This window comes from Chelonia mydas, chromosome 21 (assembly GCF_015237465.2).
Source record: "Chelonia mydas isolate rCheMyd1 chromosome 21, rCheMyd1.pri.v2, whole genome shotgun sequence".
In the NCBI taxonomy this organism is placed as follows: Eukaryota; Metazoa; Chordata; order Testudines; family Cheloniidae; genus Chelonia; species Chelonia mydas.
Window position 1 is genome coordinate 17046712 of NC_051261.2, and position 70303 is coordinate 17117014.

Sequence of the window (70303 nt, forward strand, 5' to 3'; positions counted from 1 at the left end):
CTGCAGCAGCTTAAAGCGCTCTTGCTCTGAGACTTGTCATCAAACAAAGTGGAGCGGAGGACAGCTGTGGCGGCGAGTTACACTGATTAACACCAGAGACCAATGCCATGCTCAGCTCTCTGCCTGCAGCCTGGGCTCCCTCCTGCAGGTCAGCGTGAGCGGCATGGGAGTGCTCAGCGCCTGGCAGCAACAGGACCTAACTGCAGAGCCAGTTTAGCCACGTCACAGGCCTCGGGAACCAGGTTGCCGTTGACCTCAAGGCAAGTGCGCCCAGGCCAGCGTGCTGCGGCCGCCGATAGAAACGGAATCTTCCTGGGCGAGTTCTTTGGGGAAGACAGACTCATCTTCCAGCTCAGCAACCCCCCTTTGTTCCCCACTGGGACCTCATTAACCCAGAGCGCAGGAACTGAGCTCATTCACACCTGGTGTTCACTGAACTGACTCATTCTCCTGCCTTCCACCCCCCCAGGGAACAGCAGCACCGCTAATGTTCCCTCGGGAGGCCAGCGCTGCTGAACTCCCTCCTGGGGAAGAAACATCTGATTTGCCATGGCAGTGAAGCAATACACTCTCCGTGATACCACCTGAGCATCACAGGATAATCCCAGGGTGAAATCAGATGCATACAGAAACAGACTAATAGCCCGAACGTAGCAATATTATAGTATAGCATTTCAAGAGCTCCCCAGATGGGCCTCATGGCTCAGTGGCTGGGGCATGGCACCTAGGTCAGGTGGTACATGAGACCCTGACAAAGATGCAGTGTATGCTAGCGCAGGAGTTCTTTTGCCAGTACAATTACACTACCTCTCCAAACGACATAAGCTCTCCTGTCCAGAGGTAGAAGCTGCTATATGCTGTGTCCCCCCAAAAATGGGGATTTTGCCGGTGCAGGTATGTCACTTCAGAGGCATGATGTTTTCACAGTCCTGACCCACAGCTAAGCTGACCAACTGCTGCCATGTAGAACTGACCTGTCTCATGGATTTATGCCGTACACGCTTCGGGGCAGGGCCTGTCTCGTACCCGGGCCTGCTCCACCTGCAGACTTTGTACCAATGGCACCAGTTTGGCTGGCGGCTATATACAGTTACAATGGCACAGAGATGCCTTTTACCGGGAGATTCTGTTCTATGCCGGTTCTCATGCCATGCTCATCACTGGAGTATGTCTGAGCACCTTCCAGCTATGCACTAAGCAACGTGGCCAACATCTGTCACACCGTTCGCTCTCTGATCCGCCCCCTGGGGCAGTATGTGCTGTGGGGACATGTTTTGGGGGGATTTTAGGAGGGGATGTTCTGTTTTTAAACAGCCACATTCACATAGAACTAGAGCAGAGGTGGCAGGTCAGAGAACCATGCTTCACACTTGGATCAGAAGGTGGGGAGGTTTGGGGAGGCCCTTCACTCCCAGAGTTTTGTTCCACAGCCTTGGACCAGCCTCCAAGGAAATGGTGTCTCCTGCAGAGAGACAGATTCAAGTTTCAGGCCAGAGGGAGCCATGAGATGATCCATTCTGACCTGCCTCTCACAGGGCACCCTTCGCTGGCCTGCAGAGCATTACACTGGGCTGGAGCTGTGGAGCTCGGAGACTCCCAGGTCAGACAGGACCCTTGTGATCCTCTAAATCGACCGCGGTTGTCTTCGTAGAGTTCAGGCTCTTACAGCTGCCTGGGCCCAGGCCACGGAGCCCCATGCAGAGAAGGGCAGAGGCCTGTTCTCTGGGGAGCCGAGGTAGAGAACAGCGGACAGGTGAGATGTGCTCAGGGGAGCCCGTGTTGCTGAGACGTGCTGCACGGTTCTGGACTAGCTGGAGTTTCGTCAGCGCTAAAGGCTTCCTGCCCGGGTGTAGCGTGTTGCTGTACCCCAGCCAAGAGGAGACAGCTGACACAGCTTATTCCCTTTCCCCTGCAGGGGTTCCCAAACTTCAGCGCACCCCAGCCCCCTTCTGACAACCAAAATTACTACAGGGCCCCAGGCGGAGAGACTGAAGCTTGAGCCCACCCAAGTCCCGCCCCCCTAAAGGGGCGGGGGCAAAGCTCAAAAGGCTTCAGCCCCAGGCAGAGGGCCTGTAACCTGAGCCCCCCCCCCCCCTCCCCATAGGTGCTAACTTCCCCTCTAGCCGGGAGGGGTTTGACCCCCACCCGTGCCCCCAAGCTCCAGGCCCCAACCCCCCACCCTGCCTCTTCCCACCCTGCCCCCACTCCACACCCTGCCTCTTCCCCACCACCTCCCGCGAGCACACCTTGACCCCACTCCTTCCCCTCCCTCCTGGAGCCTTGTACTTGCCACCAAACAGCTGCTCACAGCGGGCGGGAGGCGCTGGGAGGGAGGGGAGGGAGGTGGTCAGCAGGGCCACCGGCAGGTGAGAGGCGCTGGGGGGCGGGGGAGGAGGGGAGCTTGGCTGCTGATGGGTGCTGAGCACCCGCTCATTTTTCTCATGAGCCCTGGGGTGCCCAGGCAATGGGGCTTGAGCTTCGGCTCTGGCTCTGGGCCCCAGAAAGTCTAAACCAGCCCTGGTGACCCCCTTAAAATGGGGGTCACGACCCCTGTTTGAGAACCGCTGCTTTACAGGAAGTTATACTGACCTAGCCACCTTTCTCCTGCTCTGGGGCAGGGGGTGTCTGTCTGACTACAGGGTAGAGCTAAAGCACAAACACTGGAGTAGACACAGCTATGTGTGCACACACGTACAGCACCTTGCACACTGGAGGGGTCTTGATCTCAAGTGGGGTCGGTGGGTGTGCCTATAATAAATTCACACTAATCTACCCCTGTAAATGATATTGAAAGCAATCCACCAACACTACCCCAGAGCTATCCAACAGACAGAGGCCAGGGCCCAGGCTGATACTTCTCGCAGAGCCTCCAGAAACCCAGCGTCACCCCACCCACCCCAACGAACTGGACAAGGAAACGTTCTTGTCCCTCACTCGTTTTTATTCGCATTTGGTAATGAAGCTGCTATAGAATTAGGGGCAAATCTAAATCTACAGCACATACCAGAGACCAAAATTCTTGTCAAGGCTGGGCGAAGTGAGTGAGGGGAGGGGCAGGCTGGGGGAGCTCCTCGTTTACCTCGCTAGCACCTGCCCCAAAGAGCTGACGGTGTGTTCTGCACTCGCACCGGGCCTGGCACATGGGGCTCCTGGGCGCTACCATAACCCATGAGAAGAACCAGATGATACGGCCTCTCTCGCGAGGGCAGGGCCAGGCCCTTGATTTATTGCTAACGTCACGGTGCAATAACGCCTAAAGAATCAGATTTTAAAGCTTGACGGGACGCTGACAATCAGCAGCCTGAGCTCCTGCAGAGCGCAGCCCCGAGAGCCCACCACCTATTGCTGCATCCAGCCCCTCGCCTCTGCTCGAGCCAGGCTGGGCATGAGGACCGACAGCCCTGGCCCCACGGAGCTTCCTGTCTAGCACCAAGACAGCCCAGCCAGGCTGAGGCAGCAGCTTACCCCATACAACAGGATGTGCTTGGTTCTCAGCCAGTCAGTCCCGCCCTGCTGGCATCTTCACCGCCTCTGGGAGGCCGGGTGTCTACAGAGCCGTCTGGGGATGGCACAATCTGGGGTTAAGAGCTAATCCAGCGTGTGCAATATTACACGCCCAGCAGCCATGGGGACTGAACCTGGGACCTCTGGCCCTACAGGCAGTAGAGGCTCATGCTTGAGTGATGAGGCCCAGCTCACCCTCTCTACGTGCCGCCCAGGCACACGAGAAAGGGCCCGGAGCAGGCATGGGCACACGTAGCTAGGACGGAGAGCGTCAGACCTTCTCGATGTCTTCCTCGTCCCAGCCCCGTCAGCCCCTACCGCGCTCCTCCCTCGCCACCCGCACCTTCCATCCTGGCCGTGTCCGTGGAGCACCTTGGCTAGAGGCAGCACCCCGTCCGCCTCACGAACTTCCTCAGCCCGGCCTGACACTGGCTGGAGAGGCTGAAGCAGATGATGGGGTTGACGCAGCGGTTGGCGTAGGCCAGCAGGGTGGTCAGGTTGGACGCCAGGTACCTGGGGCCTGTGGTGAGCAACTCACCATCCTTCATGAGGAAAACCACCAGCCAGTAGGGGACCCACATAACCACAAAGGTCACCACGGTGACCAGAGCCACGACCGTGGCACGCCTGTTAACCTGGAGGCTGGAGGCCGTGTGGATGGCCAGCCCCCTCCTAACCCACAAGGTGAAGATGATGCTGGAGTAGCAGAGGATCATCACTAGCATGGGGAGGAGGAACGCCATGCCCCCCAGGAGCCTGAAGTAAAGAGACAGCTGCTGCTTGGGCATTTGGTTCACGCAGTACGTCTCCCCCTCCATCTCCACCGTTGTGTAGTGAATCCACAAGGGGATGGAGAAGAGGAAGCTGAGTGCCCATATAAACACGCAGGCCCAGCCGATGAGCCTCTGGGACACAGCCAGGGTGCGCGTGGGGTGGATCACCGCCATGTAGCGCAGCAGGGAGACCGCCAACAGGCTGTAGAAATCAGCAAAGATGATGGAGAGGGACAGGCTGTTGTAGGTGACGCACACCACGTAGCCCAAGCGCCAGCTCTCAAAGAGCATGTTGCCGAACATCACTGGGACGTTGTAGAGGAAGAGGAGGAGGTCCAGGAGAGCAATATTGACCTGCAGGGGCCCAGTCAAGCGGGAGAGGTGGCTGGCACCGGTTCTCATGAGGTCTGGGATCAGGACCAGGAGCAGCAGGACATTCCCAGGCATGCCCAGCAGGAAAATGAGAAAGTAGATGGAAGCAAAGAGCCTCCTGGATTGGAGGAGGAAGAGGTCACTTAGCACAGAGCTGGAGCTGTTCCCTGCACTGGAGTTGGAGGTCATAGCAACGCTGATGTGCCTTGTCAAGCGGAGATCAGCTGCAGCAGGCCCTGTCATAGAATCATAGAATCTCAGGGTTGGAAGGGACCTCAGGAGGTCATCTAGTCCAAGCCCCTGCCCAAAGCAGGACCAATCCCCAATTTTTTTGCCTCAGATCCCTAAATAGCCCCCTCAAGGATTGAACTCACAACCCCGGGTTTAGCAGGCCAAGGCTCAAACCACTGAGCCATCCCTCCCTGTCGCTCTGTTCTGGAAATCAAAGGGCAAAGTTAGCTGGGCATTCGGCACCTCTGGGCTCGTCTTCACCTGCAGCGCGATGGGTGCAGCTGCGATGCATTAGTGAAGACGCTACTACCCTCCCATGGATGGCACTGTTTACATCAGGGCGAGGTCGGTATAACTGTCACGGGGGGGGATTTTCCAGACACATCCCCCAGCCATGTGGTTATACCGCCATACGTCTGTAGTGTAGACCAGGCCTCAGAGAAAGCAGCTGCGCTAAGGTGCAGTGCTCAGAGAACTGTCCGCAGCACTGCTCCCAAGAGGAAAATGCGGGGGGTTGGTGCACAGAAGCTGGATGAGTAACAAGTTCACAGGGCAGGCTGAGAAATTCTGAGCCCCAGAAACAAAGCTTCCAGCTTCCTGGGGACAAAACCACTAGAAAGCCAGGCACAGAGGGAACAAAGCTCCCTGATGGGAAAGCCCTGTAGGATCCCAGAGCAAATACTAATCCCCCACGGTTTCTCCAGCGGGGATCTGTGACTGCTCAGGGAACAGCACCCCGGCCTCCTGCTTAGCTGGAGAGCAAGGCAGCCTCTCAGCAGACACCCCGGGAGCTGTAGTTCCAGGCCAGTGGTGGATTCATAGCACTAAGAGCCCAGTAAAGGCAAGAGCAGCTGGATAATTTCAAAGAGGCAGATTTAATTAGAGTGACCACTAGAGAAACGTACTGGGGGTCGGGGAGTGGCCTCGGAGAATAAAATACTCAAAGCACGGCAGGAAAGTGGGAGAAGGCGCAGGAGCCCAGTGTCCACGGCTGAGGGACGGTGGCTCTAGCTGTGTGTCCAGGAGGCCAGAGACCCTCAGGTTCTGCTGCGCTCGGGAAAGCACCCCGAAGCTCTTTGGAGCAGGGCTGGTTTTGCCTGGGCCTTGTCCAACACCAGCCCTGTTGCTGCGGTTAGTGGTTATTTCTCCCCGCTAACCTCCACGTGTGACTGTCTGAAGGGCAGACAGGCTCCCCGAACTCCAGCACCCTCCCATGGGCAGGCGGCTTTGCTCACCAAGAAAGAAGGACAGAATGGGGAGCTGGAAACTTCCCTCAGGACGGGGGGTTGGTTCAGCCAGCGAGCTAGGGTCTGCGGCTGCAGCACAGGAGCTGAACGCTCTAGTCAGATGGCAGCTTCTCGTTTGGTCACCGGGCAGACTCCCCCAAGTCTCACTGGAATCACGCTTTGCATGAGTCCAGACACTCGTTCTCCTCCACTACATGTTGGCCTTGCCCGACGGGCCTGATCCTGCTCCCACCGAAGTCAGGAACTGAACTTCCGTGGTGCAGGAGCAGGCCCGATGTCGGAATTCCCAGCACACCCCATCCTGCCTGTATTCGAAATGCAGCTCTACAAACCCGCTCCTCTGTGCGTGGCTCCTTCTGCGGAGAGGTTCCCAGCTCCCTGGCCTGTGAGCTGGGAGCCTGTGGTGTGTCCAAGCCAAAAGGACTCCCCTCTCCAGCGCGCGTGGGTGCCCCTTGCAGGGAACAGCTGGATGAAGCTGCAGTCCCAGGCAGCTGCTCTTGTCTTGACCTTGTCACTTTCCTGAGCAAACCCCTGCTACCTAATGAGAGAGAATTTATAAACTCAGCCAGAAAACCCTCAGGAGGCGGCAACACCCCTGCTCTGCCCAGGGCTGCCCATCACAGTCCCTCTGGCTGAGCAAACAGTGCAGAGATCAGCCACAACGCACAGATGGTCAGCCTGGCGGAGAGATTGCCTGCAAACTGTGGTGAGCAAGGGGGCTCTGCCTACTGCTGCCACTTGTTCTGAATAACCGAGAAGCAGGCTGAAATCGACCCCCTGGATCCAGCCACCACTGAGCTTCTGGGGAGTTTGGATCCAGATTGGAACCCACAGTCCAGCCCAACTCGCAGCACTTGCTGTTCCGGAGGACAGCGTCACCACTGGGGGCTGACGGGGAAGGGGCCGCACGAGGCACACACTTAAGCTGGCTAACAAATTTTCAGTGAACATAAATATTGCCCAAAAGTGTATTGTTCATAAATCCAGGGCAAATCTGGGGAATACTTTCAAACCTCCCCCCTCCTTTTTTTTTTTTTTTTTTTTTTGCATTTTGGCCACTGACCCAAAAAGTCAGTTATTCACTCGGTGCTCCCATAACTGTGGTCTGCATCCTGGGCTTGCCCGGAGCAGTGCTGAGAGGCCGCTGTGCTCACAGAACCAGTCACACCCACTGCGCTCACCCCAAAGACTTTCCATTGGTTCTTTCTTGCTCAGTTAGTTGCCCTGCTGTAGAAGGAAGCTCGTTCACACTGAATGTACCTGCTCCTTTCCGAATATGAAGCCATGACGTGCCAGGAGCCAAAGAAACCTAAGCCTTTACTGCAGGTGCAGGTTTATAAGTGGTTGCTCTAGCAGATTGCTGCCCTTCAGTGGGACCCAGCAGGTGCTGAATACAAACTCTGACATGAGGCAATTTGAGTGGGACCTGGCCTAAGCAACTACAACTCCACTGACTTCACACCAGCACCACCTGCTTGGGCCAAATGGGAACTGGGCCCAGCTATCTCCATACAGGATCGGGACAGAGCTTAGCCTATTTAAAGGAAGAGCAGGGATTTCTAATGCTTCCCGTTCACGCAGGGAGGTGCAACTCAAAAATCGGATGCAAGAGCTGGGCTCAGTCAGGTGACTAAGTACTAAGGGTCCATGCTGGCATACCGGAGTCCTGGTAAGTCCATGGCTGGTGGCTGTTTGTCCTGTCGTCACAACGCTGGCTTTTTCAGGTCCATTACGTGTAGTTTTGGAAGTTGTTCCAAATACTTTGCCCTTCTGTAGAGCTCTCCACCTGCAGGTCTCAAAGCATTTTATAAAGACAAACAACCTTAGCATCCCCAGATGGGAGATATTCTGCCCCTCTTAAAGATGGGGAAATGGCGACAAAGGGAAAGTTAATTTCCCCAAGTTCACACAATGAGTCAGGGCATAACCCAGCAGTCTAAATTCCCATTTTCCCTGATCCAACCACTGGACCATACCCCTCTCCCAGGACCAGGAATGGGAGCCAGGACTGCTGGCTCTGGATTCACTCCTGCTGCTACCACAACAGGGAGAAGGACTTTTGTGTTAAATGGCCGCATTTTTTTTTTTTGCACTTCTTTCTTATGTATAAAGAGCAACTTTATTGTTATTCCTGCTTTTTTAATACACTAAAAACAGAACAAATCAAACAATCTGATCACTTTCTCCCCTATTGTTTTGCCGGAGGACCCCTCAGAGAATCTGAGAACTAGCAAGATTAGGACATTGCGTGGGCCTAGAGCCAGAGCAGTGGAGAGAAGGGATTTTTACTCAGGCTGTTTAACACTCCAGCATTAACAGTTTTCAATCCAAACCCATGCCCAGTCAGTGGAGATCCGAGGATGCTGAGCTCCAGTTCTCTGCTCCTCCAAGCAGACCTCCAGCAGCAGCAGGGACAAGGTTTGGTATTTCTAAGTTTAAAACAACCACAGCCTGAGCAGGGAGAGCTCGGAGGCCTTCTCCCTCCAACACAAAGAGCAGCCGTGCAGCGCAGGCTCTGCCGGACCAGGGCGTGTGGTCATGTCTCTGTTCCAGTAACAGAGCTCCTTGCAGGGCTGGAAACGCACACAGGTTTTGCATGCAGGAGCTAATTTTTGCCTTTACCTGCCAAAGCCCCAGTCTGAGGCTGTTGGTTCAAACGGTGTGTGGCGGAGACAGACACTCGGAAACATGGCAGGGTCCCCCAACACCAAACAATCACATCCCTGAATCCTCAATCACCACCTTTCTTCCGAGCTGCTTTCCACCCCCTGAGAGCAGGTGTCACTGGTTAAATCTGCTGAATTCCAGCCAGAAAGATTTACTGGCAGACCGCCTGTTTCATTAAGATGGTGTTTGCGTTCACCAAGGCCCTAAAGACATCATTAAAGCCTCCAAACACCGTCCATCTTTAGCATGGATCGTCAAGAGGCCCCAAAGCGCTTATTAAAAGCTCTCACCTCCACAGCCAGGAAGGGCGAGCAGCCCGATGTGGAAGGTGTTACTTGTACTGCCTGGCTCATGGGAAGCATTTTCACAAGTCCAGGCTGCTTGGACTGGACTGATTTATGGGTGTGCAGAGCCCGGGAGCAGCTGTGGGGAAGGAGGGGAATTGATTGCAAGGATTTTGCTGCCCACCCCATGCCAATTGCCAGGTGGGATGCAGACACAACTTGCTGCGGAGAATGGAACAAACACCAGCCTGGAGTGCTGTTCCCAATCACGGCACCGCCCAACGGGGCACGAGGCAGCAGAGAGACTGGCTGGGATGGGGATGCACGGAGCAGAACACGCCCGCTCCTACGGCCAGTGCAAGGTCTGTGTCAAAGTAATGCAGGTGGCAAGGTTTGATAAGCAAGCGCTGTGGTCACATCAGCAGGAAATAAGCACCTGGCTTTGAAGTCCCTTTGTCCAATACAAGGCCTCATTCTCGGTCTTTCACTGAATTAAGGCCAGCAGGGACTATGCTGATGGTGCTGTCGGACCTCCCGCATGGCACAGGCCAGAGCCAGTCACCCAGCCGCTCCTGCACTGGAGGGAATTGTTCTTCCCTACAGGTGGGATCGCCGTTTGAGCAGTCTAGTGACTTGTTGAACTAGTGTGTCTCCCCAAGCTCCATTTACAGACTCCAAGCAACTGACCCCATCCCTGCCTACACTGCTCCTGCAGTTAATCACCCTCGAGAAGTTATGTCTTCTTTCCCATTTGATGTTAACTTCATCTGGGAGTGGAAGCCCCTGGATCCTGCTAGGCTCTGGGGTGCTCAGTTACAGACCCTGAATCACAGGTAACGTCTCCCTGGGTATCACTGGCCAGAAGAGTCATCTCTTAACCGACTCGAAATTAGACTGAGCTCCCACGCCTCCTGAAGTGCGTGCTGGGAGACCCCATCCCCAGCCTTGCTGGGTGCCAGAGCAGCTCAGTGAATGCTGAGAAAACAAGAACGAGATTGCTAACATTTGTACAGCACCTAGCACAATGGGGTCCTGCTCCACAACCACCGGAACTCAGATCCAGGGGCCGGTTGGGTCTGAGCTCAGGTGGCTAGCCTCCCCCACTGCCTACTAGCCCCGGTCTGTCTACTTGGGCTGGGAGGCAGCTACCACAATACGAACAGGTTCTAAAAGAGCCCACAGGTGTCTAGTGCACACAGTACAGGACCACCGGTGCCTTAGGGCAGGGACAGTCTCTTTGTTCACCTACACGGGGGATCCCGTCCCTGAGCAGGTCTCCTAGGTGCGACTAACAAACAAATGGCCGCTCAGCAGCAGACCACGCCAGTTTCCATGCTGACCACGCCTGTTGTGGAACTGGCTTTCTACAGCGCACAGGGACGTGGTTTGTACAGTGGCTGCACAAAGCCCCGGGCCCTTCTGTCAATAGGTTTTCAAAACTCGAAAGTAGCTTTTCCTTTCAAAAGCCCTGGGGAGTTGCCCAGGGACAAGCTGCCCTGGGGAGTCGTGCAGTGGGCTCTTGAGTTAGACCCTGGAAGGGGAGGGGCGGGATGGATCAGTTCTGGCCTCTACACTCACCCAATAGCCACCTGCTTTGGTCTGAGCCCTCATCAGACTCCCAACAATCCCCCAAGGCCTCCAGCACTAGTGGCCTTGGCCCCCGGCGCTGTGATGCAGCAGGGACGGGGGAGTGTTCACCTGGGAATGTGGCAGGGGAGTTTCACTGGGAGACCTGAGAGCCTGTCACCTGAGCCGGGAGGGAGGGGGAGGTAACACCTCTGCCCCGGAATGTGGACAAAGGCTGCAGGAGGGAGCCTGCTGGGGGGGTTTAGTTTCAGTTTGGGGCTGGGTGGTGGAACGCAGGGAACCCCAGGGCTGGGGTCTAAGCTCCCTGCTCCCCCAGAAGGACTTGACTTGTACCCACAAGCTCTGTTTTGGACTGTGTTCCTATTGTTCAATAAACCTTCTGTTTTACTGGCTGGCTGAGAGTCTCAGTGAATCCCAGGAAGAGGGGTGCAGGGCCTGGACTCCCCCACACTCCGTGACAGGCACAGCCTCCCAATGCCCTGCTCCCAGGCTGCCCGCCTCAAGGGCAAGACCTCACTGCTTTTATGCAGCTCCCCTTACGGACGCCAGACATGGAAGCCTGCCTCTCTCTGCAGGGCAGAAGGATCATGTGAGCAAAGGAAGGGGAGTTTTTCTGCCACTGGTAAGAGAGAGAATCAACAGGACTAATCAACTGTACATTTTATTGAATCAGCGCATTCCCAGAGCAGCGCATTAACCAGGGAAGTGGCCACCGGAGTAACAGACTTACTGGAGCCATTAAGAGGGGCACATGGCTAAAGAGTGATGGGGCCGCTATCCCCTGACAGTTGTTACAGTGGCTAGTCACGTTCAGAAATCAACCTGGAGCTGGTGGGGGAGCTGGGCCCGGGAGAAAGCATCTAGTGTTTGTTACAGTGCCCAGGGGTCTGCTAAGGTGTGTCGCTGGGCCAGGTGGGAGAGGGCACTTTAGCAGGAGCCAGCCCCTCCCGCTCCCACAGTAAGGCAGCCCACAGAGCAGGTAACATAAAGTCCATTTGGTTTTTATTTCTAACCCAAATATTGCAAATATACAGAAAAATCCCAGTACAAAGTCATTCCCCGGCCCTGACTTCTCTCTCACCAACAGATGTTGGGCCGATAAAAGACCCTCTCCCCACCGTGTCTCTCTAGTATAAAGTTATACCCCAGCCAGGTTTGTTTACAGAACACTCCACACACCTTCATCCCGTCCCGTGTGCCTTCCCTGGACCTGGACCCCGAGATACTCTCCATGGGAGGGCAGGGGCTCTGGCTTCAGTTACATGGGGACATAGCACGGGCTGGCTACCTGGCACAGCATCCCTGTGTTGATCTGCCCTACAGCCACGCTGGTAACCAAGGGTACTGGGGCAGCATTGGGCTTAATGCCACACGACAGCAGCATCCCCAGGGAAGTGCTCTGGCAGCAACCATTCAGCAGGGACAGAGCTGCAGCATTATCAGTGCGCTTTGCTCAGGGAGAGGAAGGCTGCTGTTGCATGACACAGCGAGGCCACTGGCACGTGGGAAATGCACCATCGCCCACCAGAAAAATGTAATTTGTCTCTCCCCAGGGCTGCCTTCACCCCGTTGGAGCACGAGCTTCCTGGGGGGCAGGTGCTCTCCACGCCAATGTACCACGTGCGTAATGAACATCAAGGCTGATGGGTTTGGGGGCAGGAAATAGGGCAGGGGGTGTGCAAAAGAGAACCACAGTGTTTACCAGCTTCCTTGACAGCCTGTAGATGAGAATGCTCCTTCAGAACAGGCTGGTCTCAAGAGCATGAGAATTCGTAGCCAGAATTTTACATTCATGCAGCCGACCAGCTCATCCCCCAAATGCTCTGCTTCCGTTTCCCCTCGAAGGCTGGCACCTGGAGCGCTAAGAGCCGTGGCCATCTGATTCTGCCCCAGATGTCTGAGCTGAGACAGTCTGCTGGAGACTCCTAGAGACACAGCAGCCACCTCTCATTTATTCTTCAGCCTTTGTTCCCAACTGGCGAGGAACGTGGACCCGGAGCTTCTCCTGGAGCTTTGGCCAGCTGCGGCTATTTGGCTGCTAGTCAAATTCTAAAGGAAAAAGCTCCCCAAAAACTCATTCTTTAAAAAGAAATTTTGCTAAACCAAGTCTGGGAGCCAGAAACTCTCCAGGCAAACAGGCTAAGCTACTTCTTTCCTATTCTACACGACCGGACGGATACGGGGGGACGAGGCTAGAGTTGGGCAATGTGTTGCCTAGGAAAATGCACCCAGATCTGCCTTCACCACCGAGCAGCCTCTCTCTTAGCCAGAGAGCATCCGCTCCCTTACAACAGGCTACTCCAAAACATAGCACAGCTTCGGAGAGCAGCCTTCCAGCTGTACCCAGGGAAACAGCGCTTTCTAGTGGCCACAGGAATGGCATGGCTCTGCCTGTAAGTTTTTAAAGGAAAGCCCCAGGGTAACAAGAGTTCGGTAGCTTAGAGCCAGATTTCTGTGAAGGTATTTAAGGGCTGCTCCACTCCTTGTTGCAACGCCTAACTGACTTAGGAGCCTAAGTCCTATTGTCTTTCAGTGAAACTCAGGAGCCTAAGAGTACATCTACACTGCAGTGTAAGCCCAGGGTTCGAATTCAGGCTCAAGCTTAACCCCCCTTTCGTCTACACACAAATCATGCTAACCCAGGGTTTGGACCCAGGATCCCACAGGGGTGGAGGATTTGAGCCCGAGTCAAGCTGGGACCCAGGGTTCAAACCCAATTGCTTTGCAGTATAGACACAGCCCCCCTGGGCTCACGCTCCGGGAGTCTGCAAAAGCACCCACTATCCTGCGGGCCAAATTTCTTTTGTCCCCTGGACAGTCCTGTTTTCCCACGCTGCACCACGAACACAGAGCTCCAGTGGCCACAGGTTAAGGAAGGAACTAGGAAGCCTGGGATGAGGGTGGCTGGACTCAGGCCTGCACACTGCAGTAGGTGCTGGAGCTCAGGCTGGGACCCAGGGTTCAAGACTTCTGAACCTGGGTTACAAATGAGCGCACACACTCCAGCCCAAGCTCCCTTGAAAACACTCTGCTCCTAAGTCAGCTGGTGCTGCAATGCTGAGCAGAGCAATAAGCGAAGTTTGAAAAATACCAGTCCTTGAGACTCCTGTCTCCTGCGGGCCTGGGGTCGAACGGTGCTCCTTGCGTCTTGGCCTATGCTGGTGCCTAACAATGCACCGGATGAATGGCAGCCCACTGGGACCCAGCCCTGGAGAACAAACACCAGTCATATCTGTCAGACTGTTCTATACATTCACTTTTTATCACCCAGCCCTCCAAGTGCAAAGGCCAACCAGACACCCCCTTCGCAATCAGCGGGGCAGCATCTATTGCAGAGGACAACTGGACGTTTAACAAGGGACGTGGACACATTGCACAGTGTACTCGGCCAAGTGGAAACGCACCTAGAGCAGCAGCTTACAGTTTGTCAGGTGACATCACACCCAAACGCGGTACCGCTGGGAAGGGCAGGGCACTGAAGATCCTGTTTGTAATTGCCAGAGTGCCTGCGAGCCACCGCCAGGCCTGGCCACATCAACAGCAGCTCTAGGAGCTACCAAACAGCTGGTCTCCTATCGCTTTGCGGGGGGACGGGACAGGTAGATGTTCAAAAAATAGGAGCCTCTCTCTTCCGCCCCCCCTTAAACGAAGCCCTGGGGCTCTTCGCCAAAGCACTGACATTTCAGCGCACAGATCCACCTGGAACACGCTTCCCACCACCCTGAAGAATACACCAGCAAGCAGGAGATTTATTCCTACCAAGTTTTCTGCTGCACTTATTCCTAGAACTGAAAACAACCCCTTTCCCTCCCCTGCTGCTACCGCCAGTGTTTGCAGACACAGTGCTTTCCCAGTTCAGTGCTTTGGTTCCACAAGGGCCAGTCACAGCAGTTACTCCTGGGGCGGAGATGAACTCAACTTTACGCGCTGCGTTGGTTTCATCCAATCACTTCTCTGATGAAGAAATCCAAGGCACCCGCCCCCCTCGTTTTGGCACGTGGCCCTGCGGGGTGCTGGCTCAGCGACATGCTGTCCTGGCGGGAATCCCGAGGCCTGCCCACGCTAGGTGAAGTGGTGGTGGTAGGCCAGTGCCAGCAGCAGCTTTGCCCAGGCCACGCCGAGGCAGAGATGAGCCCCGAGGGGTGACGCTGGAGTTAAGAGCCTTCTCTCTGCAGCAGGGTGAATTGCACCTTTGTAATGGTTAGTGCTTAGGGAAATGCTGGTTTCACCTTCCTATTTAGTCTTCCTTAAAAACCAAAAAGCTGGAAAGAAATCTCATTACAATAAAGACAAATTAAGCCCACCCCGCCTGCCCCCACCGGCTCTGGACAGTCTCAAGGGAAGCGGCCGGAGCACGGAGCTCCTCGGAAAGGGACCCAGGCAGCCAGCGCGGAGAAGCGTGGGCTGGAGGAGGCGGTTGCTGTTCTGCAGATCCATGGTGGCGTCCAAACCCACTTGTCCCAGTGCCAGCGAGCAGCGGCGTGCCCCTACTCCAGGAGGTCCTGAGGAGAGAACACGAGTGCTCAGCCCTCAGGGCAGACAGCGCCAGAGCCTCCCCCATCTCAGCCTGATCCCAGCCCAGGACCACTCCCCTCCTGCCCCGGGAACGGGAGAGAATGGGACACCCTGCCTGCTGCCGTCCCCCCATGCTCAGGAAGCCACAAGGCCACTGGGAACACAGCACTGTGTGAAGGTCTCAGCCTGTGTGATAGCTTGGATGGTGGGCGAAGCCACCAGGACAGCACAAGCCTGCTCCTCGGCCTAACGGCCCCAGGACAGACATCCTGTTATCGACAGGATGGGCACCACTGCAGTGCAAGGTTCTCCAATGCGCCATGTGGCTTCCTGGGCCAGAGGGCTAAGGATCTGAGGGTGGGGGCAGTGTCCACTGTCCCGCTGCGCTATTCTCTCAGAACAGGACTGGGACGGACTCATTTCATGCAGGCCATTCAGCCCACATAGGGGTGGCTTTCAGAGACACTTGTGAACTAGCCCTGCCGCATCGAGGCCAACTGGGAGACCCAAGATCAAGTATTCTTCAAGCCACTGAAGACATTCCAGCCCACCAGCTGCCCCATTGAGAACTTACTGGCCTGCCCACCCAGCCCCCCAAGGGCTCCTTTGGCTGGAGCTGCTCCCCGGCCCGGCTCAGGGCCTTCATTCTGCAAGCAGGCCAACCCCAGCAGTTCAGCCCTGACCAGCCTGGCCTCCTGAAGCCTGGGGATGACACAGAGGGAGGAGGTTCTCCAGCGGCAGCCCTACGTTCCCTTTGCTGGTGGCTGTGGGCTGCAGGACTGCTCAGACAAAGGGGCATTTCATATGGCCCCGACATTCAGCCCCCCGCTGCACGGGAGCAGCATCCATTTTTAACCCCATCCCAGCTCAAGCCCTGCTTCCCCAGGACACCGAGGACGTGCCGTGCTCAAGCGCTGCTCTCTGCTGCATCTGCATCACCCGCCAATCACCTACCTCATCAGAATCGTCGTGGTAGCCCCCTTTATTTGCAGGGCTGGCTGCCTCCAGAGCATCAACCCCTTCCACCCCATTCGCCTCTGCATGCTGCTGCAGGACGGAATAGCGATGGACCAGGAACCTGGGGGTGGAGCAGACACGGGGGTCAGGGACACGCCAGGCTGTCTTTCGGCACCTCTGGCATGTCGAACAGCAAGACCTGCTAATGCCCTAGGAGCTTGGGAAGGACGGCAGCCAGCCCTGGGGGAAGACTTCCAGGCCTTTACTATGCCCCGTACTCTGCAGTGGAATGGGTAGTGACTGCAGACGGGACACAGGAGCTGCTTACCACTAATGATCTTCGCTTAACTGAAGCTGGTAGATGTCAGATATGCCTACGCTGCAGTCTGCGGTACAACCACTAGCAACATGAGCAGGAGCCCGGGATCTCCGACAGCCTGCGCCGGAGCCTGTGCCACCGACGACACTGCTGCTTTTGGCCAGCGTGCTGCACTCACACTTTGGATTGCAGCACGGCCGAACCTGCTGAGGGGGCAAAACACCCAACTGGCTTCAAGTCTGAGCTGGATAAGTTTATGGAGGAGATGGTGCGGTGAGATGGCCTGCGATGGCATGTGGTCCATCGGTCACTGGGCTGGTGAGATGGGGGAGAGCTCTGAATTACTACAGAGAATTACTTCCCAGGTGTCTGGCTGGTGGGTCTCGCCCACATGCTCAGGGTCTAAGTAATCACCAGATTTGGGGTTGGGAGGGAATTTTTCCCCAGCTCAGATTGGCAGAGACCCTGGGGTTTTTCCGCCTTCCTCTGCAGCCTGGGGCACGGGTCACTTGCAGGTTTAAACTAGTGTCAATGGTGGATTCTCTGCAACTCAGTCTTTAAAGCATGATTTGAGCACATCAGTCACTCAGCAAGGTTTAGGGGTCTGTTACAGGAGTGGGTGGGTGAGTGAGGTTGTGTGGCCTGTGACATGCAGGAAGTCAGACTAGATGATCACAATGGTCCCTTCTGGCCTTAAAATCTATGAGATGTGTAATATTTCACACAGAGCGACTGCATGTGAAACCCCTCCCAAACCTCACCTGCCCCCACAGACGTATTTCTTAATGATCAGGACTCCAGCTATGATGGTGAGGAGCATCACGCCCACAGCAGCCAGGATTACGGGAGCGGAGCTGGACGTAGCAGACTGCAGAGAAAGAGAAAAGCTTTACTACATTCACAACACATGAAACTTAAACCAAGACTGCTCCAGTACCTGGCGTTTGTACAAGAACCTTGCAGCCGCAAGGATCCCAAAGCATTTCACAGCCTGGTATTGGCTGGCTCCCCAGATGGTTTGCTATCACCTACCAGCTGGCTGGGAGTCAGCAAGTTGCTTGTGCATTTCCTCTTCAGGTCCGTCACTTCACGGCTCGGACTCTTCCCACCGCTACATTTGTCTCCCGGGATCTTACGGTACCTGGAACGTCAGGGAAGAAAGCACCTGCAGGACCTGATGATCAGGAGGGAGCTTCCCAGGCCAGCTCAGAGATTGCCCGGCCATTCCTAGAGACATCAACCCCACCCCGGGAGGGGCAGAAAGTGTGCAGAGCAACGTGGTTTCCTAGCCAGGATCAAAAACTGCACCCAGACCTGCTGTGGGATCTCCAGCCCTAACCTGCCAGGGGGCCAGAGGAACAGCCTCCTGAAGCTAGGCAGGCTCCCCTGAGGTCTGGCTCCATGACCGACTGCCCGCACAAACAGCACAGGGCCAGCAGCAGGGGCATCCGTACCCACATCCATTCTGTGTGCCCAGCGCTGGCCTCCAAGGACAAGAAGGGCAGTTTCCCACTCGAATATGTTACAGCAGCACTTGTTCCAAAGCCCTGGGGCCAGGCTGGGAAGTACCATCGTTGCCCAGAGCAGGAATTGGTGACACAGCCTGGCACAGAACCCAGGTCCTCCTAATTCCCACCCTGTAGCCCTACATGCTGGGAGTACGGTGCCATGGTAGCACCAAGATTTATCCCCCTGCTCCCAGGAGTCCCTGACACACTGCTGCTGCTTCTGCCCCTATCTAGGGCTAGTGGTTGCTGAGCGACCCTGTTAAAAAGCCACTTTACCCTCTCGTCGTCAGCAGCTCCTGCCTGCCATAGAGACAGAACTCCAGGTCGTGGCCCTTCAGCTCCGGCTGCTCCACACAGACAGACTGGTTTTCAGGGCGGAAATAGCCAAAATCGCTGCAGCACAAGGACAAAAAGCAGAGACGGGCATGAGTGACAACTGAGCGATGGCTCAGGGGGGCCCTTCACCTAGCCAGCTAGAGCGTTAACACAGGCAGTCCTGGAGCACCTGCAGTGGACTCTTCTAGCCAAGTGGATACAGGCTGTGCCAGGCCTGCAGGTCAGCTCTTGGCGCTCCCACATGCACCACAGGAAAGTCAGCGTCTGGTTAGGGGCCACCACCCCCTAGTTATAGCACGGCACCATGTATGGTGCATTCTGAGTGGGTTTGCCTTCACCAGGCACTGGAGTGGGATCCCTATTCACTAGGTGATGCTCTGAGACAAACCCTACAGGCTGACCGGGCTAGATGATCCACACGAGTGGCAGCTCCTACGCCACCACCGGAGTCCCAGACGAGCACGCCCCCTGATGCAGTGCCACGCTAGTAACCTTAGCAGAGCAGACGTCACCCCTCGCCATGCAAGGCGAGCGAGCCTTTGCTCGCCATACCAGAGGTAGTCCTCCAGCGTGCACGGGCAGACAGATGGCTGCTTGATCATCACGTAATCCCGGCCATTCTGACAGACAGATGACTTGCGGAGACGCAGGTACTGCTCCTTATAGCCCAGAACGCAGCCATCAGTGCGGCTGCCGGGCTCGCTGGAGTGAGCCAGCCAGATAGTATAGTCCTCCTCCTCACCTACGAGAGGGGAAAGGTGATCAGACTCCGGGCACAAGATGATGTAATTGAGAAGACAGGAACTGACCCTAGGCAACAGCTGCCAACCCCAGAGCTACGCGTCACAGGGCTGAAAGCAAGAAGAGGAGTGTGGCCATTCCAGCCCATCCTCCTACAGAATCGGGCACAATGAAGCAGGACAGTCTGCCCACCCGCAGGAAAGGCAGTGATGGGTAATACCTGGGGGCACTGGCAGGGCCATGAAGGGGAAGAGATTTTACACCACCTGCTCTAGCCAGCATCAACCACATTCCTTTCCGTCAACACTAAAATCTGCCCTGAAAAACCCTAGCAACATCCGCAGGGTTTTGACTGCCTGGTGAAGTCATTTGCTGTCAGTGGACCTCGGGATACTGGTAGGGAACCCTGGTTCCCAAGTAGCCTACAGGGGTTAGGTGAGCCTACCCCTCATCTCACTGGGGAGTTACAGGACAGTGGATGAGATTGACTCCAGGAATCCCCGATTTCTACCCTGGCTCTGTTGGCCGTGGGTGTGTCACTCCCCATCACACCCATCTCAGAGGAGCGTGAGATCTAGCCCATTGGGAAGATTCAGAACTCTGCACCGAGCACAGGAGACTCCCCTCATTTATACAACCCTCAGGACAACCAAGTGTCCAAGCTGTTACCATGGCAGCGCCGAGCAGAGGCTCTCAATGGGGCCACGCAGCATCACTGCATCCTGTTTTACCGAGGGTCTGGGCCTTGCCCAAGGTCACACCACGACTTGCCCATCGCCTGCTCTAACCGCTAGCAAGAGGCAGGCACATTAGAACAAAGGCCCTACACCCCCATGTTCTCCACACCAGGCTGAAACCCAAGGCGGTGCCTAGCTGTGGGCCCAGCTGTGATCGGGTTTCGGGAGCGAAGGCTTGTACTGACGAGGGCAGCGCAGAGGAGGGTGAACAGCAAGTTCCATTGCACGCAGCCCCTGCATTCTCAGCACTACCTGCGTCACGGAGTGGTTGGGATGAAGCTGGAGGCGCTAGCCACCGGCAATTGGGGCTTTTGGCCCCCTGGAGAGGGTGGGAGTTTGGGCGGGCGGGTTAAGCACACTGCCTCAGTGTTCCTGCAGCGACCAGCAGTGCAATGGTTAAGGACAATACTTCCAGCAGTCAGCTGTAGGTTCCAGCGCTCGCACCCAGAGCTAATCTCATGGCTGTTTGCAGACTCTGCAGCATTTCACGCTCTGTTCATGGGTTTCACTACAGAGAAGCCACAGAAACAACACTCTAAATGACCGCTCTGTGCAGGAGCGCAGTGCTCCAGCGAGGGAGTCACAGCATAGGCACTACCCCACCTGTAGCAGCAGCCTAGGGCGGGGCTGCTCAAGGAGCTTTCTAGCGATCTACAAACCAAAAGGGACATCCAGGAAACGGAGGGAGGGGCATGTCACTAAGGAGTAGACATGGGAATAGCAAGAGTGTAGGGACAAAAAATCAGGAAAACCCAGGCAAGGAAGAAGTTAAAACTGGCAAGAAATGTTAGACACAACAAGGACGGTTCTACAAATACGTCAGACTAAAAAGATCAATCGGGGATAGCGTGATCCCCGCTGCTCAGTGGAGCTGGTAACGGATTATAAGAAAGCAGAGCTGCTCATTGCCTACTTTGCTTCAGTCTTCTCACAAAAACCAGCCTGTGGCCAGAGGACTACCGAAGTTATCCCAGACAATAAAGGGGAAGGGACGCAGATCGGGATAAGTAAGGAACATGTCAGATCTTCTGACTAATCTGAATGAATTCAAGTCCACAGGGCCAGATGCTATTCACCTGTATCTGTAAACTCCTGGATGACAGGAGAGGTCCCGGAAGACTGGTGAAGGGCCAACTGGTGCCCGTCTTTAAAAAGGGGGGAAAGAAGGAGCTGGGGAACTTTAGACCAGTTGGCCTGACTTCGATACCTGGGAAGCTGGTAGAGCCGCGTAGAAAACATTCCATTTCCAGCCACCTGGAGGATGAGGGTGATCACCAGCAGCCAGCCTGGGTTTACCAGGAACAAACCCGGCCAGACCAGCTTGATTCCTTCTTTGACGGGGTAACTGGTTTGGCGGATGGGGGAAATGCGGTGGACGTAATATACCTGGACTTCACCGAGGCTTCTGACACGTCCTACATGACATTCTGAGAGGTAAGCTAGAGAAATGTGGGCTTGACGGAATTACCATTAAGTGGATCCATAATTGGTTAAAAGAACCGCAAACCAAGAGTCACTAGTAATGGAATGAAGTCAGATTGGACGGAGGTCTCAAGTGGGGTTCCACAGGGGTCTCTTCTGGGTCCGGTGTTGTTTAACATCTTTTTATTAATGACCTAGATGTAGGAATAGATCAAGTTTGCAGATAACACAAAGCTGGCCAGGAGGATGCGGGGGGGGGCGGGGGGGTGCAAACTCTTTGGAGGATAGAACCAAAATTCAGAGGGATCATGGTAAATTGGAAGACTGGGCTATGGACAACAAAATGAAATTCAACAAAGACAATTGTGAGGTGCTACACTTAGGGAAGAAAAACCAAATGCACAGATACAGAATGGGGGCTATCCGGCTTGGCAGCAGCACTGCTGAGAAGGATCTGGGAGCTGCGGTGGATCACAACCTCAGCATGAGTCAGAAATGTGATGCTCTTGCAAAAAAAAAAAAAAAAAAAAGCAAATGTAATTTTAGGTTGCATTAACAGAGGCATGGCATGCAAGTCATGGGAGGCGACAGTACCGTTCTACTCAGCGCTGGTTTGGCCTCAGCTGGAGTACGGTGTCCAGTTTTGGTCACCAATGTCTAGCAAGGATGTAGAGAAACTGGAAAGGATTCAGAGGCGAGTGACAAAGATGATCAGAGGGATGGAACACAAGCCATATGAGAAAAGGCTGAAGGAACTGGGTATGTTTAGTTTGGAAAAGAGGAGATTAAGGGGGGACATGATAGCAGTATTCAGATACTTGGAAGGCAGCCATACAAAAGACGGGGAAAAGTTGTTCTCTCTTGCCACAGAGGGCAGGATAAGAGGCGATGGGGTCAAACCACAGCACAGCAGACATAGATTAAACCTCAGGAAAACCTTCCTAACTGTAAGAAGAGCAGGACAACGGGACAGACGCCTAGGAAGCTTGTGGAAGCTCCTTCACTGGAGGTTTTCAAAAGGAGGCTGGAGCTGTGTGTCTGGGATGCGTTAGACCAGGGGTGGGCAAACTTTTTGGCCCGAGGGCCACATCTGGGTATGGAAATTGTATGGCGGGCCATGAATGCTCATGAAATTGGGGGTTGGGATGCGGGAGGGGGTGAGGGCTCCGGCTGGGGGTGCAGAAGGGGGATCAGGGCTGGGGCCAGAAATGAGGAGTTCAGGGTGTGGGAGGGGGATCAGGGCTAGGGCAGGGGGTTGGGGCGCTGGAAGGGGTCAGGGGTGCAAGCTCTGGGTGGCGCTTACCTCAAGCACCTCCCGGAAGCAGCGGCATGTCCCCCCTCTGGCTTCTACACAGAGGTATTGCCAGGCAGCTCTCCGCACTGCCCCATCCACAGGCACCGCCCCTGCAGCTCCCATTGGCCATGGTTGCCGGCCAATGGGAGATACGGGGGGCGGCACTTGGGGCAGGGGCAACATGCGGAGCCCCCTGGCTGCCCCTACGCGCAGGAGCTGGAGAGGAGGACATGCTGCTGCTTCCGGGAGCCGTGCAGAGCCATGACACGCATGGAGCAGGGCAAGCCCTGGATCCTACTCCCCAGCAGGAGCTCGAGGGCCAGATGAAAACATCTGAAGGGCCAGATGCAGCCCCAGGGCCGTAGTTTGCCCATCCCTGGGTTAAACACAACAAGTCCTGCATCTTGGCAGGGGGTTGGATTAGCTGACCTTTGCAGTCTCTTCTAACCCTATGATTCTAGATGGAACCAAACCATAGGAAATCTGGGGTCAGGGGATTCCAATTGCTGCAGCTTAGTTTGGATTCCTGCATGAAATCCCACAAGCATGCCCAGGCGTGAAGGGGAGCAGCAGTGGGATGTGTGCAGTCTATAGCAGAGAGGCACAGCCACTCTGCAGCCGCCTCTCTGGAGAAGATGTTCCCCTGTTATGGGAGCTGAAACTCCCACCTCTTCCCCAGTCTGTATCACTAGTCTGAACGCGGCTGTACTCATCTATTCAGATTGCTCCCCAACTTTGCCCCTCTTAGCAGGCAGGCAGCCCTTCCCTACCCCCATCTCTGTATGGAAAGGAAGGAAGCAAGAGATGCTCACAGTTCCTGCTGAGGAGACGACTGAAGTCAATGGTGTAGGAGACCCACTTGCGGGGCAAGACAGAGTCTCTGTAGCCCCAGAGGCTAACGTTCATAGATCTGGCTCCTGGCTCCGACGCCAGACCCGTGAAGTAAATGGGCTCCTTGGAGAAAGTGTACTTGTGCCAGCACTGGCCTTCATCCGTCGAGAACCTAGACAGAAAAGGCTTACCATGAGGAGCTGGATTCACAACCAAGGAGAGACCAGGTGGAACTTTCTGTGACCCCCTGCTACATTCAACGGCGAAGAGGTGTGGAAAGACAGGCTTGCGCAGACAGGCGTGAAGGCCCAGAAGGGGGAGCTTACCGACAGAGTGCCAAGCACAAAGCCGTATCTGCCCAAAGGAGAGGGCTCCTTCCCCTCTCAACAGCCCCACTCCCATGGAAGATCCTTTGAGCAGCTGCAGAACGAGGGAGGGAGGGGAAATCCCAAGACCGACAGCAGCCTAGTTCCTTCCTCAGCACCAATCGATATGGACAGAGCTAAGCTGACAGCTCGCCAGAGCCTCCCAGAACCAGAGAACAGACCCCCTCCCACCCCACCCCCTTTAGCAAGTGGAGCTCAGGCTTACTTAATCACATTGATCGGCTCAAGGCTGTGCTCAATGGCTACGATGATGCCCCCGGAGTCCAGGATGGCGTAGTGATGTGGTCCTTCCAGCACCCGTGCCCAGGTATAGCCCCCATCATCCGATACGTAAACGTCTGGGCTCACCACGGAGATGGCATCCCCCACACTGCCTGCAACACGGTGCCCAACACCACAGGGCTTAGCGCAAGTCCAGGAAGTGTCCCTTCCTCGGGGGCAGACTGAGACTTACTTCCTTTGACCTTCCCCTGCCCCGCAGCCTGGCTCTGTAGGAACGAGCAACTCACCCCAAATGGATTAAACCTGTCACTTGCCAGCCCAAGGCCCAGAGGATGGATCCTGAGAGTCCCCTCCTGCCCCGCCCACATAACCCCTCCACTTGCCCTCTCCCTGTGTTGGTAGCAGTCGGGTCCGTTACCGTGAGCGATGACTGTTCCAACCACATTGGGCTCGGACAGAGGCAGCATGGGCACGTTGTGATTCAGGGAGATGCCGTACAATGCGTAGATGTAAAGGCTACACTGTAAACAACACCAGAGAATCCAGGTGAGGAGACAAGACGACAGATGGGGGGGGAGGGGTCTTCCTGGCATGTTCCCACCAGCATCTCAGCAAAGCCCAGCTCAGGTTTGCGCACACCCTGGGCCACTCAACTAACGTAGAGCCAGGGACCTTTACCTGCTTCTGCCATTTCCATTTTGTGCAAGGCACAGACCAACCACACAGGAAAGGCAGCCATCTGCCCCCAAAGATACCCCACAGCCTGGATTAACACATTGTGAAGCCTTGGCTGGTGTCGCTATTGAACTTTACTTTATTACACATCTCACTCACGCTGCAGGATGCCAATAAACTGAGCAGAAAGTCGCCACACACAGGCCTGATCCTGCAGTATCTGGGCTGCTAGCCCTGCCACGGGACTAGGGCCCCTGGGACTTGCACATGGGAAGATGCAGGGGTCTTAAATAAAAGACTGCTTACAAAAAATGAACTATGGGGCCAAGTCTGCCCTGCCTGCGTCCCAACACATGGCAGTGCCGCACACCTGAGCCTGGCTGCCCCGGGACTCATGAGAACACAGTGTGTCTGGCAGAGACCCCAGACAGACAAACCTCCTCCTTGTTCTTTGCTGCAGAGTTACACTTAGCGTTGACAGGCGTCCTCAGCGGCAGCCACTCACCGCCCTGGTCGAAGGTGATCACCGACTGGATGGAACGGTCTGGAGGGGAAGGGGAACACTTGGTGTGAAACCCTCGGCGTTTTGTATTCCACTCAGCTCACTCCAACTCAGCCCTCCCGCTGAAGACAGCAATACGGTCTGACGGGACCCTTGTCCCGGTCCATCGAGCAGACATCCCACCCCTGCGAGCCAGGCAGCCTGGCTGCAGCAGCAGGTGATGAGTCGATTTCTCCCTGGCAGCTGACCACATATATTTCTGCTGCACCGTTTTGCCAGTGTAGAGCGCTCTGCTACACTGCACTGAGGAGTTTCTCTCCAGCTGCAATCACTCCAGTGACTCTGTTCCAGTTCTGGTAGGACCCCAAGCACTGGTTCAGTAATGGGCCAATAGAAAGCTCCCCAGTTACACCAGCAGGATGTCCAGGAGACAGCAGAGGCGAAGAACCATCCTTGCAGACAAAGGAGGAGCGTGCAAGTTTCAAGAATTTTTAAAATCATTATTAAGCCAGCCAGGTTCCCTCACTGCTCTGCCTTAGAAGTTAGATTGGTCCTGCATGGCAGTTAGTGTCTGTTCACTGTATTAGCTCATACTGCCATGGACTACTCGCCTCCCTTTGTGTAGCACTGTACCATTTCAGCTAACATTCAGACACGCCAGTGAGAGCGCTGTTTCGCCTCCCAGCAACACCCCACGGTGCCCACTTACCTCCTCCCCCCGGGGTGTGCCTGCATAGTGCCACAGACTGCTGAGCAGCACTGAACCCCAGCGGGGCTCTGCCGACAACCTGATGCTTTCAAGCTCAACGAGTCGAGTCCTGTGTATCGAAAGGTCTAGGTCTCGCCCCCTCTCCCAGCCAGAATAAATGTGTCCAGACTTTTGGAAGCCAGTTCAGGCTCTTCTCTAAAGACCTCCGGGCTGAACCCAAACTTGGCCATTTCCAGCCCTGCAGGAGACTCACACGTGAGCAGAGAAAGGGTGTTGGACTGAAAAATTTTGCACCTAGGGGCCAGCCGCTACTTTACTCCTGTGAGCAGGCCCACCAGCATCAATGGGAGCAGGACTGGGCTCACTGACTTCAATGGGGCTACTCACATGAGCAAGGACTGCATGCTATCCAATCATGTAAGCCAGACCCACGCAAACCCTGCAGACAGTGTAAGGGCTGGACTCAAACAGGAGCAGGCAAAGGACAGCAGAGATACACCCCATCCTTCCTGGGCCTTGGTGGGCCCCAAAGCATTCCTGAGGCCTGGTGTAGACCCCTGGAGAATCACAGCCCCCCGGAACAGGGAGGGACATTCAAGAGAAAGGTTCTGGCTTGACTGATGCTTTACCCCGGGCCCTTCCCCGGTGCCGGGGCTGAGGGTTTTGCTCTAACGCAGCCATCCTGCTGCGTGCAGCCCATCCCCCAAGAGCGAGCGCTTGCCTTCAGAGAGCACGCTGGTGATATAGACGCCCCGCAGCGAGGTCACATTGGTGAAGTCAGTTTCACTCCCAATGCCAGTGTAGAGATGCCGTTCGAGGGACTTGGAGTATATGAGGCCTCGATCGTCTGAGGTGTAGATTGTGCCACACCCAGTATCTGCAAGACAGACAGATGATACAGCTCTGGAAGAGGAGCAATCAGACACAGCTGGGCAATCAGATAGTGCCATAGAGGTTACCAGGCCAGGGAAGTTTCCTGGTCACACCCAGACTCAAGCCTCCACATGCCAGAGTCGCACCTTACGCTGCCAGTGCTGACACAGGATCGCATCAGTGATTTATCCCCACTTCGCATGGCGGGGGCGGTGGGGGCAGAGAGAAGCAGCAAGTCCCAGAGGAGAAGCAAAGGGGGCCCATGAACTCCAGCACTCACATGGTGTGATGCTGCCAGATGCCAAATTCTTTGCTTCTACTTACAGCTGGCCTTGGAGACAGCACTTTCACCCTCTGCCTTGCCAGGAACGATGGCTCAGCAGTTAGGATGCCCAACAGACGCTGGGCTTGATCACAGACCATGTGTGGGTGTACAACAGGGATAACAGCCCTGCCCCAGAGGGGTGTTGGAGGATAAACCAACGACAGTACTCTGGTAACAGGGCCATCTGAGCAAGGGTCTCCCTCTGTCTGAAGCCCAGTACTGATCCCGAGCCCCTTAGTTTTGCCAGATCAAAACCAGTGCAACTGAAATGTCACAGGCATGATCGTGTGCCAGGGGCAGCTTTCCTGGCAAGCCTGAAGCCAGACAGTGGCGCAGAAGTGAGGATTACACTCAGCATAACTCCGGGCAGTCAGTAACTCTCAAAGCCTGCAGCCTAGAAAGCAGAAGTTTGGGTTAATTTGCTGCTCTGGAAGCCTGGTGCCTTGGAGGAGTTTGCTGTGGAGGGATCTGGGGGGAGAATTTAAGTATTTACAGTATCTGACAGGCAACTTCATGTGACACATAGAGCTATGGCACGGGGAGAGTGGCAAGGAGCGCAGAGGGAACCCCCTCGATCCCTGTTCCATGCGGCCACCAGCCTGATGTGACTCTCTCCATGACTGGAGAACGGGCGGGCAGGGAGCTACATTGGATGTCCAGTCTTGACACTAGAAAGGAAGACTCCACAAAGGGACTGGTCTGAGAAGGAGCAGGGCCATCTGCAAGCTCTGCCGGGACCCCCAACACTGAGCAATTCCTGAAGTCTTAAACAATATTAAGATAACCTTAACTCTGCCCTTGTATCACTACTCACAAGACAGTCCTACTTTCCAGCAACAAACATGTTGACTGCGTCAGCGACTCTGAAAACTGACTTGTGATCTAACTGGCCGGCTTTGGTCTGCTCCTAGTCTGCACTGGGGAATTTAAACTGAAGGGCACTTGTCTTTCCATCACTACAAGCTGCTCTTAACCTCCAAGACCATGAACAACTGCAGTGAAAATAAAGGAGACTGATGCACTTTTCTTCATCAAAGCAGGCTGGATTCAGGACCATAAGATTCAAAGGACAGATTTTTCAAATGCCGTGCCATAGCGAAAGATTTGGCACAGATAAGGGGATAAAATTTCTAAAGGGATAAATTTAAGGTGTGGACCAAAACTTAACTTAAATGATGGGGTGCAGGGTAGCGCGGAAACCACATGCATCTCAGACACGCAACATACAAAACCATAGTGTTCACACGGGGCTATGGTATTCCCACAGCCACGGGCTACCAGGTATTAGAGCCCTTGCTGAACTCTCCTTCAGAACGCCGCCTCCTACATGGAATTGCAGTGGCTATACAAGGCAAGTCAGTGCAGAACGGAACAAAGTTACGGTTGTTTCTATACTTAGAACAAACAGGCAGGGGAGTTACGTGAGTTATCAGCTTGGCTTTGCATTTCTAGGCTCTTAGGGTTTGCTGTGAGAAGACTACAGTGTTCTCTTGAGTAGAGATTTACAATCAACTCCAGTTGGATGAAGCACTGGAACTGAAATTCGGATCTATTCAGGCACACACCCGTCCACCTGCCCTCTGTCACTCACCTCCAGGGTCATCCACATGCATGAACACCATGTCCTCGTTAGCTGCCAGGATGGAGAAGAACTGCTCCTGACCCACAGATGGAAGCTGGGCCATATTCCAGGTCTCCCCTTGGTCAGTTGAGACATGGATCCTCCTCGTATTGCCCTGGAAGGCAAGCACAATCTTTATGCTGCACCACCAGTGACTATCGTATTCAAGCGTCCGGCAGTGCCTACGCTCCTGGGGCCTAGACGGACCAGAGAGGGCGACAGGGAAGAGAAGCAGGAGCGAGAACGGTCCCAGTACTAGATCAGGACACAGGAATGGGATAAGCAACTCTGGACAGCCACATGCTCATTTATGCCCCTGCCTGTTCCCAGCCCCTTAAGGCACAATCACATTCGCACAGACCCTGCACCCACGAACCCAAACCAGGGCATTTATCCAAACCCAGGCCACGGCCTCCCCCATGGAAACAAAGAAAGGCCGTGACTTTGTGGACTCTCAGAGCCACCTGGAAGCCGGACGGAAAGGAGTAAAGCAAATCTCCTACCTTCTCTGTCACCACGGAAGTGAACAGGAAGCGACCTCCCAGGCCAAACGAGTAGATTTTGTTTCCTATGGTCTTGAAGCTTTTGCCAAAGTCACTGGTTTTCTTTAGCTCCAAAAACCCAAGATCAGTTTCTTAAGAGAAGGAAACGAGAATTCATGTTGCTGCAGTAGAGGGGGGGCGGGGGGACACTGAGGCCAGGGCTACAGAAGGAAGAGAAGTTGGTGTAACTACGTTGCTCAGGGGTGTGAATAATCCACCCCCCTGAACAAAGCAGTTAACCCAAAGGCCCCAGTGTAGACAGAGCTAGGTCAATGGAAGAATTCTCTGGTGACCTAGCTATCGCCTCTCGGGGGGCTGAACACCCACGCTGGCAGGAGACGCTCTCCCGTCGCCATCGGTAGCGTCTTCACCGACCCGCTACAGTGTTTTAAGTGCAGACAAACCCCGAGGCTGGGAAGTGCTGACCCCCCACAAGTCCATTCCTGCATCACAAGAGCAGTTTCTCGCCCGGCCTCTCCCACACTCCAGGCAGAACCTCACCCTGGATCATCAGCCAGCTTGAAAGGCTGCTAGATTGTCTGTGTCAGACCAGCACCTGGGCAGTGCCCACGTCCTGCCGCCAGCAGCTGGGCCTCAGCCTGCCCAGTGGCAGGAGTCCACACCAGGCTGCCCCCTGAAACCTCAGACAACCCTGGCTCCAGTTCACAACACAGGCCTGTTCAGCTTCCTTTCCACCTTCTGTGCTCGCGGCCCTGGAGCAGGGTGGAGCCATCTGCGCTCGACATCACCCACCTTTTGGGATCCCACCATCGCATCTCAAGCTGGCAGTGATAAAGTCTCTGGGAAGCCCTAAGGAGAGCAAGTTCTCCCCCCAGACGTCCCTCTCTCCCCACTTCTCAACACCCAAACTCTCCCACCACACACTAAGGAGCAGTAGCATGAGCACTGTCGGCCCCTGTTCTCCCTCCCCAATTCCCCACCAGCAAACCCATCAGTTTGCTCTGAGTTTTGTGAGGGTATTACGGCGTCATACTCTCCGTGATCGCTGGAGAGCACCTGGAGAATTGTGACCTGTAGGACTGCTACATTTAAACAGACTGGAGATGTAATTTACATAAATTGTTTAACCTGTAAATCCAGGCATCTAAGTCACCTTATATGGTACCTGGCAGGAGGGGGACCACAAACAGTTGACAGGTTTCAGAATCACATGTTAAAATAACCACCGATTAGCTTTATACAACCTCCAGAACATTTGAGCTCAGGGCCATTCACTGGCCTGTCCCCAGCTCCTTGGGCAAACAAGTCAATTGCTAACAGCTGATTATTTATTAAGGTGTTCGCAGAACACGAAGCTGAAGGGAAAAGGTTTGTGAAGTCTCTGGCCTCAGACACACAAAGTGGCTTTGATTCTCTGATACTGCACAACTGTCGGAACCAGGGAGTACTTACTGCAGGAGTCATTCAGGTAGGTGGTGAAGAAGATGGTGGTGTTCGGGCCCCTAGAAACAGACAGGAGGGGGGAAAAAACCACGAGTGCTTAGAAAGCTGATATCAGAAAAGCGGATCAAGAGCTGCGTCAGGCTGTCTGCACTGCAGCTGGAGGTGTATCTGCAGCTTGGGAGGCAGATCTGCACTAGCTCTCTTCTAACTCGCATTGCTCAGACAGCCAGGAAGATGCAGCAGTGCACACACAGGAGCAGGCTATAGAAGCGCACCCAGAACGTGTTCCCAGAGTCCCTGCCAACAGGTTTTCTCTGCTGCTTTTAGCTGCACTAGTTATATTAAAGCTAGCACAGGCATGCCCACGTAGGCAGCAATCACACCCCCGATTGCAGTGTAGCCATACCCATAATTTTACACAACATGGGGACACAGGTGAAGCCAGACTCCCTGAGCAGAGACAGCTTGTATCCCAGTGGTATACTGGGATTCTACAACACATGCACCAGCGAGGACTGCTACAGGCCTTTCAGAGAAGTGTGGGTCCTTTTGCTCAAAAGTCTGGGGAACATCCAAGGGGTTTGTGAACTGCAACCAGATACCATCCATACCGCACACACTGGCCCTGACCAGGTAGTCACTGAAGGACTAGCTTGACTAGATTCAAGTAAGTTTGTGATGAAGCTTCTACTTACCAGAAGCAGGGCTGAGACCTAACAAACTCATGGCACCCAAGCCCATGGTTCCTAAACTGTTCCAGTCTGAACTGAAAGCTACCGGATGCACGTGTCATCTTGGTATCTAGGACCAGAGTGCTGAATGGTATTGCTGACTCCAAGGGGTTCAAAATCCAGAGAGACTAAGCAAACTGGGATTCAGCTCCAAAAAATCCAAGGTCCTCTCACCTTTTCGGTGCCCGCCCTCCCTCCCTCTGTAGCAGCCAGGAAGGAGGACTGTGGGCATCCATAAGCAGAATCTGACATGAGCGGGTACAGCACAGACACACACTAGAGAAGTGAAGCAGCCAAGCAGGAACTGGAGTATTTATCAGACTGCTAAAGGTCTAAAGGAAGTGTATGATGAACACAGACACTCAGATAACCCCAGTAAGGAAGGGTGCCTGGCCAGGTATGGGGAGGCTCCAGATCAGTCAGTCAGGTGAAACCAGTCACGCAGGTTTTACCAGATGAGCCCAGCCAGAGGCCCGGTGGCTGTGTGCGGAGTTCTAGATACTCCATGTGAAAAGAGTGGAGGCTTCCATTGAGGGAACACTCAGCCCATGCGTTCCTGCCCCTTGAGAGCAGTTTGCTGCTCCTGATGGAAGAATCTGAGTCCAGGACACTGCACTGTGGCAGGGAAGGCTCCCCAACCCTCAGTGGGATGGGACACTTATTTCTAAATCAAAGCGTATTAAACGTGAGTGGCATGTGCCCCTCATGCTGTTGGGCTTCCTCTATGGGCAAAGAGGGGACAGAAAAAGAGTGCAAGAGCATCACTGGAAGAGCCACAAGCAGTGCTGAGCAGCTCCGGCTTTCCTTTGGCGGGAGAGCTTCGAGCAGCGGACACCCGTTACCCTTCGGCTACTCACCATTTTGCCAGACAAACAGCTTTGTGGATTTCTTCCCACTTCTCCCCAAAGTTCCTGGACACCCAAAGACTGTTCTGAAAAGTTCAGTAGTCAGACAGGATTGCTGGTTACTGGCTGTGTTACCTCTAACGCTTCAAATAGCATCTGGCCTAAAAAAATGCAGAGCCAACCCTCTGAAATGGAACACACATCAGGGCGTCTAAATACAAGGCCACATAACACTCCCTGGAAAGTACCGACTGTAGGTTTCAGATTCAGGAACAGAAGTTCATCCCCCAGAAGCCTAAAGGGCTAAAGGACACAGCAGCTGTGATTTGTCATTCTTCCCCTTGTGGGATGCTACCACCCGACCCCACCAGGTGTTGCTACAGAACTCAATCCCAGGACATCTCTCGGCGCATTCTGGGCGCTATGTACGAAAGCGGAGACAGGGGGAGTGGGACGCGTCTGGTCTCTTACTTCGGTGCTGAGGAGCAGCAGGTTGTCGGAGTTCTGCGGGTGGTATATGACCTGACTCTGGGGCTGAAAGGGGAGATCTGTCTGAGCAAAGTTCTTAGCATAATCAGACGATCTGAAGATCTTTCCTCCACGGCTCCCTCCAGGCACAGGCATGTCCCCTGTCAGAATCACCTAGACAAGGAGCAAGAGGGAGACCAGGTCAGCGAGGGTGCACATGCCTTCACTGCGACAGTCAGCCTCGGCCACGTCCCCCGCGCTGGCTGCACTGACCTGCTCCAACACAATGGGCAGTGTGTGGCTCACTCAGCCCCATTTCCCTGCAATGGGATCAGAACGTGCATTTCCTGGCAATGGGGCTCCAAGTGCTTCAGAGGCTCTGGCTAAGCCCCAGAGAGATAGGCAGACAGGGAAACTGAGGCACAGAGCTGTGATGTGACTTCCCCTCAATCTCCCAGCAGGTAAGTGGAGTGTTGGGAGCAGTACCCAGGAGCACACCACCATCCCTCCTCTGAACACCAGTCAGCACTGCCATGTGGAGAGCTGCATTTCAATGAACAAAAGTGCATTGCTATGCAGCATGAATGCAGCCCTCACGCAGGCCAGCTCCATCCCTGACTCAGGAGCAGTTCAAGGGAGTGCATGCTGTCCAAGGACACATCAGCAGCGGTCTCCTACCTTCCCCGAGCTCTCTGGCCCGATGGCCATCCCAAGCTCCGTCCGGATGAAGGTGTGGTTAATGAGCTTCGTGATGTCTATGAAAGTTTTTCCATAGTCCTCGCTGAGAGGAAAGAAAGTAGATGATGACTCTCTTAGAGCAGTGGTTCTCAAGCAGTGGTCTGGGGCCTCCCAGGGGGCCGCGAGCAGGTTTCAGGGGGTCTGCCAAGCGGCACCAGTGTTAAACTTGCTGGGGCTCAGGGCAGAAAGCCAAATCCCCACCGCATGGGCCTGAAGCCTGGGGCCCTGAGCCCCGCCACCCAGGGCTGAAGTAGAAGTCTGAGCAATGTAGTTTTGCGGGGGCTCCTGTGCTGTGGGGCCCTGCCCTGCTTCTTACCCTCTAATGCTGGCCCTGGCTTTTCTATGCAGAAAACCAGTTGTTGAGGCACAGGTGGGCTGTGGAGTTTTTATAGAATGTCGGGGGAGCCTCAGACAGAGAAAGGTTGAGAGCCCCTGGTCTAGGAGACACCTTGGGATGCAGCACAGGTGTCACTGATGCTTCAGGGACAACTGCTGGGATTAGAGAGCCTGAAAGAAGGGATGTGCTGGGCAACTCAAAGCAGCTGCTCAGTGCAGCTACCAGGCAAAGAACGGAAGCATTCCACGGAAAATGGCCCCTTTTCCAGCACTCGAGCTAGGGAGGAGCCAACCTGCAAGAGTTCCAATCACCCAGGACCAGGAACAGCCCAAAAGGGAGTCACAAGACCACCAGACCAGTCCTGCATTGCTCAGCTCCAGCCTACAGGCTCCTTCCCCCCAAAAAAAGGTGTTTACCCAGGACTGAGAATATTCCAGTCTCCAATGAGCTCTAATCCCCAAATCCTCTGCAGAGGCGTCTGGGAAGCAGTGAGTACTGGTCACACCTGCCCATGAAGAACCAGGGCATGATTTGGTAGAGGGGAGTGAGTGACCGGGCACCACACACCAGGATCGCCGAGTGCTAGCTCCTCACTGGCATGGAAATGGTCTCAGCGACTGAACGCCCAGATTCCCAGAGCAGCCGAGCAGCCCAGAGCGGTTCTTTGTCACCCTGCAGCACGCCCACCCCACTGGGCTGGGCAGAGTTTCTTTGCATTCCTCACACTCTCCCAGGCACATCAGAGGACGAGACAAGATACACCCAAGCCCTGGCAATTATCCCCACTCGAGGCATCGCCCATTCCTGTACGGCAGCCCAGCACCCGTCAGCAGGGGTGACACAGTGGAGTGATTCGGCACCAGTTTAGAAGCCCTGCCTCCCCCACCACACCCCAAGGAGGCTGCCTGAGCCTGCTGGCAGCTCAGCCTCCCTCCAACTCCTCCCCCAGTGGCTACGCCACCTTTATGGCTGGCCTCCAGTGAGCGAGTGAGCTGCAACATCAGGCCGGACAGCCAGACGATGCAGCTCGCTAATCCACTGAGTTAATCAAATCAGCTGCATGCATCTGGCACCGGGGTCCTCACCTCCTGTAGAGTTTGGACTGCTTGAAACTCACGAACAGCAGCGGTAACTTGAATGTGGTCAGGACAAGAATAACCTGGCCAAAGAGAGGACCAGAGAGTCAATCCTGGGGAGGGCCATCAGGGAGAACTCATTAGCAGCCCCTCCCCCGGCCTGGCAGCCTGTGAGTGCAGCCCTCAGATCACCCCCTCCACTGGATTTACTGACCCTGGGAAGGGGGTTGACAGCCCCTTAAATACCCCGCCTCAGTCCAGTCACTTAGTGCTTTGACCAACCCTCCACCCCACTCTTACCCCTCTCCCAGGGAGAGCGGCTTTAACAGCAAGACAGAGACTCGCTGGCCAAAAAGGTTTGTATTTGCCAGGGCGGGAAAGGAGTCTGGTGACGAGGTACCCCCAAATCGCAGGCTGTGTGTGCTGTTGTCGGACAGCCATCTGGCCTCCAGCCAAATTCAGGGGCAGGTTATTGGCTCAACCCACCTTTCTCAAGAAACAACCAATCCCAATGTCTTTAAGGCACCAAATGCCACAAGCTAGTATCTACAGATGGTTTTACAGGGGTATACGGCACCTTCACCTTCCAACAGGCAGCCACTTCCAGGGTGGAAGGCACCAAGCTATGGACAGCACAATGCACAACACTGATAAAGGGCGGGGGTGTTGGCCAGGCTTTAGGACACACCATTCGCCCCATGAGAAGGGCCGAGGGATCTTTGATGTCCACCGCTCAGACAAGACCTTGGGATGTAAGGTCTTGCCCCGCAGGCCCACACATGGGGAGGCTGAGGAGCTGAACCAACTCTGCCAGGGCTTGAGCCAATGATTCCAGGGAGACTAAGAACTTCAGACATGGGCTTGAGCCTCCAAGCTGCTCTGCGAGAGCCTTGTCCAAGACGCAGCGGGTGAGGGAGGCTGGCTGCCTCAGCAGTTCTTTCCTGCAGGGGCCCACAGGAGTGTAGGTTACCCTGCCTGATAAAGACAGCCCAGCCCTGCCCTGCCCGGAGCTGTAATTTAGAGGGGCAATTCCAGGGGTTGGAGGAGCAGCCGCCCTGTGATAGCTCGACAGACAAACCCTCTGACGCCAGCTGCTCAGCGAGCAGTGCTGGCTGTGAAGGTTTCCTTGCAGCAGCTCCCTTGCTCCATTTTCAGACACTTCTAATGAGCGTCAGTCACACAAGAGCACGGCTCAGCAGCATCCCACTCCTCAAAGGCCTGGAGCTTCCATAGATCCCAAGGCCTGAAGGGATCACTGCAATGTTCCCTCTAATTTTTTACATCCATGTGCGGAATTAATTTTGTTAGGTGCACCAGTATGGAGGTGATGAGTGGCGGGGGTGTAGAAGGGGGCTCAGGGCTAGGGCAGAGGGTTGGGATGCGGGGCTTGAGGGCTCCTACTGGGGGTGCAGGCTCTGGGGCAGAGGGTTGGGGTGTAGGGGATGAAGGCTGTGGCTGGAGCAGAGGGTTGGGATGTGGGGGGGGGCTCCTGCTGGGGGGTGCAGGCTCTGGGGCTCAGGCAGAGGGATGGAGTGCAGGGGGTGAGGGCTCTGGCTGGGGCTGTGGCAAAGGGTTGGGATGCAGGGGGACAGGGTGCACTGAGGGCTCCGGCTGGGGGTGCAGGCTCTGGACTGGGGTTAAGGATGCGGGGTTTGGGGTGCAGGCTTCCCCGGGGAGAGAGAGGACTCCCCCCAAGCCCTTGCTTGCTGCAGCAGCCCGTGGCCAGGGGAGAGGCGCCTCTCCCCGCCACAGCCCTACATGCCCCTTACCTCTCTCCTCTGCAGTACAGGTCCCGGTGGCTGCACGCCTGCACAGCCCTAGGGAACTTGGGACCACTGTGATCATCCAGTCGGACCTCCTGCACAGCACAGGCCAGAGACCTGCCCCCCAATCATTCCTAGAGCCCATCTTTTAGGCAAACTTCCCATTTGGATTTAAAGATGGGCAGTAACGGAGAATCCACCATGCCCCTCGGTCAGTTGTTCCAATGGTTAATTACTCTCACCATTAAAAATTTACTCCTTATTTCCAGTCTGAATTTGTCTAGCTTCAACTTCCAATTCAGACTGCAAGTAAGGCATCTATTTTGGAAGCTGGGCTCTCAGCGATGCCGGGACGTCAAGATGGATTTAGCATCAATGGGCCACAGGCCGTCTCAGTGCAGCAGGTGAAGGAAGAGGAGCACATATGCCTGCCCCACCCCCGAGGCTAACAATGGGGCCGGGTAAACCCTCCATCCCTAGCTCAGGAGGAAGGAGCCCTGCTGGCCATTTCTTACCAGAGCAGAAGGGGGCGGCTCCCCCAACCCGCCAGGGTCATACAACGCAACGCTCCCCCTCGAATCTGTCTAGACCCTTGTGCTGCATCACCCCTGAAACACCTGGGTACCTTCCACCAATGTCTGCTGCCTGCAGTTTGTTCTCTCCCCAGAGGGTAGAGTTTAGTTAGGGGGTGGGGGGGTTAATTTTAAAATATTTATTTTTATTTCTATGTATTTAAATGTTGGGCCCTCCGGAGCATGACAGAGCCAGATACAGCAGCCAATGGGCAGCGGGCCCTGCTAGCATAATGGCAGCCACGGCCTGCAGCAGCTGCTGCAGAAGGGGTCTCGTGCTGGTCTACATGCAGGTTTGTACTGAGAGTTAAAGTAATGCAACCCTCCACGGTGGGCACAGACACATCAGGATAAAGGTGTCCTATCGGTGTAGCTCATTCCCGTAACTGTGCTGAAATAAGCGATACCAGTTTAAGCACAATTCTACCAACATAACTGTACCCCTGCTGTAGGTTGCGCCCCTGCTGTAGGTTATGTAGATTTGAGCCATTTTTAACTATAATGGCTTCTACAGTAATTTAGCTGGAGTGTTAGACCAGCCCCCACCGGGGCCCTTCCTAGGCCGGATTAAATGTATGGACACGCAGAACACTGGGAGTGTCCAGTAGTCAGGAATGCTTGTGCCCAAGGTTCAAGGTCAACACTGATTCCAGGAAGTGAAGTCGTGCTTCCCAGCTCCCTCTCCAGCTTGCTCACCCCCCGCTACTTGTCATTTCGAAGAGTTACCTTTCAAAGCCCGTTCAGATCAAATGCGCTACTTACTCCAGTGCTGTCTCCAACCCAGGAGAGCGATACAGTGCCGCTGAAGTCATCAAAGACATACTGCAAGGAAAAAGATCGGAGTCACATCCAAACTTCCACGCTCCACATCCCAGATCAGGCAACAAGCCCCTTTACTTCCTGTCACCAGAGGGGAGAGGATCAGGAGGAATTTGATCGGCATGGCAGAGTACCCCCTGGTTACACACCATCCCAAGGCAGTAATAACCACCCAGCCGCCAGCCAAGTTTTGTCCAGCCCACTGGCATTTCCCTCCCCCTCATCACAGGTCGCCTGGAGTTACCTGTGCAGTCTATTGCTGAATCAGTAAAGCCAGGAGACACACCCCACCAGGGGCTTTTTCCCAGCTTCATGCTCCCTCAGGTGGCTTCCTTCACTGACCCACACACATCGCCTTACATGGGATGTTACTGAAATGCCCGGTGGATTTTTGCCACGCACCCTGTGTGTGACAACTCAACAGAATTTGTCTCCTTAGCAGATCTCATGGGCAGGTGTCCCGAGTCCTCTTCTCTGGCTCGATACCGTCCTGCCCCTTCGGTAGTCCAGGTAACGCTGGGCGGCTTGTGCTGGGCAGGCAGAGCGAAGCAGAACTCATGCTTTGTGGGCCAAAGGTGCTAAGTTCAACCCCCACTGACCACCTCTCCAAGGGGCTGATGTGCTCATGTTTGAACTACAGAGCCATCTTGTCTCTATCCCCAAAGCTTTACAGGGGCCTGGGGCCTTTCCCCTTAGCACTTGCAGTAACTTCGCTGATGAGTATCAATATGGAAAAAGCGTAGTCAGGTTCCCCTTGTGTCTGCCCTTGACACACACGCACACGCACGATAGCAGCTCTGCTAGGGGAAGCTGATTTCACTTTTGGTTCTGCTGAAGTGCAGATGCTTGCCCAGTGTGGTCACCCTCACCTAATGGGGCGTCATGAAGCCAGAGATCGTTTACAATCCAGCCCTGTGAGAACACAGGAGTGAGCAGCACAGACTGCTCCCAGGTCCCACACCCTCATGAGTTAACAACAATGCTGCTCCTATCAGGGAGCTCCCCAGCAGCCAGCTGGCACCGAGAGGGGCAGTAATGGCTGTAAGTTAAGCAGAGCTGGACTCTTTTCCTGCTGGACATTACTAGTCACCCGTAAGAGCAGCACCATGCTGACAAGAAACACACTGGTGCATTCGCTTGGCCTTGCAGAGCAGTAAAACTGGGCTGTGCACTTTATCACAAGCACTAGAGTAAACAGTGCAGCCCTGCCAGCCTGCAAAGGCATCTGCATCCAGACAGCATTTTCCACAGCTCCACGGCTACCAGGCAGGATCACAGCAAAAGGTGCACAGAACACTCCCGCTAAGCAAGGGGACAAACTGGACCTGGCCTCAGAAGCCCGGAGGGACTCCAGAGAGACGAAGCCAGCAAAGCAGCGATGCTGGGATTTGGCTAGCTAGCGCCATGTTAGTGCCAAGGAGGAACCTGGCAATGCAAATATTCCCCTGAGCAGAACAATAAACGCCATCAGTGCCCTGCCCTGCAGTCTCAAAGGTTGCCTCATAATCTGTTCACAATCTCACTACATTTTGAGGCTCTCCATGTTACAGCTCAGCAGGCACTTACGCCATAATCCTAGATCAATGGCTGAGCTGGATAGGACACAGACCGAGATCTGGGTTGCAGGCAGAGAAACCCCTCCCCCTCCCAAAGCAGTGACTCCGAGACACCTGTGCATCTGGGAACAGGAATCCCAGCATTCTACAGGCAAGACCTGGGAGATGGCCAGACAGTCACGATGGAAACACACCTGGGACCTTGTAATGCTCTGTTGTGAGAGGCCCTCAATACCTTGACTGCAACAGGAGAAGTGCTACCAGTTTCAGCCTCAGGCATCCAGTTACCTTTGCTGGAGGGGGTGGGAGGGGAGGAGAGACCAAAGTAACACCTTGGGGAGCGTGTAGAATGCCGTTTCTTCACAGCCATGGGCACCTTGTGGCCTCAGTAGTGCAGGGGCGGGGCAGTGCCAACACGGGTACTGAGCTATGCCAGACCTGTGCAAAAGGGAGGCTCCTGGGGAGATCAGAAGGAAGATGAAGGGAGACAGGGAGGCTGTGGAGAAGGCTCTTGCACCAACAAAGAGCTGGACCAGAGAGAGCTGATGCTATACAAACAAGAGGAATAGAAGACAGAAAATCCAAGACGTGGGCTGGAGCGACCCCTTGGAGCATCACTAGCCTGGGTGACTCCGAAATGGACCCAGAACAATGCGGAGTTTGATGCAGTCTCACCTTTTGGAGTGTGCAGGAAGGGGCTGATCATGTGCTTGAGTGGAGGAAACTGGGACTTTGGGAGACAGGGGAGGGATTTTTCAGAAGACAAGGAGCGAGACATGGAGACACACATGGGACTTGCCACAGCCAGGGATTGGCCCAGTGAGGCAGGTGAAGGAGGAAAGTTCTGGACAAGAGAGAGGGGTGGCAGAGGGACTTTCCGAGCAAAGGAAGGAAAGAGGAAATGACATGTACAGCATAAGGGGCAGGGGCTGGCCCATCCGTTCAGTGGCGCGTCAGGGTAAGGGTGGTGGGTATGGTACGGTGCAGACAAAGAGCAGAACCTGTGAGCTGCAGAAAAGGGGAGAGCAGTGCCCCTCCTCCCCTGGAGCCAGTGCGGCACTAGCGGATTCATCTGAGAGACACCTATTAGCATCTCATTAAAAAAATGGAAGAAATGTAAATTAGCTGTGTGCGTGACAGATCGGACCGGGGATACCGGACATGCCAAAGTGAACGTAATCCAGACAACACAGGGGCTTCGAGTGGGAGGAAACCCAAGGGGAAATTTTACAAATTGTTGGCAAAAAACTCCCTGCTACCAGTCACCTCCAAACATGGAGGCTGACTCTGCATCACTGTCCTAGCCATCCCTAACCCCAGGCAAATCCGCCTCCTCGCTCCCCTCCTCCCAGGAGGGAGCAGCTCCATAAAGATACTGCTTTGAGCCAGATGGGGACCAGTTCTCTGAGAGCACCAAGGCACTCCCCTGGCACATGGCTCAAGCACACAATAATCCCAACAGGCTTCCTAACACCCTCCACTTCAGCCAAGCAAGATCGGGAAGATCTTCAGCCAAGCAAGATCTGTTTCCCTGGGAATGAAGTTGTGCTTTAATCTTGCCAGGCCTCATGCTATGAGGCCATAAATCATCCACTGGACGGCCATGTGACAGGAGGCCACTCTGCTATACAGCAGTGTAAAAGACCTTGCGTTTTCGGCCGACCGGTCCATCAGTAACCAAACTTCATGGTAGCATAGCCCCCGCTGCTCAGTCTCTGTTAATAAAGGATGATTTTAATGGCGTTACAGCTCCTCTTCATGCAGAAATGGAAGAGATGGGCTTAGCATTTAATTACAAGTACACTGCAATGAGTTCTTACCGCTAGGAGGGGCTCTGTGGAGAGCAGTCCTCCCACCTCCTACGAGATGACATTTGGCCCACGGCAGGGGTGCAGGCACTGAACTAGGAACTCCAGGAGTGGCAGCTGCAGCAGCACAAAGGTGGCAACAGAGTTTGCTGTCTAAACGCAGGAGGACTCTCTGCGCGAGAGAGGCTGGCACACCCAGCGATATCACCATGCTAGGAGGTTAGTGGGCGGATTCAGGGCTTGCTTGACTAGAAGCAGGATAGACACACTCCTCTTAAGCAGTCAAAACTTGCTTACACACAACTCCTTAGCACAGGTGCTGGCAACTCAAAGGCATTTCACTTCAGCACTGACCATCCCTCAGGGAGGCAGAAGGAAAGCTACTTTGCACTTTGTAAGTGATCACAGAGTGTTTAACAGCTAAGCCTCAACACCACAGTGTACAGGTAAGGAGCATGAAGAGATCTCTTCCCAGGGCTCTGAAATTGCAATCACCTCTGGGACAGAACATGGCAGCTGTTTGTTATTATTTGCATTACAGTCACAGCTGGAGAACCCGACCAACATCAGCATCTCATTTTGCTAAGCACCACACAAACAGCCCCTGTCATGCAGCGCTTGCACAACAGCCCATGCGCAGCCCCCTAGGCCACGCTGCCTCTTACATTTAAGGCAACAAAACACTTCGCTCCCGAAGAGGTCTGCCCATACGGCATGTTTAACTAGAAGAAACGCCTGCAGAGGGAGGAGGAGTTGCTATTACTCCGCAAGCCAGCTGGCAGGTGCTATGCACGGACTTGGCAGCTAAGGCAGGAGAGCACACAGGCTGATGCTAGCCTCGCCTCACCCCACCCTGGCTTTGCAGGTGTACTCCTGAGCTAGAAAGTTTTCAAACCCTTCAGGAGGCAGCCACACGTGGGCACATGTTTCAGCATCTGATCAGAGAAGGAAACCCCAGCAATCAACAGAATTAAACCCACTGGCCTCTCCTCACCCGGACCGCTGCTGGGAAGCTTTGGAGCGGACATCCCCGTAGAGCGAGAATCCCAGGAAGAAGTGTTGCTGCAAGGCAGAGCTGTTTACGCAGGCAGCAGTCTGCGGAGGGTTTGGGGAGTTACCGGAACCGGCCTGCGCGAGGAGGGGATGGAAGGAGGGTATCGGGACATCTGACTTGGCCAACTAGGGAGCAGCACTTCAGTTGTACAGAAAGTGCAGCCAGGCCTCCCTGGACTGAACATTGACAGACCCTCTTCCCCCCCACGGGGAAGAGACTATATTCCCCACAGACACACACAGTCATACCTGAGATGTGGGGCCTCTCAAGCGTAAAGCAGAAGACTCTGGGAGGAGAGGACCCTCAAGGGCCGGGGGAGAGCAAGCTGAACAAAAAGAGAGGCTGAGAGCTGTGTAAGCCCTGGTCTACACTAGGACTTTAGGTCGAATTTAGCAGCGTTAAATCGATGTAAACCTGCACCCGTCCACACAATGAAGCCCTTTATTTCGACTTAAAGGGCTCTTAAAATCGATTTCCTTACTCCATCCCTGACAAGTGGATTAGCGTTTAAATCAGCCTTGCTGGGTTGAATTTGGGGTACTGTGGACACAATTTGACGGTATTGGCCTCCGGGAGCTATCCCAGAGTGCTCCATTGTGACTGCTCTGGACAGCACTCTCAACTCAGATGCACGATTGTCTGCCGTTGCTCTGACACAGGGAGGGGCGACTGACCACATGGCTTACAGGGTTGGCTTACAGGGAGTTAAAATCAACAAAGGGGGTGGCTTTACATCAAGAAGTCTTTCAGGCAGGACTTCACAGAGGGTTCCAATAGGAAATGGTGCACCTAAGTTATTGTTCTTATTGGAACAAGCAGGTTGGTCTGGCCTCTGACTGATACATGGCTAGATTTACCTCGCTGCACCTTCTCTGTGAGTGACTGCAGTGTGACCTAGAGGAATGAGTCCCCTAGACGGGGGGCGGGGGGAGGGTTTGCAAATGAGTACAAAGCAAATCTGGTCTATTTCTTGTTTTGATCCACTCCATCTATCTTTTACATCTTTGGCTGGCAGCAGACGGTGCAGAAGGACTGCATGCCATCCTCATCTCGTGCCTGCCCGGCAGAAGATGATGCAATAGGACTGCTAGCAATCCGTATCGCCTGCCTGCTCACCATAAGATGGTTCAATAGGACTGACTGCAGGACTAAAGAGAATTACCTGATCAAGTCACTCCAAATTTAGTCCCTGTGCCCATGTCTGCCTAGGTGCTCCTGATCGACCTCACAGAGGCGACCAGGAGCACCTCGGACATGACGATGACGGCTACCAGTCCTACTGTTCCGTCTGCTGCCACAAGGCAAGGGGTTGCTGCTGCTGTGTAGCAATACAGTACCACATCTGCAAACACCCAGGAGACATAGGGTGACAGTGAGCCGAGTGGGCTCCATGCTTGCCGTGGTATGGCGTCTGCACGGGTAACTCAGGAAAAAAGGCACGAAACGATTGTCTGCCCTTTCTTTCACGGAGGGAGGGAGGGAAGGGGGGCCTGACGACATGTACCCAGAACCACCCACGACAATGTTTTAGCTCCATCAGGCACTGGGATCTCAACCCAGAATTCCAATGTGTGGCGGAGACTGCGGGAACTGTGGGATAGCTACCCACAGTACAACACTCCAGAAGTCGACGCTTGCCTCGGTACTGTGGAAGCACTCCGCCGAGTTAATGCACTTAGAGCATTTTCTGTGGGGACACACGCACTCGAATATATAAAACCGATTTCTAAAAAACCAACTTCTATAAATTCGGCCTAATTTCGTAGTGTAGACATACCCTAAGAAGATCCCAGATTTCACTCCCTCTTCAGGAGTCCAGAGGCCCATAATAAAAGTGTAAGAGCTATGGCTCGCTTTCTAGTCTCCAACAGGCACGATCCATTCTATCGCAGATGGCTAGGACAAAACACTCCCAGTCCAAGGAAACAAATGCTCATATTCTTCTCTGGGCTGAGACACCATGTTATTTAACAATGCTGATTTCTGACACAGCCTGTTTCTTTTAGACACGAAGTGCTTTTTACATGCCCACAGAAGCTATGCGCTGAAGGGGGAGAGGATGGGATTGTGGGTCAGACAAAGAAACTGGAATCAGCTCTGTTCCCAGCTCTGTCACATACTGGCTTTGGGCAAGACACTTGCCCTCTCTAAGCCTCAGTTTCTCAACTGTAAAATGGGACAAAACTGCCTGTGTTACAGGGAGGTTGGGATGCTAAACTCAGTGTTAGTAAAGGGCTTTGCCAACTCTGGAAGCCCAAGAAGATTTTTAAGTCTCACCACCAGCTCCAGACAGAATAGGATGACAGCAGATACACTGTAGAATACCATTATACCATAGGGCACATCCACCACAAAGGCAGGATACAGCACCCACAAATGATGTAACATTACATTGGGATTAAATACCCCCAACATGTCAGGAAGAGTAAGCAAATGAGTCCCAACTTTTGATCCTACATCAGGTACAGAAGAGGCCGATAGAAATGGGCTTAAAACCCAAAGCAAGTCAGTTCACAAGCCTGGTGAGCGATAGGACTTCGCCACTAGTTGCTACAGACTCTAAGGTTTCAGAGTAGCAGCCGCGTTAGTCTGTATTCACAAAAAGAAAAGGAGTACTAGTGGCACCTTAGAGACTAACCAATTTATTTGAGCATAAGCTTTCGTGATGCATCCGATGAAGTGAGCTGTAGCTCACGAAAGCTTATGCTCAAATAAATTGGTTAGTCTCTAAGGTACCACTAGTACTCCTTTTCTTTTTACAGAATCTAAGACTTTGGTCCTTATGGTTGTGAAGAAAACCTTCCAAATGTGAATTCCATGTAAAACGATGCAGTGCCTGTCTTCCCGAGTCTGCAGACAGTGCCTCTACTTCTGCTCATAGCTTTGCCAAACAGCAGCATGAAATTAACAAGAACGCTGAGAATGCTGCAGTCAGTAGGCAAAACTGACCAGGATCATCACTTCTGGCCTTAGAATCTAGGTCTCTTTCTCCCAGCACCTGCTAATTTGGAAAGCTAAAAGCAGAGGCAGACACTGGAGCTGCTCCTAGGGGAGAAGGGCTCAAAGAAGAGGCTGGGGAAAGAAGGGGAATAGTAGGGACATTCCCTCCCCGGCGTGCAGGAGCCCAGAAGCTCTGTGGGATGAGTAGAGGACACCTCTGCCCTTCCAAGCAGCCAGGAAGCTCACCTATTTGAGGCAGGTATGGTGTGGGGGGAGGGAGGGGAGATAAGCCTGCCAGACACAGTTCTGCCTCTCAGGGGATCCCCAAAAAGGCAACACATCTCAGGTACAGAATTAAACCACAAAGAAAAACACCAAGAGTGAAACAAACATCTGCTAAAGCCATGAAGGGAATACGGAGAGACAGGAGGGATACAGAAAGAACCAAATAATAGGATTTTCTACAGCAGATTATTAATGCAACACAGCACTGAATTGCCCTGCTATAGTTAAGGGCCTGTTACAGTTTTGATTCTATGCCCCGATGCTCACGGTCAGTGGAGCACAGGTTCCCGCAGTACACATACAGGTGCAATCTTTGGAGAAATTGCACTGTACCAAGTCAGTGAACTGTGGCTCTCAGATGACTCGGGGGAAAGGGGAATGATAGATGTCTCTAAAAACCCACCACCTGCTGCTGCAGAGCTCCAAGGATGCACCAAGGTGCAACAAGACTCTGTGCCTCAGACCCTTAATCTCACGGGGGCAGCAGCACGGGCCCCTCTACCGCTCACTCAGCATCAGAAGAGTGACCTGTTTTCAATCTCACTTTGAAAGTCAGGGAGAAGTTACAATGCTGTTCAGGTGAAGACACATCAAGGTGTTTAACACAACATTGAAGGGTTCTCTGTCTTCTACCTATGGGCCTGCTATATAGCCCGATTCTGTCCTTCTCTGACACATGCAGGTAAACCAAGTGCTCAGACATTAAAGATACCTCTCTAACTCCAGGCAAAACGCGTTCCATTATCCCCATTCAATAGAGGGGAAACAGAGGCACCAACCTAGGGAGTGACTTACCAAAGGTCACATTGACATTTGCCATATTACACACTCAGGTGGCAGGAACCTGCTCTACACAAACTTAACCCCTCAGCTCCTGGCTGTGCAGGCAAAGACCAGCCCACAAGCAACTCCCCCCCCATCCCGACTGCATGCAGAGATTTCTTGAAGGCACTGAGGCAATTAGTGCTAGAAAACAAGGTGGGAGGGCCAGCTTTAGCGCTCCCGCCGCCCAAGACAAGGAAGGTGAATTGCTGTGCTTGGGGCTCTGCTAAGAGGCAAAGACCAAAGGCAGCTTGGGAGTCCCCAAGGCCGGGCAGGCCTGGCTGGCACAGAGCAGCGCCCCCTATTCTGGGCAGGGCAAGATCATCAGCGGCGGGGTGGGGGCTCTGTCGGTCTGTCGGCCCCCCCGGCGTTGGCGGGGTGGGGGTGGGGGCTCTGTCGGCCCCCCCGGCGTTGGCGGGAGGGGGGGGGGGCTCTGTCGGCCCCCCCGGCGTTGGCGGGAGGGGGGGGGGCTCTGTCGGCCCCCCCGGCGTTGGCGGGCGGGGGGGGGGCTCTGTCGGCCCCCCCGGCGGCGGGGTGGTGGAGCGGGGGGGCCTCTGTCGGCCCCCCGGCGTTGGCGGGAGGGGGGGGGGGGGGGCTCTGTCGGCCCCCCCGGCGTTGCCGGGAGGGGGGGGGGGGCTCTGTCGGCCCCCCCGGCGTTGCCGGGAGGGGGGGGGGGCTCTGTCGGCCCCCCCGGCGTTGCCGGGAGGGGGGGGGGCTCTGTCGGCCCCCCCGGCGTTGCCGGGAGGGGGGGGGGCTCTGTCGGCCCCCCGGCGTTGGCGGGAGGGGGGGGGGCTCTGTCGGCCCCCCGGCGTTGGCGGGAGGGGGGGGGCTCTGTCGGCCCCCCGGCGTTGGCGGGAGGGGGGGGGCTCTGTCGGCCCGGGGTCCCGGCCCCTCACCTGGTAGGTGTTGTTGCCCAGGACGGGCTCGAACCCGCGGAGCTCCCCGCAGCCCGGCTCCGCCGCCCGCCGCCTCCGCAGGAGCCCGGCGCGGGCCCCCTGCAGCCGGCCGGGTCCGGGCAGCAGCAGCAGCAGCAGCAGCAGCAGGAGGGTCCCGCGCAGCGCAGCCGCCCGCAGCCCCATCGCCACCAACCAGCCCGAGCCCCGCCAGCGCCCGGATCCCGGCTCCGCCGCGCCCCGCCCACAGCCACCCCATTGGGCAGCACGCACCCATCTGCCACGTCTCATTGGTCAAAGGAAACAGCAGTCTCCGCTCCAGGAAACAAGCCCCGCCCTCCCTGATGGCTCTATTCCTGTTCGTGTGCCCGCTCGAGCCTCGCACTTCTGATTGGCTTCATGAGCTGTCCGTCTCTAGCCTAGCAAGCACTCACACCGTCCCCCTAGCAACGTGACGTGGGCCAAGCCTGACCAGAGCCTTTACCTTCTGCTTAGCTTCCCACGCCCAGAGGCGGGCACAGAACCAGGCATCCCCGGCCAGGCCTTGCCCGAGGCCCCCTCCCTGCCCCCGGCTGTGGCCTTAGGGGCTTTTTTTGCTCCAGGCTGGTTCTACATTAATAATGGACTTAGATGGAGCCTGCCAGCGTGGCTGGCTGTATCACCACTCCCCTGACTGTTTTTCTTACAGCTCCAGCTTCTGGAGTCAGGTGAATGTGCGAGTCTCAATGAAGTAATTTTAAAAGTTTCTAATGATCCTGGCTGTGGACAAAGTCGAAAAGGGGCCCTGTAGCTTAAACACCAGAAGGTCATTTTTTTTAAAATGTGTTTTTAAAGTCTTTAGTTTAAAATATATCTCAAGCTTGTTGAGTGCTTCATGGTAGCAATGCTGGGAGTAGCTGGCCCTCTGAGCAGTGCAAGCCATGGTAAATTAGGCAGGAACAAAAGTAACCCCAATTCCAACCCACAATGACACCATGGCATGAGTGGAAAGCAGCTTCTAATTAAACAGATGTCTGCTTGCAAAGGTTGGAAAACATTATAAATCACCTAGAATCCCAAATTCCCATGATTCTTTACAAGGTTTAAGGCACATGCCCTTGGGCAGTGAACTTCACCCTCTACAACAAGACAAGACATTGCAGGGATCTCGGGGACTGGAGAATTAGACTGAAAGTAAGAAAAGGGGGAGCTTGGTGGTGGATGAGAACACAGAGACTGATCCAGGCCTAGGCAAGTAGCATGATGGAAACAGGAAGCCAAACACTGGAGGCGAAAGGGTCAGTACAGCAAGAAGATGGAGGGGGACATGCAAGATTAGTAAACCAGTAGATTTGAATTAGATGGAGAGTGAATGAAGGGATGCAATATGGCACTACAGAGAAGGAATGTAAAAAGATCCTATCTACTAATTAAAATTATGGGAAAGATGTTCAGAGTCTCTGCCTCCTCCAGCAGGGAACGGACATGCATGTTTAACTGGTTTCTCTTCAATGCCTTTTAAGCCCTCTTCTAGCATAAATATTTTGAAATGTTTTTCATTCTGGGCTATAATTATGCCCTTACAAATCCACATTTAAAATGTTATGTAAGATAGTTGTACCATGTCCACACACATACGCAGTCTGAGAATCCTAGAAAGGAAACCAAACCTCAGGTCCTGCAGTGCGATGCTGCTGTTTGGAGTGCCACTCCACCCCCACACAAAAACTTTAAGTGCTTTTTGAGGGTAAAGAGCAGCTTTGTAACAAATTAAGCTCCAACTCCATGGCAGGGGTCATAGGGAAAGTAAGACGAGTCAAAACCCACCACTGGAATCATCAGAGAGATAAATTTCAGAGTAACGGCCGTGTTAGTCTGTATTCGCAAAAAGAAAAGGAGTACTTGTGGCACCTTAGAGACTAACCAATTTATCTGAGCATGAGCTTTCGTGAGCTAGTGAGCTGTAGCTCACAAAAGCTCATGCTCAAATAAATTGGTTAGTCTCTAAGGTGCCACAAGTACTCCTTTTCTTTTTTCAGAGAGATAAAAGCTCCCCCTTCAGCCAAAAGCAGGTATGGAGTTCACAGCTATTCAGGTTAAGGGAAGGTGCAAAGGAGAAAGTTCTTAACCCAACTGTATAACACTCACCATCTTGAAAGCTTTACAGTGACTAAGCCTCATAACTATGCGGAAGTGAGATAGCTTATCTCACTTTGGCAGATATGTAGAAGTCAGGTTAAGTAACTTTGCTTTGCCCAAAGCCACAGATTAAGTCAGCAGGCAAACAGATTAAAAATCAGCAGTTTCTGGATCTTCATTTTGTTCTCATTCCATACTCCCTAGCAAATGAGAGGGGGGCTGCAGCCAAGAAAAGAGCTTATTTTATATCAGTGTCATCCCCTCCACAGACACTATTTTTCCAGGCATTCATTTGGATTTCATGTTTGAAAAATATAAGGACAAATATCTGACATTTCTACAACTGCCTGAGAGGCACTGCATATCACCTGAGTAGTGCCATGGGAAGACAGCAAAAAGAGCCCAGATGAAACTCATTAGCAAGAGAGCAAAATCTATTATTCCAAGATGCCCTACTTGTATTTGACTTGGCTGACTTGCAACAACTTCAAGTATTTAGTGTTTCTCCCTAGGGGGATCAGAGATCAGAACACAAAGCCTTGATTTAGTTAGAATACCATGGCAGGATCACATGATAGTTGGTACCAGTAAACAAGTGATTAGGATAGGATATAAAGGACATTTCTTTGTTTTGAGTCCCACCCAGGGAAGATGTGTTTGTTGTATTTTGTTTCCTAGAAAAGTCAAGTCAAAGGAACAGCACCATCTCCTGTAACGGCCGGATTCTTCTTGTCACCTACCACGACTAATTGTACGACAGTTAAGAACCAGAGAAGAATGGTACTGTAAAGGCAACGTGCTGTTGGACATCATATTAACTCAAGCCATGGAAACACTAGCATTGATCTCCAGATATCTGAATCCTACATTTCTTTTTAATGGGCAAGTTTCAGTGGTACTGACCTTTGAGTTTATAGATCTGCAGACAAGGCCCATGAGGAATATGCATGGAGGTAGAGTGGGATTGGGAGTCAGAAGACCTAGATTCTATTCCTTGCTCTGCCACTGGCTGTGACCTGGGGCAAGTCACTTCACTTCTGTATCTCAGTTTCCCCATCTGTAAAATGGAGCTGAGACTTACTAAAATCTACAGATGAAAAGTATGAGTCAGGGATTATAATACTCAGGTCAATGAAGCACATACCTTGTGATGGCATATAAGGGCAATCTGTGTGGTATAAGTAGTCATTGGCCAATCACTAGGATTATGGTAGACGAGGCTTTTCAGCTCAGCAGCTCACCTAGGAGAAAGACAACTCTGAATACAAATCCTGCACCCACGTCAGCTGCCATGCTTGTGGCATTTACAGCGGCTTGGGTGAGAGCATGGGAAAGGCTCTGTGCAAGCCTCTCTCACTTAAACCCCCATTCATAGTGCTGGTTGTTCAGCCAAACTCATTTAACTCAATGTAATCAACTTACCCAAATGCTGTGGTGATGGGGGACAGGCAGAGGATGCTGCTGGCAGTCCTTAGTCACAAGACTGCACACAGGTGGCCTTACGGTGACGGTCGTTCTCCACAGCGTAGGGCAGATATGGAGCTCATCCTCCTGAGGTGACAGAGCAGGCCTTTTTGGAGACTTTAATGCCCGTGTGGCAGCCAGTTCTGACATGGGGAATAGGGTGCTAGGCCATCATGGCATTGGAAGGTCAAACTCCAGCAGCCAACTATTTCTCTCCAAGTGTGCCAAGCTCAATCTCACCAACAGAGTCTTCCAACAGGCCAAGACAACATGGATGCATCCCAGATCAAAACAGGCACATGATGGATTATGTAATTGTACAGTTTAAAGACATTAAAGATGTGCACATCACCCATGTTCTGAGAAGAGCCGAATGCTGGTCAGACCATCAGCTTGCGAGAAGCATGTCGCTACACTTCTCAGAGTCCCCTAAAGACACCATAAACCACCAAAGATCAATGAGCTGCCATGAAAGACCCCAGCAAACAAGCAAAGTTGGAACAGACACCAGAGACTGCATTAGCTGAGGTACCAGAGAACTCCACAGACATTGAGGCAACCAGGCAGAAGCTCAGATATGTCACATCCAAGGTACTTGGCTTTGTAAGGCAGAAATACCAAGACTGGTTCAATGACTGACTGTGAAATAGACTGGCTAGTGAAGACTATGCACATCACACACAAGTCCTACATTTTGGATAAGAAATCAGCAAGGAAGGCCTGGTAGCATCAGGCCAAACACTGCAAACCTGATGAAGAACCACTGGTGGGAGCAGAAGGCTCTAGAACTGCAGAAAGTTGCTGACAAGCATGACAAGACGACCTTGGGCGCTATGTGGGGCACAAAATCCAGTGGTACAGTCACTGTCCTTACAGCCGATGGTAACCGGTTGCTCCCACACAAAGAATATTCTCTCACTGGGCAAAGTACATTGATCATCTCCTGAACTATGTCTGACAATGCCACTGACTCACTCCAGCAGTGTCCTGGCCTGGAGGAGCTGCCCATGTACCTTTCTTTATATGAAGTTAAAGGCAACTGTCCACAGGCAAGTCACCACACCCTGACAGTGTCCACCTGAAGTGTACAAATGTGGAGCTGCCCACCTATCAGGAAACCCACCAGCCTCTTCAAGGTTCTATAGGAACAGGGTACGGTGCCACAAGAGTACGAGGATGCTTTCATAGTCCATCTCTACAAGAGGAAGGGAAGCACATCCAGCTGTGACAACTATCGCAGAATCTCACTGCTGTCTGATCCTCATACAGGTTGTCCTCCACAGGCTTGTCTCTCACCTACTGGCTTCAGTCACTGTGTGGCTTTGGTGCTGACTGTGGCACCATGAACATGACTTTTTCAGCCTGACAAACACAAGAGAAGGCTCGTGAACAGAACAAGAACCTGTACATAGTGTTTGCTGACCTAACCAAGGCCTTCAACACGGTGAATCGCAAGGGCCTATGGCAATGCCTTCTTAAATGTGGCTGCCCAGAGAAGGTGATTGCTGACATCTGCCCATTTCACAGTGGCATGATGGCCAGCGTGATGGTGTGGTGACTCAGACGCCTTCCCCGTCACCAATGGCACCAAACAAGGGTGAATAATGGCTCCCATTCTCTCTGCCATTGTCTTTTCAGCCATGCTCTTGTTCGCGTTCCAGGACTTTGATGGAGGGAGAAGAACACATCCAGTTCTGAATGGATGGGGGTGGGTCTATTAAATCTACAGCAACTCAGGGCCTGCATCAAGGTAAACAAACAAACAGCTCCTGTTTGCTGACAACTGTGCCCTCATTGCAAACACACCCAAGGACATTCAGTTTACCATGAACTGCTTTACCTATGCCTCAAAATGCTTTGGTTTTACAATCAGCCTTTACCCGCCAACACCAGACCATCAGCAGCATGAGCACAATGATCCCATGGTCACAACTAACAATACACCCCTCAACTCGGTCAGGAAATTCTGTTACCTGGGTAGCGCACTTTCCAGCAATGCCGTGTTGGATGAGGAGATTGGCATTTGGCAGGCTCACCCACAGGCTCCTCCAGAGGAAGCATGGAGTCTGTGTCAGAACCAAGAGAATCTACCATGCTGTTGTACGCACCCCACTACTCCATGGCTGCGACACATGGACATTGTACTGATGCCACATCAAACAAGTGGAGAGCGTCCACCTTTGCTGCCTAAAATCCATCTGCAACATCAAGGGGTACAAAAGGAGCCCCGACATTTAAGTCCTTGAGAGGTGTCAAATCTCTGGCATCGAAAGCATGCTCATCCAGCTTGCTGGGTCAAGCACCTGGTCTGCATGGAGGTTTCCTGTATATCAAAAGCAGTTCTCTACAGCCAACAGAGCACAGGAACCCACTCTAAGGGTTGACCTATCCTTAAATATAAAGACACAATGAAGGCCAATCTCAAAGCATGCTAGACACTGAAATGTGGGAACTTGTTGCACTGGGCAGACCTAGATGGAGAGGTCAGTGCCATGAGGCTGTGTGTCTGCTTTTGAGGAGTGGCATGAGAGATCTCTGCAGGAGGAGAGCATGTCATAAGGCCAATGCCTCAAACTCTCCCCTCAACAACCGCTACACTCGCAAAACATGCAACTGTATTTGCAAATCCAGGATCAAACTCGCTACCCATGTGCGAAGTCATAAAACCAAATAAACCCAGAGCCTCCATGAACAGTGGATATGGGTACAAAGCAATAAAAATGATTAGGTTTATGGAATAGCTTCCATACAAGAAGAACTTAGACTGGGACTGTTCAGGTTAGAAAAGTGACGACTAAGGAGGGATATGATAGGGGTCTATAAAATCACAACTGGTGTGAAGAAATTGCCCTGTTCCACTCGTTCCCTCTGAAGCACTGACACTGGGCACTGTCAGAAGACAGGATACTTGGCTAGATGGCCCATTGGTCTGACCTAGTATGGCTGTTTTTATAACTAACTGCTTACTTTTAAGGTCCACAGACAATTGGCTGATAAAGTCCAGCCTCCCACTCTTGCTACTAGAAAGAGATGATGCTGGGATTCCTATAAGGATGCTTTCTGGACATTGCTTGGGGGTCCACCGTCTGTGTCTGTTGCTGTTCGATTTGAAACTTTCATGCTCCCAGCAGTTGGAAGGATGAGTTTTCCCTCTTCCTAGCCTTCTGGAAGGCGAGAGAGGGCTCTGCTGCTCTAACCTTACCCAGCCTCCATTATGAGATCTTCCTCCTGGCTCCAACAGCCCCCTTGCCTCCCTTTGCTGCTGCTCAGACCATTCCCAAGCAACAGCAAAAGAAAACTGACCCAATTCTCTTGGTGTTTGGACTTCCACAAGGTAAGGAATAGAAACAGTGAACTGATCCATCTTGTCAATTTCATGCTGTGGCTTGAAAAAGCTAAAAGCAACCATGAAATTAATGCTGGAGACAGAAACAGCTTCTACTTCAGAGTCACAGTGGAAAGGTTTTTCAGAGGCATAAGAATACAAGTTTTCTGTTTCAGTCAATTTTGCAGAAATTGATGTCTTAAGTATTCCCATTTGCCAGAGCAAGTTTCCTTCTCTGCGTTGCTCAGAGTCTCTCAATGCCTATATTAAAAAATGCTACCTCAGTTGCTTATTTCACAAAAAACAAAAAGTTTTAATTCCTTCATTATGAAACTGTTTAATTTTTCAAAATAGGAAAGACAAGGTGAAAAACTACAGGTAGATCCACCCTCAACTGTATGCAAAGGTTTAAAGAGCCACCCACTCAACAGAACTGTAGTCACAGGCCTCTACTGGCAGGAACCACCATGTAGCTAATTTCCTACATTCTGAAATAGCATTAGTAAAATAAGACCTTGATTTCACAAGGACAAACTTTTTGGGTTTGATGATTAAGGAGAGCTTCCTTTTACTTTTAACAATCCAATACACATGGATATCAACCCCAGTACCCAGACTGAGCAGTAGAAGTTACAGCTCCTTTGGTTAGAGAAACTAATGCTGTGCTTTACTCAACTGGGAACAAAAGTGAGACAAGTAAGGGGATAAGATTCACACTAGATAAGCAAAAAGGACACTGATCTAAATGACAGTCACCAGAAATAAATGAAACTAGGCTGATTGTTAACAGGACAATACTGCACCCATAAATCTCAAAGCAATTTCACATCTGGAAAATGAAGTCACTCTTTGAAAATTGACTATGAAAATAAAGTCACAGGACTTTGGTATGTTAAAACTCATTTCCAGTTAAGGGTATAGGTATCCTACCATGCTCTTTGGTCCTACTTTTAAGGCTCCTGTTAAGAAAGAATGTCAAATCCAGTTATTGATTTCACAACCTTCAACAGAAGTCAAAACTACAGGCAAGCCTTGGACATATGAAGGAGAATGGGTGAGATGAATCTGGATGAGCAGGGGCCTGGATGCACTGGATACACAAAGGGGGATCCATCTCAGGTAAGTGACATTGGATCAGATGTTTGAGTACAGATAGTATGTCATTACAGCATTCTCCACAAGAGGGAGCTTTGCCATTGGAGTTGCCAGAAAGGATCTCCCCCAGAGCGGGTGCTGGAGGTCATGCCATGTCTGGGAACACCAGACAATGCTGTCCAGAGAAGCAGTGTGCATAGCAGTGCAGGGAAAGCAGCTTTATTAGGGATGCCTGTTTGCAGAACATATATTAGGTGCGGGGCTTTCTGTATTACCTTGCAGCAGTTTAACAGCAGAGGTCATTCTATACCTGCTCTGCATCTCCCCCCACCCCAGAACTCCATTACAAGAGAATCAAGATAAGAGTAACGAAAGGATTTATTCTCATTTCCTTATTGTAGATTGTTTATGTACAGAACTTGTAAAAAAAACCATTACAGCCTTCTACAAAGAGCAAGCACATACGCTGCTGGAAATAAAATCACGGGTACTCGAAGGAACTGAAAGAAGTCAGTTCGCTTAGAACAGGGAATGAGGCTTTTGAGGGAGTCTCTCTCTCAAGCTCCTTGTTTTTCAGATATCCTTGATGACTTCTTCAAGCTCTTCTTTTGTATACATGTGAAACTTCATTCCGGGCTCCACCGTTGCAAGCTGGAAGGAGAAGAAGAAAGGGTTCAGTGTAACTATTTGCCTGCATACGTGAGGAAGTGACAGCACAGGGCATGGAACAGAGAAACTGCCAGAGATGGAGCAGCTGTTCCTTCTCAACTGCCTGATCCGCCAGCCCAGCGAGATCGTTCCAGCCCATAACATGTTCTTTGATTCCCTAAAATAGCTGCCTGCTGCAGAAATAACTTCTAATTGACTCAATCTCCTCATAGTAGCAGCAGCTCAGGGAAACATCTACTGGGAACGCACAGGTTCAGCTGCTTCTCCCTCTGCAGGGACAGACTGGTTCACACTAATTCTTAAACAGAAAACTTCGGGGCGTCAGGGCGAGACAAGCTGCAGTTCAGCCAGTCCCATTTCTAATCAGGCCCAGGCAAACATCTTTTGGACCACCATCTTCAGGAGGCAAGTTTAGAGAGCCAGCTTCCCTCTTCTGTAATAACCAGGGTTACAAGCCCTGTCCTGTTACACAGGCATTCTAAAAATGAGGCTATTAACAACTCAAATCGTTAGGGGACAATTTGTTAATACCGAGCTTGAGTATCTTTGGGAAATTGGTAACCAAAGAGGCCATTTGCATCAGTCATTACTTCAAATACAGACCTGGTCAGTAGTGAACATCTGTCACTGCCCTCTATCAATCAGCTGTTTAGTGGCTCAAATGGAGATCGGAAGAGGGCCAAGGATTCAAGGGGACCTGAGCTGAGAGGAAGTTCACTCTCCCAGAAGTGACCCCAGGAGAACAGGACAGAGGCACATTATCAAGGCAAGGCAGGGCAGGGCATGGATCTCCTGATGCTGTTTGGATTCAGTTTCTAGGGCAGATAGTCTGGAACCTTCATGGACCAAGCACCAAAATATTAAGAAGAAATTGGAAAAGGAGCAACAGAATATTTGAAGAGCCATTTAATGGGGCTGACGTGGGAAGATAGCGGTAAAGAACAGATGCCGTGGAAGCTAACAAGGGGGACTGGGGAGCACCTGTGATTGCTACCGTGTGTGGCACAGAACCTTCATTCCTTGGACCGCCCTGGGATGTACTGAGTTCTGGAAGTGGGGCAGAAGTCTTCACTCTCTGGGGAATGGGGAGTATGCTACTGCCACACATCAATGGAAGAGGAAAGACTGGACACAGAAGTGCAGAACAAAAAGGACCCACATGCCCTGGAGCTTCCATTGGGCCCCATGCAGCACTGCTTTGTGGTCACCCACAGACACCAGCAGGGGAGCAAAGAATGTCAAAGATGTACAAGGTGAAGAGTATAAAGATAGGTCAAGAACTTTTAAGGCCAACATTTTCAAAATGATGAGTATTTTGAGTGTCCAACATGGGACACCTTAACCAGACCTGGCTTTCAGACGGCAGGTAGTTGGCATTTTCTGAAAGACAGCTCTGTTTAAGGAGTCTCACGTCGGGCACCTAAAATCACTAACTGTTTTTGACAGTTTTGGCCTAAGATACCGGACCCACTTTGACTGGGTAGTCCTTTAAGTACAACTCTACCCGTGGGGCCCCCCCCCCGCAAACCACTATTCAAAGACACTAGTGAACAACAAAAATTTATCCAAACTCTAGACCAGTGGTTCGCAACCTATTTACCATTGTGGGCCGCATATGCAGCTCTCTGTGTGTTATGTGGGCCACATCCACACAATATATACACACTATCTGTATGGCCCTGAGGATGTCACATGGGCCGCAGCTGTGTGCTGACTGGGCCACAAGCAGCCGTGGACCACGTGTTGAGAACCACTGCTCTAGATTTTAAGACTTGTCTGTAAGGAAAGAGGTTAAATAAAGGGAAACAGTCACATTGAAAAAGCAAATGGAGAGACATTTCAGGTGCTGCACTGGCTCCTGAGCCCTGCTGTCAATGTATATTTTTAACTGTTCCTTTGCCACATTCTCATGTTGTTTTTTCCACCCCACTTCTGTGAAAAAAACCACACAATGTGTTGTCAAACGTAAAAAAAAAACAAACCTTAACTCTCTCTTCAGTTTGCTTTCTAGCCTTTCAGATATAGTAACTAAGTCAAACATTCTCAACTAGAAGGGTGATTTCACTCTACAGTGCCCCTTTAATCCTCAGCACACTATTCTCATACTTAAACCTGATAAAAGAAAAGGAGTACTTGTGGTACCTTAGAGACCAACGAATATATTTGTTAGTCTCTAAGGTGCCACAAGTCCTCCTTTTCTTTTTGCGAATACAGACTAACATGGCTGCTACTCTAAAACCTGTCATTAAACCTGATAGTGATTCCTCAATGCATACAGAGCTATGCTGAAGACAGTTAAGCCATGTTAAATGAGGACCTGACATAAGTATACTGTACACATTACTCTGCATGGATTTCTTCACACACTGTACTATAAGTCAGTCATCCAGAGGAAAGCTTCACTGACCAAGATACTGATTTGTAAGATAGTAATAATGAGCAAACATGCTTGTAAATGTGTGGCCCCTTACTGGTCACCCCATTGTACCCTCAGGGCAGCCCTGTAAGTGGCCCCTTGCCCCAGTTTCCCTCTATTCTGCAAATAAACTCAGTACAGCCTTTGGAATACATAAGTAGCCCTTTTTGCAGTTTTAGTTTATTAGAAGTCCCACTACCTACCACAAACCAAGATGCCCCCAGCACAGTCTAAATAGCACATTTGTCCCAACAGTCCAACACCAAGTTCAGCTCTGGCATTTCTCAACATGCCCCAGCTCAGCACCTCTAGCTGGGGTTTCTCTCCACCCTTGTTCCTTTTCAGATATAGTTCCAGCTCTTGCCTGGAGACATCAGCAGACTCACCCATCCGTCCTTCAGCCCTCTCTGGCTCTCCAGTTCAGAGGCATCACCCTCTGCTGCTCTCAGCCTTTAGCACTCTCTGACCAGGGGAAGTTTGTAGGTTCCCAATCTCCGACTGCCTTCTTGCCTTCTGCTTTCCCCAGCCTGATCTGGCTTCATGGGCATCTCCTCCCTGAGCTCTCAGCCCAGCTCTGCTCTTCCTCTGAGCTCCGTACTCTCAAGCCTCTGGACTCTCTCCCATTCTAAACCGTACCTCAGGATTCTGACCTCTTGTTTATAACTCCGGGGGAAGCCTCACCCTCATTACACCAAACTAGAGTACACCTGGACTGAAAAAGGAGAGCTGAGCCCAATTTTATTTAAGGGGCTGGCTACCCTGTTAAAATGCTCATGACTTAGTCCTTGATAATTGGAACATTTCTGGGGATGGCACAAGATTGTGCTCTGAGTGTGCAAACACAACCTGGCATGTTCTCTTCCATCTCTCCTCTCTAGGACAGCTCAGTTTGTCATCTCAGAAGGGCTCACTAGCAGCATTTAATATTAGACACAAGCCGCACATCTAGCATCAGATGCCTATTGCTAGTAGCTTTTGTTGCAGTCATTAAACTTCTCTCCTATTGCTGGTACTGTTCCGGAATGGTGCTTCGGGAAGTTTACTGGACTTCAGAGCATTTATACTGGACCCAAAGTATTTCTGTGCTTTAGTAGGTTGTGCAATACAAAAATGTAAAACCACGTCATTTTGATCATCTCCTCGCTTGGCTTCCCCACCTATGCCCATTACAATTTCAGCAACTGATCCTTCAGATTGACAGAGCTAAGGCACCTGCAGCTCACAACTCTGAGAAGTCAGGCCCCAGGCATCTCAGGGTGGAGAGTCAAAAACAGAGGCACCCAAAATTAGAGTGTGCGCCTAGTAACTTTCAGCCTGAAAGTTACTATCTAGAGACAGCAGCTGTTGAAATCACATCCGTAACCGAAGAGACAGAAGAGCAAGTTAGTAGTCAGAATGACATGATTTTAAGGTTGTTATCTTGTAAACTGCCAGAAATAGAAACAAATGTTATACACCAGCCTTGATCAAAAGAAATCTATTCACCTACCCTTTACCATGATGGACAATAAGAGGGAAAAATGATTTTTATTTGCCCCACAAAAAAGTGTTAGCATGTCGGAACCAAATTACATTTAGCAAGGCTGCAGCTCATCACTGGGAAGTGGAGGTTAACACAGACTCTACATATTCATTCCCAGAGATTTGAAGTCTGGAAAAACCATCTCTTTGGTCTTATTTTTTTGCACTGATCCAAGACTAAGAATAGTAAGTCCTGAAGCTGTATAATTTTCATTCCTTGGAAGTGACAAGAAAGGATGGCGGTGGGAAACCCTAAAAAAAATTACCCAGCTGGCATGACATGTCCATTCTGGCAACTCTTGAGATCTTGTGTTAGTGCTCTTAGCAGGGTCCCCCCTTCAAGGTTTTGGAGAGTAATACAAAGTCAAGCCTAGCCACATTCAGGGAGTGTTCCAGGATTCAGATATTTACTCAGACAAGCATTCTCTAATTAGCAGGGCAGAAGAGCCCAGCAATACTTTCCCAAGAGCCCAAATCAAGAGAAAGATTAAGGATTTCATTCTTACTTCAGGAACGCCACACGGAGTTATGTGGCAACACACTGATATTATGGCAATGAGCACATTAGAAATGTATAGATGTTGACAAGACAACAGACAAGAATCACCACCTCAGGAAGAGATTGAAGGCTTAAGAGTTGCAGATTGGCCCTTGTTTTAAAGTCCCCTCATCCCAGTCATTGCTATTTTGACAAATATCTAAAACCAACCCTGACCTAGTATCAGTTGAGACACCCTAAGGGGATACTTGCTGTGCAGCCACAGAGACTTGGACCAGGGAAGCAGGACATATTTTTCTTGTAGTCCAAATGCTGCCAACTCCTACAGCATTTGTACAAGGAAGAACAGGGCAGCAGCACATACCTCAATGTTAGTTGCATTCAGTTTCTCCTCCATAACTTGCTTTAGGATGATGAGGGATGACTTGATTGCTTCTTTCAGTGTCATTGACTGTTAAATAAAACAAGCCAAAAATAAGTTAGCCACTCAGCTTCATTGTTTAGCTTCTCACACACACCTCTCTAAACAGTCCTCTGAAAAAGAAAATCACATCCTCTCCAAAAGTCGTGTCCTCCCTCTGTCCTGCTCCAAAATATCATATCAAGCTATCACTGGCAGCAAATCAAAATGTCACCAAATTATATATATTACCAACACTGCACTAGTGAGGAATGTAGTTCAGGTAAGGTAATAACTAAATTGCTGGGTACATTGTTTTCCTTTTTGTGTATAATACTGCAGATCTCCCCTTCTCTATGTCTACAGCATTATCGTTTTACAAAACTCAAATCAGATCTCCATCACAAAAAAAACACGACACTAATCAGGTCTCATTTATTACATCTAAATTCAGCTGCTTGGTCACCTCAACAAGGCTGTCTTAGGAAGTCCCCACCCAAGATCGTCTTTCTAGTTATAAATCACCAGGGTTCCTGTTTCTCACTGAATATTATTTAACAATTTTGAAAAATTGGCCTCCGTATTCACAGAGCTCTTCATGCTCTAACCTGTGAGGCCCCCCATGAGCCAATGTCCAGAGCCAATGATCTATGTGATACCCAAGAACGGATGACTAGCGGTTATCAGTTGTTGGCTGTGTGCGTGTTGTACTGTACTGGCTCCGACCAGATCGATCCAAGTCTGCTGTTTGGGTTAAATGCCCAAGAAAACCACAGACTCGGTTCAGTGGCACAGGCATTCGGCCAGGTGTATTGTTTACGAAGCACAGTCCTAGCACCCGGTAGACTCTATGGCAGCGTTTCTCAAACACTGCCACCAGCGGATTTTTCTTCAGCCACAAAAGCCTCCAAAGCAGGTGGAGAATGGGGGAGCAAAGCAGTGGCCTCTAACTGCAGCACCCCGCTGTTGCTCCTGAATAGCCGTTACCAAGAGCAGCGAGATGCGCTGGCTTGGTGTTTGTGCTGGTGCCGCCAGAAGGGATCTGCACCCTGCAGCCTCCTCAGGGGCTCCAGGCAGCGTCTCTGGAGACACGTGGGGCTGATGTGCGTGGCACTGGAGGTGGCTGCAGCGTTCAGTTGCTGATGCGCTCCCCTGGGCAGCTCCCCTGCTCCTGCCCGGGCAAGGCAAAGGGAGCCTGGGACTCCACAAGCGGCTGGTGAGTTCCTGACCCACCAGCTTGATGCCGGCTCTCACTGAAGGGCTGCGGAAGGCAGGGACAGAGAGCCTGGTTTTTCAGAGCGGCCACCAGCAAGAGTTGGTGGCCACACTGAGGCCACCAAAATATTTGTTGTAAGAACCCCTGTTCTATGGGGACACTTAACACATGTATACTCATTACAATGGACACAGCTCAGCGAGCAGGCATGACCTTCTGCTCCCCTCTAGCCCAGACAAAGGCACCCCCTTGGTAATCCCTCTTTTATACACCTATACAAACAAGTTACATATTGCCTCTCTGACGTGGTTAGTTACCACCCTTTAAACGTGTACCTGTTGGTTCGATCAAAACATCTCTATCCATCACGCTGTCATCCTGAACTTATCTTTAGGAGGGGTCAGCGTGTCCCTGTATCGTCTTGGGGAGTGTATTTATACCATAACGTGGTATCGGAGTGCTCTGGTACTACCCTTCTGGATTTAGCCCCTGTATCTAGTTTCCCCACCCATGAAGTGGGGGTAATACCTACTTCCCAGGGCACTGCAGACATCAGCTAGCTAATCAGCGGGTGTAATTCTGAACTTATTCCGTTACCTTGTGATAAACCTCTTGCAGGGAGCTCTGTGCACCTTCCGAGGCAGACCCAATTGCTTTGGCATCGCACTGCACAAATGTCCCAGAAGGGTCCATGTGAAACCTGCCAGGAATACAGGTAAGAGTGTCTTATGCCACTGCATTGCAAGGGGTTCCCCAGAAGATTCACAATAACGAAACATTCTCTGCAGAGCCCAATTTACAGCTGGAAGTTAAGGACTCATCGGGTGAAATTTAGAGAGTAGCAGCTTGCCTGACATCCTGAGGCAGAGGCTCAGGGTACATGCTATGTGGCTAAAGCCAGCATCATCCTGTATGGCAGATTTGAGGGGCTGCTGAGACAAGATACACCAGCAGCAGGTAACTCCTGCTGGCATTTGGAGGACAAGACAAAATTCAGACCAAGATTCCAAAGGGGCTGAAGGGTCAAGAAATGCCCTGAAGCAAGTGCCAAACCCAACAGACAACCAGGGTATCCAAATTAGAATTAGAGTTGCACCCCTTTCTGTCACTATCGCTCACAACCCTAGCAGAAGCATTTCACATGAACAGGATCTTTCATTATTCTGATAGGGACCGAGGCCATGGTTACCCAGAAAGACAGACCTTCAGTTCGAGATTCTTTTCACTGTGCTGTTCCTCCCACTGCATTCATGGAACTTCCACCCCCCACCCCCACCACTCCAGGAAGGTCTGGATCTTGGAAGCACATTGAGTTTCTGGTTACAAGTGCTCCCACCCCCTCCCTAAGGAATGATATAGCAGGCTCCAGATATTATGTTACGAGTGGTTCTGCTAGTCCTTTGGGGAAGGGTAAGAAAGATCTTCCCCCTCTCACTTTATTTTCAACTTTTTTTTAAATCAAACTTAAAATCAGGGTTTACTGCAAGCATCATATTCTGTTCCACACTGAACAGGCAATCACTGCAGCTTGTTGCATCCCAGGCACATACTGAGATAAGCCCAAGATGTTGATTTCTACGCAATTCCCTATTTCTTGTCTAATCAGACTAGCTCGTGGTGCTTCAGGTAGAAGCCCCGCCTCTTCCCAAGAAGAACATGAACCAGTGAGAGAACTGAACTTACAGTTGGGGTCCTTTTTCATCGACTCCTCCAAACAGCAGCGCTACACCAAATGGACGAGACTGTAACAAAACCACAGGAGGGTTGAGAGAGACCAGGACTGTTAAGGCAAAGGAAATCCAATGGTTTTACAATCAGAAAATGTCCTGTGCCAGCACCTACTCACCATAGCACCAGGATCAGCATCCTCCTCTCCAAACTGCAGGGCTAGGTTGGATACGGCCTGTGTCACGCTCTCTACTGTCATGATTTCATTGTATGTAAACCAGTGATTCTAGGAGAAGATAATACAAGGGCTTGAACTACCTGTCCCTTTCCAAAAGCCAGTTCTTGCGCATGATCCTCAACAGGACACATGCAAAAGCCAATGCTCTGATGGAATAAAAGGGTCTCAAAGGTAATGGGCCTGCCATGTAGCCTTGTGATGGTGCTCTGCATTGCCATGCGGGAGACTCATAAGAATGGCCATACTGGGTCAGACCAAAGATCCATATAGCCCAGTATCCTGTCTTCTGACAGTGGCCAATGCCAGGTGCCCCACAGGGAACAAACAGAACAGGTAATCATCAAGTGATCCATCCCCTGTCACCCATTCCCAGCTTCTGGACTCCAGTTCCATTCCCTGACTTGGCAGGAGCTTGGGGCATTACAAGGGCAGTACATTCAATCACAAGATGGAGATAATGCAAGGAATGCTCTGTATTGCTCAGAAGTGACATCCCAAGCTAAAGGACGTGTGTCTGTGACATGGGCCTCTCAGAAGAGGAGTATCTTCATGGCCTGGTTTGGGATGGGAAAAACCGAGTAATTTGGAAATTATACAAATTCACAAGGGCTTCTTTCAGAAGTAGCGGATTGGTCCCTTTACTATTTTGCTGCTCCCTTAGGGACACCTGATACCCTGGGACACTACCAGGGTGATTGCAAAGTCAGTACATCTTAGAACTACACTCAGCTGAAAGGAGAGAAGGATTTCATGTTACTCCAAAAGAAGGGGAGGAACAGTGCTGATGTGCCTTTATCCACCCATACCAGCTCTGAGTCCCCCAGGAAAAGCTCCTCTACAACAGAATTTAATGCAGTTCCTTCTTCATACCAAGCTCTCACTACTAAAAAGACCAAAACAAACAACAAGTGTGAGTGAGAGTCAGTTCTGCCAAACACCTGTGAAATTTCAGCTGCTGGGCTTGTCTCCGAGTTTCTCCTCCTGCTCAGCATTGTTTGCCTTTGCTACCCAGGTCTGCAAGTGCCAGGACCATCCAATTGGCCAGAAAAATAACCTATTCTCAGAATCAGGTCATTGTTTTGAGATACTAGAGGAAGCTTTACCTGTGTCTCCACTCTTGCTTTATCAATTAAAGTCTTTGCATCAGCTATTAATCCGCTCATGGCACAGCCTGAAACAAAGGGGAGAGAGTGTGACAAATAACTTCATTTAGTAAGTTTTCTACCACTTTTGTCCCCAAAATCCCCAAAGCACTTTACTAGTGACATAAGTACTCCTTCACCCACTGGGCCAAATGTGGCTGCTGTGTAACAGCATTCAGTAACACTATACAATAGGTTAGGTCAGAAAGTGAAGAACACTGGATGCAAATGGAATTGCCAGATAGGTAATATTCTACTGCTCAGCTAGATGGCTAAAGCTATGGCTTATCAGGGCTGATGCCTGGCATTCCGATATACAGAGCTACGCAAAAAACCACTACTGCAGTGAATGGACAAAGGAACCGAATCTGAAAACTTGGAAGAGAATCCAAGGCACTAGCCAAACCTGCTGGAAAGAATAAAGTCATCCTCCCCCAAAAAGGGGGCTGGCTGCTTCTCTGTTAGCTGGCAGTGGCACAGTAAGAGGTCTGAGACAGCAATCAGGCTCCACCGGGAGCCACTCACCAGCTTCCTGAACATAGGTGGCATAATGTAAGGGTGAATTAATTAGTGGCTGGGTAGCACAAGGCAGCCAGAATTTAGGCTGGGAACCTACTAAACGTGTGAGGGTGAAGGGTCGGGGTGGGAGGACCTGTGGGGCTATTGACCAAAAATCTAAGTATTGGAAAAGTCACCTTTCTGCCTGATAGTGTTTGATATGCACACAGAATGCCACAAAGTTGCACGTTTATAGCTGGTTGAAATAAGCGGCTATAAATACATTGATCTGTTCAACCTGTAATGCCACATGGCGTCTGGTAGCTGTGGAAAGGGCTGTATTGTAAGAAAGCAGAGGAGAAAGGTTTTTTCTGGGAATCTAGCCTGTCTCTTCATGAGCAGCACAGCCCACACCAATTCTTATCACTTACAAGAGTAGTGCTTTGGAGAGCTCTAATTTTTTAAGCTGACATATTTTAAGCTGCCCAATCAATCTTCCTTGGGCCCCCTGCAGCTGCAGTAAGCTGCCTTGAGCACAGAGGAACAGTCTAACATTAGTGATCCAACCAGTGAGCTCCCAGCACAGACACTGGCCTGGGATCAAACCTTTACATTGCAATAATTCCCTACCCTCCCAGATCTAAATTTGGGGATGAGTTTTCATTAGGGAGGTCAAATAGGAAGAGCATTTCAGCTGCTGCTTCCTGCTCCTGCAACTATGTCCTGCTGGCCTGGAGCCTGGAAAACCAGTAACCAGCACCCAGTATTTGCTGGGAGTTGCTTGTTCATTCCCACCCAAGAAAGCCACGTGAGGGCCTGAGATGACTTCAGAAACCATGTTTCAAGACAAGTCTCTCATGAAACTCTTCTGGAGAAGCTTTCATTACACGTCCAGGGCTGGAAGGATGACACAGGCCTTACCATGAGAAGGAACAAACCTGCATTACTCTTACCTATATGAGAATCTATTTCTACAATTTTTTCAATACTGCTGGGTTCCATAAGTGAGGAGGTGATTCTCTTCTCCACTGCCAGGCAAACACCTTCTGATGTCTGAATCCCAATGGCTGTGGAGCCAAGCTAAGAACACACACACAGTTACCACCATCACACGTAATCTACATCATTAGGGTGCCTACACTTTGTTATCTAATCTACACAAAATGAGGATGCTCATCTTGACCTACATAATTTGTAGTATCTCTACCCCCCCCCCCCCCGAATGATGCCATTACTGTACTACAACATCAGTAGCAGAAACAGATTCTGCATATACTAATGCAGGGGTTCTCAAACAGTGGGTTGCGACCCCAAAGTGGGTTGCGACCCGTTTTAATGGGATCACCAGGGCTGGCGTTATACTTGCTGGGGCCTGGGGCCGAAGCCAAAGCCCCACCGCTCAGGGCCAAAGCCCGAGGGCTTCAGCCTTGGGTAGCAGGGCTCAGGCTTCGGCTTCAGCCCTGAGCGACAGAGGTCAGGTTACAGGCCCCCTGACCGGGGTAGGGCTCGGGCTTTGCTGTCCTCGCCCAGCTGGGGTAGCAGGGCTCAGGTTTCAGTCCCCCCTCCTGAGGTCATGTAGTAATTTTTGATGTCAGAAGGGAGTCGTGGTGCTATGAAGTTTGAGAACCGCTGCACTAATGTATCTACAGTTATGTACCTTCACAACAAATACAGGATAACGCACAGTGAGAGCTAAACTAAGAGGGCATAATTTGATCTGGGAACTGAAGTTAAGCTGCTCAGGACGTGCAGTTTGAAAGTTAATCGAGACCCAGAAACCCTCTTGCAGATTAGTAATTAATCTCTTCCCTGAGCTATACCATAATCTCACTGAATTTTTTTTTTAATTTTACAGATTAAAAAGAGCCTTGTGAATTTTTTTTTTGCAGAACAAAATTAAAGTCAGATGCATTGATTTCTATGGATATAAAATGGGATATAACTAATATTTAAACTAATAAAATCAATCTGCAGTCACTTTTATTCTTTCCTTTGCTGTGAAATCCCTTACTATCTGCAGAATTTACTTAGGAGTCTTCACCAAGTGAAAGAGAGGTACTTTGCACTCTCACCAAATCCTGCTTTTTGTGCCTTAATTACTGCATCTTCAACTCCCCTCCGAGATAATTAAGTATTACACTCCTCTGAGAGACAGGGAAATGGGCATAATGAAGTGAGGTGACTGACAAAGGCCACACAGGGCATCAGAACTGGGATTAAATCTCAGGAGTACTTGGCTATCAGTTGCCTGCTCATAACTTTAAGAGCTTGCCTACACAAAGAATTTTACTTGTGTAACTATATCAGTAAATTTCCCATGTAGACAAGCCCTAAACCATGCCACTGTCAAATGCACACAAGAATTCCCTAATTTTGGAAGTTGCATCATATTCAGCTGTATGTTTCTCAAAGACTGAACCACCTGGATCCCTTATTAAGTATATATCTTGCCTGAACCACATTCAAAGCTTTGGCTGTAATTATGAAACAAAATATGATTGTTTGAGGTACTGCAAAGATTGCATTACCAACTGCCCCAATTTATTTCCCTGTAAACTGAAGGATCCCCCTGCACTCCCAATACATGGAATAATGTACCAAACACCTTAAAGGCAATATTTGAGCTGCATAAATCTAATTCATTTCCAGGCTTATTGGTGGAACACACAATAAAGACAAGCAAGTTTATCCTATGGATTAGATTTCAGCTTTATTATATGTATTTTATGAGCAATATGAATGCATCAACACGCTGACTACTAGAATGCATTTAAGAGTTCTTGCTTCCAAAAACTTGATGAAACTGAATAGCTGCATCTTGCCTGCTCCTTGTGGCCAAAGTGTTTGAGTGGGAAATAGTAACAGAGAAGATATTCATCTACGTGGACCCTTAACGCTAATCCCTAAATAGAGGCTATCGAAGAACCTATAAAAAAAGGTTTCTTTCCTCAACGCCACTTACACTAAAAACCTCCGCATCAAATTTGGGAAGAAACTGTTGGTTTCTTCATATATTAGAAAAAACACACCTCCATCTCTCAATTAATTTAAAACACATCTTGTGCATGTGCAATGAGACAACTGCATCACTTGCAATAGAAAGAACATTCAACCATTATAAACGGGCATTCACAAACCCCAGGTTTCTTTGGCAATTAGCCAAGAAAATAAAGGTCATCTAGTTAACATAGAATAGAGTACAGTACAGTTATAATCTGGTAATCTTTGAGAGAGGTGGTATGTGGAAACTACACATCCCAGAATGCAATGCTCCATTAGCCCAAAAAGGTTCAGGGCATCAAGTGAATATTTTTAATTGAAGCTATAGGGAGGCATTTAAAGAGGTAGAACGTAATTACTCAAATAAGAATTTGGTTTATATGTTGGAGCGAACACCAAGTCTCAAAAATGCCATGGGATCTTTAATAATCTCAAGTGTCCAGGACACCCCCCACACAGTTCTAACTACATTTGGCAGTATGTTAGCATTCAGTAGTTTCCCCAAGCTTTTGCTGAGTGTGTAGTTTTGGGGAAGAGGTCTTTCCCCTTCCCCCACTCCAGGCTGTGGTGTTCCTAAGTGTTAACTGACATTCAATTCAATTGATTATACAGTGGATTTTGCTTATTAGCAACCTCTTAGTTCCCAGTAAAAATTGCTGCTACCCAGAAGTTGCCAATAAGCAGAAGGCTGGTTTTGCGGGGCTGCAGCCAGGGAACAAGCACTGGACAGCCCGAACCCCCGGTGTCAGGACAGGACGCAGCCAGGAAAGCACAGGGAGAGGTACTGTGCAGCCTTGTGTGGCCTCAGAACCTACACTCTCCATGGAAAGCCCCAGCATCTGGGCTGAAGTCTCCCTACCGCTGCGCAGCCCACAGCCTCCCCTCCCAGCCCACAGTGCCAGGACTCTGGTAGGGGATCCCCCATTAGGCTGGGACGTGGGCACCCCAGGCCACTATGAATGTGGATGGCAGTTCCTGGTTACAGGCAGGTTTGTGGGGCTGCAGCCAGAGAAGGAAGCACTGGGACCTGCCGAACCCAGGTACTAGTGCTAGGGCAGGACACAGCATACAGACGTACTGTGCAGCCTCAAGCGCTTCCTTTCCTTGCTGTAGCCCTGCAAACCTGCCTGCAGCTGAGGTCTTTCCTCCAGAAAAAGTTGTTAATAAGTGGCATGCCTGTTGCCAGTATCCGAAGCCCATGATCATCAATGGAACAGGATTGGCTCTCAACTGCAAGATGTCATCAGGATTACTATTAACCAGCATCCCTGTATGAACACAAGAGCTCCACAAGGTAGAGGGGCGCGTGTGTGTGTGTGTGTGTGTGTGTGTGTGTGTGTGTGTGTGTGTGTAAAAAGGGAACAATAAATGATAGAACACTGGTTCAGTCCTCACTTCAAATGAAGAGAGTCAACTACTGAAATGAACAACGGGACTTTTGTTAAGAGCTCTCCCATCCTTAGTGACTAAGCCCAATCACAGCTGGGAGCGTTTGGGCTACAGATAGCAATGTATCAACAATGGCTGAGGTTTGCAATACCTTGATAGCCTCAATGGCATATTCCACCTGGAACAACCGCCCCTCTGGAGAAAAGGTATTCACACCCCTGCAATGAAAAAAATCAGAGCTAGAGAAAAGGCCAAAAACTTAAGGACAAACATCAGAGAAAATAGTTCCTGGTTCTACTCTGCAGAGGGACCTAATGGCACCAAGTCAAGTCAGCTGGTAATGCAGAACGAGGG

The 70303-nt window shown here is 51.8% G+C and overlaps 3 protein-coding genes across 5 annotated transcripts in view; all 3 read right to left on the reverse strand.

The window, feature by feature from the left end:
• Positions 1-2901: 2901 nt before the first annotated feature.
• LOC102933822 (galanin receptor 2a) lies at positions 2902-10737 on the reverse strand. 2 transcript variants are annotated; one of them, XM_043533363.1, is made up of 3 exons: positions 7787-10737; positions 6460-6665; positions 2902-4885 (listed from the first exon to the last, which is right to left on the reverse strand). In XM_043533363.1, the coding sequence occupies exon 3, from the start codon at positions 4836-4838 to the stop codon at positions 3882-3884; it is 957 nt and encodes a 318-aa protein (XP_043389298.1). In that variant the 5' UTR covers positions 4839-4885; positions 6460-6665; positions 7787-10737; the 3' UTR covers positions 2902-3881. The 2 variants fall into 2 exon arrangements, with proteins under 2 accessions (XP_043389298.1, XP_043389296.1); XM_043533361.1 differs by having other exon boundaries at positions 2902-6665.
• Positions 10738-11650: 913 nt separating this feature from the next.
• SORT1 (sortilin 1) lies at positions 11651-50613 on the reverse strand. Of its 2 annotated transcripts, none has more exons than XM_043533360.1 (20): positions 50554-50613; positions 37877-37936; positions 34789-34862; positions 33307-33409; positions 32632-32802; positions 32173-32246; positions 30594-30643; positions 29142-29272; positions 28609-28753; positions 26541-26696; positions 25046-25152; positions 24352-24454; positions 23917-24085; positions 23307-23497; positions 18853-19042; positions 18241-18357; positions 17489-17597; positions 17218-17324; positions 16135-16258; positions 11651-15167 (listed from the first exon to the last, which is right to left on the reverse strand). In XM_043533360.1, exons 1-20 carry the CDS (start codon positions 50596-50598, stop codon positions 15153-15155), a joined length of 2241 nt encoding a protein of 746 aa, XP_043389295.1. In that variant the 5' UTR covers positions 50599-50613; the 3' UTR covers positions 11651-15152. The 2 variants fall into 2 exon arrangements, with proteins under 2 accessions (XP_043389295.1, XP_037740744.1); XM_037884816.2 differs by lacking the exon at positions 50554-50613 and adding an exon at positions 47295-47517.
• A 5040-nt stretch (positions 50614-55653) lies between these two features.
• Positions 55654-70303, reverse strand: part of PSMA5 (proteasome 20S subunit alpha 5) — a 17898-nt gene continuing 3248 nt past the window's right edge. Inside the window, exons 2-9 of the mRNA XM_037884894.2 lie at positions 70101-70167; positions 66514-66640; positions 65024-65091; positions 63861-63968; positions 63698-63756; positions 62612-62714; positions 60763-60849; positions 55654-55944 (exon numbers count right to left, since the gene is read on the reverse strand). Of these exons, the coding sequence (XP_037740822.1) occupies positions 55867-55944; positions 60763-60849; positions 62612-62714; positions 63698-63756; positions 63861-63968; positions 65024-65091; positions 66514-66640; positions 70101-70167 (697 nt within the window). The 3' untranslated portion in view covers positions 55654-55866. The remainder of the gene's footprint in view (positions 55945-60762; positions 60850-62611; positions 62715-63697; positions 63757-63860; positions 63969-65023; positions 65092-66513; positions 66641-70100; positions 70168-70303) is intronic.

Coding starts and splice junctions, on each gene's coding strand:
- LOC102933822 (XM_043533361.1), bottom strand. CDS start 4,892: ATGACAGGGCCTGCTGCAGCTGATCTCCGCTTGACAAGGCACATCAGC.
- SORT1 (XM_037884816.2), bottom strand. CDS start 47,477: ATGGGGCTGCGGGCGGCTGCGCTGCGCGGGACCCTCCTGCTGCTGCTG. Junction 32,247..32,631: donor TGCTGCTCCTCAGCACCGAA/GTAAGAGACCAG, acceptor TGAACTTTTCAG/AACAGTCTTTGGGTGTCCAG. Junction 17,598..18,240: donor GAGCTGCTGACGACGAGAGG/GTAAAGTGGCTT, acceptor CTGACGTTCCAG/GTACCGTAAGATCCCGGGAG.